This window comes from Sceloporus occidentalis, unplaced genomic scaffold (assembly GCF_023333645.1).
Source record: "Sceloporus occidentalis isolate IW3139 unplaced genomic scaffold, rSceOcc1.0.p SCAF_210, whole genome shotgun sequence".
Lineage (NCBI taxonomy): Eukaryota > Metazoa > Chordata > Lepidosauria > Squamata > Phrynosomatidae > Sceloporus > Sceloporus occidentalis.
In genome coordinates, this window is record NW_028317190.1 from 1,032,209 (window position 1) to 1,104,297 (window position 72,089).

The 72,089-nt window shown below is 39.3% G+C and overlaps 2 protein-coding genes across 2 annotated transcripts; one reads left to right on the forward strand and one right to left on the reverse strand.

The window, feature by feature from the left end:
- Nucleotides 1–16,461: 16,461 nt before the first annotated feature.
- Nucleotides 16,462–25,252, reverse strand: LOC149277557 (AP-5 complex subunit mu-1-like). Its single transcript, XM_089502764.1, has 8 exons — nt 25,185–25,252; nt 24,156–24,801; nt 18,217–18,444; nt 17,901–18,040; nt 17,735–17,820; nt 17,543–17,661; nt 17,057–17,153; nt 16,462–16,544 (listed from the first exon to the last, which is right to left on the reverse strand). The coding sequence occupies exons 1-8, from the start codon at nt 25,250–25,252 to the stop codon at nt 16,462–16,464; spliced, it is 1,467 nt and encodes a 488-aa protein (XP_089358890.1).
- A 1,026-nt stretch (nt 25,253–26,278) lies between these two features.
- LOC149277558 (exocyst complex component 5-like) lies at nt 26,279–38,648 on the forward strand. The gene is made up of 17 exons (XM_089502756.1): nt 26,279–26,305; nt 27,979–28,073; nt 28,913–29,060; nt 31,603–31,797; nt 32,190–32,254; nt 33,130–33,268; nt 33,554–33,598; nt 33,692–33,832; nt 34,456–34,538; nt 35,445–35,654; nt 36,062–36,209; nt 36,468–36,576; nt 36,716–36,836; nt 36,937–37,023; nt 37,591–37,699; nt 37,791–38,006; nt 38,460–38,648. The coding sequence occupies exons 1-17, from the start codon at nt 26,279–26,281 to the stop codon at nt 38,646–38,648; spliced, it is 2,127 nt and encodes a 708-aa protein (XP_089358882.1).
- The last annotated feature ends 33,441 nt before the right edge of the window (nt 38,649–72,089 follow it).

A 72,089-nucleotide genomic window follows, 5' to 3' on the forward strand; every position in this document is an offset into this window, starting at 1 on the left:
TTCCACCAGTTAGATTGGGTTAAAGATATTCCGCAGTATGATTTTCTCCCTTGGAATAGAAATCCACAATTTGACTCCTTTAATTTCCAGCTGAAATAGATCTTGTCCGGTGGCTGGAGGACAATTTACCAGATGATGGGGGTGAAATGTCAGTTTCCATTTTCGTCCACCTTTCAACTGTGTTTATTAATATTTGGTGCAGATGTTAGACAGACAAGAAGAACATCAAAGGTTTCCTTGTAGGCCCTAAGATTTAGATGTGTATTAGAAAATATTAGATTGTGGATCAAGGGAGGCAAAATAAAACCAATTTTACTGATAAAACCACAGTAGCTAATAACCATTGCTGTGTTTGTTGTCAGATAATCCTTGTGAAGATGACCCATGGAGTGGTGGAAATGTTTGCAAGCCTCACGAGGAGGAAAACAACCCTGCCAGTGCTTTAATAGGATAAACAGTTAAAGCGAAGAAAAGGATAAATGGAGAGCCATGGAAACCAGCATTGAGCTGACGACACGTAGTGCCGACAAACCATGTCATAGTCGGACAAAAAGGCTCAAATGCTAATTTCCCATTTGCTGCTGTTCCCATTATAATGGAGATGATGCTACCTTGTTACTAATTTCTGTTAGTGGCACATACATGTGAGCTTAAAGGCTTGGGCTTTGTTTCTAAACATCTAACGACCGTCTACGTCTGTGATATGTTAACTTTCTCACTGCCATGAAGATGGCCTAGCAGTGTTCCCTCTAGGGTGAACAATCCAGCTAATAATAAAGAATTTGATATTGAAGCCATATCCTGCATTAAGTTCACTATCCATTTTTCATACAAGTCCTATATCAATAATTTCTATGTTCACTTTAGAGAGATTACAAAAGCTTAGTTATATAACCTGCCTTTGACTGGATACTGTTATTAAAAGTGTGGCTAATTGCCTTAACTTAAGTGGTTCTCTAATTCTTTAAAAGTAGAGTGTGAGGACCACTTAAAAGGGGCATTCAAAGTGAATTCACCCACTTATAAACTGGAAATCCTCCTGTGTGTTCATACAGGTCCAATCAAGGGCCCAACAACCAACAGAGAGGAAGCACTTTAGTCACCTCCACTCTTCTTCCTTTTAAAGAGCCCGACATTGGACTTGATCCTATCTTGAGCACATTCTGGCTCTTCAATCTATGGTCACCAGGGTTCCTGTGAAACTAGTGCTATTGGTCATGATGTCTGTACTTATTTATTACCAGGCTCTTAACAGTTTTTTATTTAGCATGTCACTAATTTATTTTTAGTTTATTGAGTTGTTATAACTTTTACTTCTGTGATATAAATTGTGGATTTAAATCCCTGCCTTTACTTTACGTTATGAAGGTCCAATCCCAGTGGGTTTCTACAGCTGGAAGAGCTTGTCTGGCCCTGTACAATGTGTACTTAAATCAGTGGGATTTCTTCAGTCTCTTCGCGGATTGAATTAGGAGTTAGACTGGGCCAACTCAGATCATCTTGCAGAAAAATTGGCCAGTGTTGACCCTTCATGATGAATAGTGAAGTGAGGGAGTTGAGACCAAAACACTCCTGCAAACTCTCAGTTGGTGAACAACCCCCTTTTTGTCTTCTCAGTTCATCATTTGCAAAATTCTAGCTATAACGGCAACTGTTGAAATACAACAATACTAACAGGGTTAGAAAGACCACCTTTGTCAAAAATGAATGTTGGACACATGCACAAACATAAATATTCACATAACTGTTACAGATCTCTATTGTGGATACATCGAGATATACATTGTTATTGTAATTTTCCCTGATGTCATGTCAACCTATCTCAATATATATATATATTGTAACAGTAGCGCTAAAAGGATGTACACGTTATGCTTTACTCTGTTGTAAGAATTGATTAGTTGACCTTTTTGGGATCTTTTAGGTGAATAACCACTAAAAACGAATATTTATTATTTAACTTTAAAAAGGGAGATGCAATATAGTATTGTGCCTGAGAAGGGTTGGTGTGGTTATTTATCTTCTAGCTCATTAAAGAAAAATGCTTTTGCCATGGTAACCATAGCAACATGTTGCAAATTTTCATCCCCCAGGAGAAGTAGAGATTGTGTAATTATTGTCTCTAATTCAGTCGATTGCTGAGCAGTAAGTAAAACTGTCACCTGTATAGCTTAAGGCTGCCTCGTGCGATAAAAGCCACTATTCTGCAAGCTTAGGTTTTCCTAATGTGCGAGTGTCCTTTAACTATTTAAACAGCTGTCTAGCACGCATGGATTTAACCCTTTGTGATGCATTGCAGTGGGCATAACTAACATGTAAGGGGAGGGATTTCAATTCATATGACTCCAAAATGATTTTATTAAAATGTTTACTGTTTTCTAAAATTGGGTTCAAAATGCTCTTAAGTAGTAAAGTGCAATTTTAGGAAAGGCATCAAACCAAGAAGACAGGCGATGATGAATATATGCAGGGAAAAAGAGATGTTTGTCATACCCCTCGGCAAGACTGAGCACAGCAACAAGACACTTGTTAGATATTTCAAGGCAGGCAGGGGTTTCCAGAGGTTCTGTCCAATCTCTTTTGAAGACACACAAATAAATGGGCAATGCTGAGGACCGTAGACACATTGGTCAGCCAAGGATGTATAGCAGTGCCATCAGCTCAGCATTGGCCACTCAAGTTCTTCTATACCAAACTCACCCAACCATGTCTTTATAGACCTTGCTTTGTGTGCTGGGGTACAGTCATATAGTACTGGAATGGTAAAGGGCCTTCCCCAAACTGTTCCCACAAAGTTCGAAGCATAGCATTGTCCAAAATGTCTTGGTGTGTCCCCTTCAGCTTATACAAAACGAACAAGAACAACCTAGAAATTATTTAAAAAAAACCCACAGCACTTCATCAAAATGTAGTCTAAACTCACATTATATTATGGTAAAAGGTAAGTATTAAGACAAAATCAGAGCTACATCTTACAGAATAATGTTTTCTAGTGCTAAATACTTTGTTATGTCAAGGACAACTACCCATTAATATACCTCTATACAGTATCTTTTTGTAATTCTAGATCACTCAAGTCACTCACATTAGATATGAAGTCATATCCTTATTTATATTTATAATAATTGTATGAACATCTGTATACTTTATGAATTTAATATATAAATCTAAAATACCATATTTCTATATTCATTGCTTAGAAAAATGTACACCTACCGTCATATGTCCTTGAAGTTTATTGGGGTGCACTTACCTAGGGATCCGTAGCGTCAGTATTGGCATGAATGACCAGATCACACAGTCTAAATCTGACCCTTTCCTATTCTACTCTGATTTAATGATATCTCAGCAAAATCCCTGCCTGACACACATGACTTGGTACAGAATAAATTCATCTCCTGAAATCAAGAACCATTTGGTAGCCACTATTAACAAGTCACTACAATAAGGTAATGATGATATTGAAGGGGTTTTATTTCAATAAATTTTGGGTTGGCTCATTTAGAAAGTTCCTGGACCCAAATATGAAATGCTATGAATTTAATATTATGGACTCAATAAGAATAATTATTATATAATAAGCAACTATAATATAAATTGGACAAATACTAATTAACATAATAAAAGCATTTATTTAAAAATGTTAAATGTTCTGAAGGAAAATCATGTTCTCCACCGTCTGGGTGGAAAAAGCAATATAATTAAACAACATTCCCAATATCTGAGCATCTGCTTATTTGCTTATGAAAGCACAGACAGTTTCTGACTTTTTTTTTATTTGTATTGTTATTATTAGCAGGATTATTATGTCATCTCACATTTTTTTGCTATGACATCACACTGATGCTGGAGTCAACAGTTTTTAAGGTCACTAGCTGCATTGAAGATTAGGTTGGTTCACAAGAAGATACATTTCACAAAAATATTTTAGGGTATTTAAAAAAAAAAATGCAGGCCAACATTTAGGCTTAAGGTTCTATGCTTTAGAAATACCTTAAAAGAAGGCAAGTCTCCCATTTCCACTGGCAATGTCTGTTAATACATGCTGATGACATCAACATATCTCTGAATCCTATCCATGGTCAGCCCAGTAGCTACAGAAAATCAGGTGTGGTAGGTAGTAGATCTCCAATGGCAAATAACTCATAAGTTAGGTAGAAAAGTCAAAGGTATTACAAAAAATGAATGGCTCCTTAACTCAACTAAGGTCAATTATGTCTATTCAGTATAGACTTGAGTAGGTCACCTTACTTGATTAAGTTTTACCACATTTTACAGTAATTATGAAAAGTGGACAGGACTTGGCATAAAATATGCAGAACGTGTTTGTGATTGAGCATCATCACCATTCCAAATGTTGCATTTATTCGCAGTGAGAAAAAGTACATTTAATTTACAAATGAAACCCTTTATGTTTTTACTAATAAATGTCTCACACATTGTCCTTTCCATATAGAGAACAACAATTTTCAGCATTTTTCAATTTCACAAAAGGCATCTGTTTTTCAGAACTTCATGATACATTATAGTCCATGAGGACATCAGATTCCTTTTTTTGCACTTATAGACTTGGCCTTCAGTATCAACTAAGCATTATGCTGTTCTGAATTGCGCCGAAGTAAGTAGGTTAGTGGACTGAATCCATGCAAAACATTGGCTAATTTATATGTGGTGAGTAACAACTGACAGCTGGATAGCTTGTAGACCATGCTGGAGAAACAATGACATTACCTGTACACCTACTACCTACAATTACTGTAAGAGCAACAATTACAAGTTGTACTCCTACAGGCTCCCTGCCGGGAAAATGAGAGGAAAATGTTCCATTAGCTTAATGAAGAGAGTGTGAGGGAGCAGGAGGAATATTTTATCAGTATTAGCTCCTACCGTGTATTACACACATAGGAAAGGAGAGAGAGTTAAAGGGTAACAATTAAACGTTTGCACAATTAACCCCTATGATGTTTAAACCATTAACCTGATGAGAAAATTAAAGCAGGTTGGGCATGTTTATTTATTAATGTTTTAGATGATTTCCTTTATGAACAAAAAAAGGAATTATGAAAGTAACTGCTATGACCGTATTGATGCATTTTTAGAGAGTCCACAGACAAAGGGATGTATTCACCAAAGGGGGAGTTTATAGGAGAGTCTAACTCACTCATATTACTGTTTATTGTAAAATGCCATCACTGGCAGGTTTCTCCAACTAGAAAGTCTGCGCTGACCCTGTATAATGTATAATTCAATGTTGACAAAAACCTCGCTGATTTAACTATACATCAGGGCCAGGGAAATGCTTCATGCATCAGAAGCTCACTGAGGTTGGCCCTTCATAATGTATAGCAAAAAAACATGCTGCCACTCTGTCTCCCCCCCCGAGATATGCTGCCACTCCCCCCCCGAGATATGCTACCATTGTCCCCCCCCGAGATATGCTGCCACTGTCCTCCCGCCCCCCGAGATATGCTGCCACTGTCCTCCTCCTCCCCCCGAGATATGCTGCCACTCTGTCCCCCCCCCGACTTACCAGAGCAGACTCCCGGGTGTCTTGCGGGGCCGGCGGGGGACATCTACGGAATACGCGTATACAACTTCCGGTGCCGGCACGCAAGACACCCGGGAGTCTGCTCTGGTAAATCTTGGGGGCAGAGGTAAAACACATCGTGCGGACAGTCACCGGCTGCGGCGATGCGGGTAAACAGCCTCCGCTGCCGGGACATCTGCACGATGTGCTTTAACAATCTCCCTTGCCGGGACTCCCCCCGTGGGAATTCCCGGCAAGGGAGATTGTTAAAGCACATCGTGCAGACGTGCCGGCAGCGGAGGCTGTTTACCCGCATCGCCGCAGCCGGTGACCGTCCGCACGATGCGCTTAGACAACCTCCCGTGCCGGAGCCCCCCCCGTGGAAAGTGCTGGCAGGGGATGCTGTCTGAGCGTATCGGAGAGTAGGATGCAGGTCCCCTGCACCGCTGCGGGGGATCTGTATCCTAACCCCGCTGCCTGCCCGGCGCCCGGGACTGCATGTAGATACGGTATTTGAATACATCTTCTGTACATCTGGACAATGTAGTTAGGTATACATAGCTCCGACCTTGATTTTGATGCTTGATGCTATAGCCACTCATAACACTCATTAGGTTTAATGAAAATAATGAAGTTTCAGGAGATCAACTCGAGAAAGTATGTACAAGAAAATAAAGATGGAGACAAAGAAAACCCTTACGAAAAAATTACTGCAGTTTTTCTGAAGTAATACTGCAGTTTTTTGGACATGAAAAAACTGCAATACTGCACTTTTACTGCAGTATTACTGCATATTTACTGCACTTTTACTGCAGTTATTTTTGTACGGAAGTACAAATGCAATAAAGCTGCAGTACATTTAAGTACAACTGTAGGTTTGCAATATAAAAAAAAAAAAGTGCAGTAAATGTGCAGTAAAACTGCAGTACCGTGAAGTACAAATGCCGTAAAACTGCAGTAAATGTGCAGTAATACTGCAGTAAAATTGCAGTATTTCAGTTTTTTCATGTCCAAAAAACTGCAGTATTACTTCAGAAAAACTGCAGTAATTTTTTTGTAAGGGAAGGTCGATGTGACAGCTCATATCCTGTGTAAAGCAAGTAAGTATCCTAGGTGAGACTTTTCTTTTTAGGTTAGTATCGTAGGTTAGTCTCCCCCCATCTCTCCGAAGGTTCCCAGATGGTCTTGAAGGTAGGTTGTATGAGATATGTTAAATGATGTATGTTTTCTTAATCGCCTTTGGCGATTTCCAATTCATCTCAATTGTTCGTTTGGTGGAGGTTGTAATTATTATATATTTTATGGGGGGGGCAGTCCCACCAGACATGTACCATTGATCCTCTGTTTCCACATTGTCACCTACGCAGGTAGATTTTTTGGATTCTCTTTGGCATCAAGTACCATCTATATAAGAATAGCAAAATGAGAGACACCTATGGCATTCTGTATAGCACTCATTCACTGTTGAAACCTCTATTGCAGTTCTGTTTCCCATTGAAACATAAAAGGGAGTTTGATAGGGAAATTTTGCTGAAGTAGAGTTTTGTAGCATATTGACAGAAGATTCTTCGTTTTCTTTGTTAGGTGCAGTGAAAACCGAAGCAAATAATCCCAGTGTTGGTGGTGAATTTTGTGTAGCATTGTCCTTATTAATTCATGAAGACCTTATCTTGAGACTTAAGAAAATATGGTCATACCATCACAAATTGAAACCAATATGACCATAGGTGATGCAATGTTCTTAGTACAAAACATTTCTAGATCAACATAGTCATACAACAAGATGTAGAGTCATGTAAACTTTAAGAATTTCCTTTTTTTTTTTAGAATGGGTAAAGCTATCACAATACTACGTACACCAAGCATAGACAAAATGGGTGTGAGACAAGGCGATTTTGGAATCATTGGTGTCTGTGAGATGCCTATAATGACTCTTGCTTTCTAGCTATGAAGGACACCTTCATAATATGGAAAATAACTTTCTGAAACAAGTAATTTTTCTACCCTTGAGAAATTTATGATGTCGCAAGCCTTATGAAAATTTTCCAAACTATATATATAGGCCTAATAACTCCCTTGCTTTAGGCTTTTTTCTGGTGGGCAAGAGGACACTACTGAAAAATCATTCTACTAACCAAGCCATGCAGTTATACTGTATGGTAGCATTTCAATTCCTTTAACTATTACGTGGCGCGCATGCATGCTCTCTAGCGAGGGCTAGGATTAATCCTCTTCGAACTGTGCCAGACTTGCCATTTATACTGCATATTGTTATTCTTCATGTCTAATGGAAAGACCCGAGCTGGGGAAAATGTATACCAACATGGAACTCCACATTAAACCAAAGAGGTTGTGATTGCAAAGCTGGAGGGGCCGTTGATTTCACGTCTAGAATTTGCATTATCTCAGTGCATTTGTCCCACGGGGATGTCTGGACTTTCAACTGGTAATTTTTTTTAAACCGGTGAATTTTGAATACTGTATTTTAGTTCTACTGCCAGCTCAATACAAGTTAGGAAATAATTATTATTATCATCCCTGTTCTTTTTTACCTTTCTGGTTAAATTAACGTTCATTTTACGGTGTCGCTGAGAAATATACATTATTTTACCTACTGTGTGTTCAGAGTAGTCTTGTCACAGCAACAGCATGCCAGCGTGAAAAAGCTTTTTCCACAAATAGGCAAATACATGTCTTTTGTGAATTAAAAGGTATAATTATATCAGCTTCAATACATTTGAGCGTAAAGAGCTAAAAATAAGTGAACTGAAAATGTTAGAAAATATTGAAAATTAAAAAGTACAAAATAACATATCATTTAATATGTGAATATGCAAAGACGTAAAAAAGAATTGAAAGGTATGGTACATTGCATTTTATATGTATTTACAATGTTTTCAGTAGGTATTTAATCCAAGAGAAGAAAAGGACAGATATTTCTTTGTTTTGGGTCCATTATATTAGGGCAGAAGCAGATCTCATTCTTTCGTACCCCCAAAGAAATGCTCTCTTACCGTACAATTATTTTATTCAATTTCCTTTCTTTTATTAAGTCTTCAATGCAGTCATTAGGATAATTTAAAAAAATGTCCTGAATTTTAGTGTGAGTTTTATTTTGCAAAATATAAATCACCTCATTTGCAGTTTTTATTGAGACTCCAGAGTTTTTAGCACTTTCCATCTCTATCAATAAGAAATAAACGCCTATACATTTTTAAATACAGCAAAATACAGAATGTTTTTACATTGGCTGTTAAGACACATAAGAGGTTACAGTGGGGGTTTATGCGTCCTTGATGTTGCAGATGTTTACATCGAAAACGTTACATAGGTGGCCTTGGGTTATTGGTGAATTATTTTTAAAAGAGTTTTACATGATGCGTTTTCAATGCATAGCTTTGTATGAGCATCATTGACGCATCCATTCTCTTCATCCAAAATTTGATATTTGGTGGAGATGGTGGAGAAGAGTTGAGATGGAAAGTTCCATTTCCCACCATATTCAGAATATGGGCAAAAGATTTTTGCCATCCTCTATCAGATCTGTCACAGAGTGCAACCTCCTCGGTTGTTCTTGGAAACATACTTCAGGGTGACCATCTACTAGGCCGCCTTCATAGGAGAAGTCACTTCTGCTCACACTTCAGGTCCAAAGACCGGTTGTCTATTCACTAAAGGGAGAGTTTGCGCGAGAGTTGTGATCTGAACTCACTTTACTTTTTGTTATAAAGGGCCAAAACTATCAGGTTTCTCCAGCAAGAATGGCTGAGCTGACATAATGTACAATTCAATGGTTAAGGAGGCTTAGAGGAATTCTCACTTGTTTACCTAAACATTATACAGGGTCAGCCAGGCTTTTACTGCAACAGATGTTCACTGGGGTTGGACCTTCTTGATGTATAGTGAAGTCAATGAGCTGAAACACAGCTCCCCTGCAAACTCTTTAGTGAATAGACCCACTTGCAATAGCTTGGCTCTTGGAGCACTTTAGCTCTGCTTCCCTGTTACTACAGAAAATCTTTCTTTCTACTTTCTGTTATATACATTTTCTAGTGTTCACAATTCCTTTGCCAATTGAAGGACCTGGAATCCATTGCACATTAGAGGCTTTTATACTTTCAGTAGAAATTCCAGGGTTAAAAAGCATTAGGCCCACAGGCACATGTGACGCTGACGTGGGTAATGTCCCCATGTCCTGAGCACTGCCAGTGCCTATTCATGGTGGTTACATTCTAAATGCAGACTCTTTTACTGATTGGTCGCCCCCCACAGCACCTTCCCCAACTTTGTATCTGTTAGCTGTTTTGATAAAATATATCCATCATTGTTCTGCTTTCCCCGGTAAAGATTGTTCCTGTTCTGCATCCTGACGGGTGTGTTGTGTCCTTTCCCAGGAAACTTTCCGCAAACGAGCTATAGCTTACTCAGAATCAGAGTGGTTATCCATTTCAGAGTGTAAGGAAGGTGGCTACAACAGTGAGGAACCTCTGGTCTACCTGGTTCCCATTACAGAGCTCTTTAAAGAGTATGAGACTTAAATGTATGTACGAGCAGAATAAGTAGAAGTGTATCGGTGAAATGATATCCATGCAGAAGAGGTATCAGTATTAATGCTATCAAGTGCCATGTTAACAAAAGCCTCTGTAGTAGTGGTAGACTTGGTTAATGGAGATAGCAAGAACACTTGTGCTAGTGATTCTTTAATTACCCCCTCCAAGTACCCCAATGGAGCAAGTTGTCATTACTCATTATATGGATATAGGTGAACTATTCTACATACATACATTTCTTTACTTTAATGTGCATTGGTGGAAGGTACATGACTGCGTGATCCATACAAAGTTAACATTTAACCATGACACCATGCATTCTGTGACACCTTTAAAGGGCTAGCTATCACATTCTAGATTGTCCCAGGTACTAATGCATACAACTATACAGAACACCTTAATTGTGTTTTGTTTCCCGTTTAAGTAATAATATATTTGTTTTAATGTAATATGGGTGTCAACAATCTAGCACTAGAGGCCCATGCGCAGTCTCAATGTATGTTCTTTATAACCCCATCATTGCCTATATTGGCCTTTAACGTAGTCATATATCAAATATACAGAAACATCTATATTTTGCTTATTCCTAATAGCACATCTCAGTCACTTAAATAAATTAAATGGACCCCTGAATTTTTTAATGCTTCTTTTGTTAATCCCTCAAGGTTTTTGCAACCTCTGACATTAAGAGGTGGCTTGCTGAGCTGGCACAGCTTGGTGATAAAATAAATTTTCAATAGCAATTTGATTTACAGACTTTGGGATGATGATTGTTGCAGAACGGTATAGAACTTGTTTCTTTTCTTTTTTCTTTTTATTTTCTGGAGTAACACACCGGATTCCGTCATCTGCAGTTTACACAGCAGTTCCACTGAGTAAATTAATTGAACGTAGAGTGCTATCAACAGATTCTGTGCACGTCTTCAGTTTCCTACGCAGAATCAGCTCCTATCTGGCAGAAAAACAGACACCACTCACCCGCTGTGTAGGTAAAGGAATTCTGCATGGGATGTTACAGATAAATATACGCACTCGATACAATCACTGTTTTCTTGTCTTCCTTTAGAAAAGAAGCAAATGCAATAAAATAATATTAAGGCTTGGGGCTTTGTGAGCACCATTCACAATAGATTTAGTATAAGTATACAGAGAGAACAAAAATCCCTTTATGAATAGTATAATTTATTGAGCTGGTGCTTGTGTTTAAGCATAGCTTCTTACAACCCTGCATATTATGCAAGTACCCCTGTAACATGATTGACAGAGGGGGATAGAATAATGATTTAAATTGGTTTGCCCATGGTGACAGATGCTACCACCAGAGGGTAATAGACAGGCTATGTTTATTATATATATGGTGAAAGGACAGAGTTCTCTGATTTCCTCAACCAGTCCATTGAGCCGGGACCCACTGACTAAATCGGACCAGATCCAGAATATCCCACTGCCGCACATACTCGCACACACTGTAATATTCACTGGGGCCTGGCCCTGGCTCTGCTGGGTTCACTGGTAACCTAATTATTAGCAGATCCCGGCCTCCCTGGCCTCGACCAGTGATGGAAGGAAGGGGCAACATATCTCATTGGGAGGAAGAAGATTAGGGATCAAGTGTCCTACGTGGCCATGCAGGCCATTCCCCTGCATGGAACAAAGCACCATGGCCCATCCTCATTCATAAAACACACCTGGAGCCCATTATTTAATTATTATGTGGATGAATGTAATGGTTACACTCCAGGCACCTGCTCCTAGGTATATTCTTTACCCTAACTCCAGCTTTACCTTCTTCTATGCTACAGAGAAATATTGCATGCATTGACACACATTGACTCCATAGGTTCCTAGGTAGTATTGTCCAATGGGCTATCCAGTAAAATCTTTGATATCCCCACTGGCAGTTTTAAATGTAAATAATTATAGATTAAAATCAAAGAGGAAAAAGTAAGTAGTGAATTTCATTAAAATATTTAAACCATTTCATTGTAAGTCCCAGGATTCAAATTGAACTAAAATGTCTAATCCTTTTTTTAGTACCATTAACCTGAGAAACGTTAATAAATTGGAAAGTTCAGAAAAAAAATATACTGCGCTAAATAAAAGTTTAAAAAGTAAAAGAATGCATTTTAATAGAGGCTGCTATTTTTAGATAAAGCAATTTCTTCGTTAAGTAGATCTATAAACGAGGGAGCCCTTCTATAGCATCAGAAACAAACTTCATTAGATATTCCATTGACTTTCTAACTTAGAAGAAAAGAGTTTGCCGCCTTGAATACAGAAAATAGATTACATTCTTGGCCCTTGCTTAAAAAGGTTATGAAGAATAAATGCACACCCTAGTAGTATTCTAGTGATCTTCCTAATCTCAGTTGCACTTTGTCAGAACGAGGTAACTGGTAGTTAAGTGAAATCCCCTAGATCAAAGAAGGGATTAATCACCATCTCAATCCACGCTGAATAAACCTGTCATTCAAGAAAATTATTTCCACTGAACCTAGCAAAGGATTGAAGATATTTGCATAACAGGGAGCAACGTACTTCAGCCAGGTTAAAAGGTTTCCAAATTCATCCTGTGTTTAGCTTTTTGCTGTCTTTCCTTTCAGCATCCGTCTACAATAGTCTCTAATCTGATAATACAGCTAACTATCTAAACGATGTCGGTACAGGAAAGTATAGCAAACTTTGGATGAGGGATGGATCAATTTCACTTTCAGCAATTCCTAAATCTGATTTGCTGGAATTTAAAATGTAATCCTCAAAAAAGTCCTTTTAAACCCCAAGGATTGTTTATTAACACCCTGTCGCTGACCTTTTTTTTTTTTTGTCTTAAAACAGTGATTAGCTGATGTATTGCAGTTGCATTTTTTTTTAATTCAAGGTCAAGTTCATGGCTGGTAGACAATCCCCTTTTTAACCCTTTCAATTATGCAATAATTTAAAAACCCTTGAAATTCTAAAGTGTGAAAAAGGCTCATCTTGTAAATTAGGTATTTCCATCATGATTTACCGGTGTAATCCACATTAAGCCAATCACAATAATAAAAAAGAACAAGACATTCTAGTTTGAAGCTTGGTATCTATGTTAGAGATCTTGGCATTTACAGCACATTTATTCTTGATAAAATAAGATAAATATAATTTTAAACGAAATGAAATTCAATAACAAAAAATATAAAATTGTAACACATATTACAAATACTTTTAATATTCTAGTTGAGATCCTTTTATGAATATCTCAAATATATAAAAAACCCTTATTATACTCTGGGTCTAAAGGTAATACAGATGTACTATATTCTTAATCGATAGATGCAATTTAAATACATATTTGGACTATTAACCAAGAATTCAGGAATTCTAATAGCTCTTATTAAAAGAAATGTGTAGAAAAACTATATAAATTAGCAACACCAGAGCACGATGATCAGTCTAACTCTAGTAAAGAAACTGTGTTATAGTAAAGCCTGAGGAATCCCAGTGGCCCGTAAAGATGGTTTGGGACCATCAAACGTCTCCAAACATTTTTTCACAAAGATTCCGGTAAAAAGGTTTTCATGTTTCCAGAATAGTCTTTTTTTTCACTGGTCAAATGGAAATCTATTCTCTCAAAATCGTAGCGGAAGAATTGATACACCTGCTACTTCATTGTCCTTTTTGTTGTTTTTAGAACTTAGGGATTCAAAGAGCTCTTTTGATGTTTGTATGTTTGTGTTTCACATGGAAGACACGATTATCTTTGCTGGCTATACTCAAACTCGAGTGAAGGATTACATATTCTAATATTATTTAATATGCACAACTAAAAAGACTTAAAGGAACCACTGGTTATATGATTGACTGTTAAGCTTGTAAAGTGAGAGAGAAAAAACTGTTGTACCCATCCGAACAAGTGAAAGACCTCGCCTTCATTGCATGTGGCAGAAATTCAACACACTATTCATTCAAAATCACAACATGATGTAGGTAGCATTCTAGAACTATGCTGTCACCCCCACGGATGGTACAGCATGATCCTGGCTATAATAGATGTCACAAATTCTCTTAATTCAATAGCAGGGTAAGTTAGAGCACTCACATTTCCAAACATTGGGATAGATGAAGTTTCAGATACCTGATCCAAAGTCCTGGCTAGTTTCTGCATGGCGAAGGTAAACCAATGATATGGGTAATCATTGTGGATGATGTAAACTATGAAAAAATACCATAAAAAAACCCAAAATAGTAGTGCTTTGTAGGAAAAATGCAATAAAATGGGCAATTTGTTGCGCAATGAACCAGAATTTTAAGCAGATTAAATTTTCTGCTAAACATCTCCACTTTTTATTTCAGTTCATATTTTAATTTTCGTTCAACTAAAAGAAAATGCTTTGTCTGCATAAACGTCTTAAATAAAAAAAAAGTAATACTTCTATGCTTTCATCATACACTTTTGTTACTATAAAAAATGATTTCAAAGATCATTTTTATTTTCAACTTTTATCGGTCTAGTTTCAGTACTGGTTTAACACAGTTCAACCAACTATAAGGCAAAGAGATATTGCTTCATACTGCAAAAGTAAATCAAAGAGATTGGTGGCAACTTCTACCCACTTTTTTTTTTTGTGTGTGTCCTACAGAAAGAAGAGTGCGCAGGTTTCATTGCATTACCAATATTTCCTGATACAAATGTAAGCCTTACACCATTCAGTCCTTCAAAGGAAGTCTTAGACTTGCCGAATACTCAAAGCATCTTTCATGTTAAATGTATGCAAAGAATTGTTATCAAAGAAAATTAATAAAATCCATATTGAGATTTTTTTTTTAAATGATTGAAGTTTTAACCCAAGAAAGGACTAACTTATTTTCATATAGCTTAGCATAAGAACTTGTCAATCACGATTAAGCGTCTGGAATTGGAATCCCTTTGAAATGCAGCTGTTTCTTCTTTAATTGTGGCAGTGGACGCAAAAGAAAAGAAAGGTCTAGCCTTAAAGATGAGCAAGGAATACAAACTAGCTCAGGATTAGCTGTGGGGTTCAAAGGTCGCTAATTACACTAAGGAGTTCCCAGACACCAGAAGAACATTAAACAGGTCATCTACTGAACTGGGGAAACAGACTTTGTCTTCAAAAATGTATCTTGAAGTGACAGATTTTCTAGACAAAAATCAAAAGCTTTTCAGCAGGATCATCAAAACAATGGGTGAAAAACGGTTATCAGCAACACCAACAAAGGAGAGGAAAGGAGCCTGAAGATGGCACCGATGTCTTGTAGTAACTGTGAAGTAAAATGAGATGTTCCACACAGAACAAGGATTGTAGATTTAGTTTCATGGCATTTAAGATGCACATCGCATTTTGATTAAAATAAAATACGTGGGACCCATTGGATTTGTTAGTTGTGTGGCCAGCTAGCTGTGTTTTAAATTAACTCGGTTGCAGAGCCTTGAGTCACAGTTGGTCACAGAGAGAGAATTCCAAAACTGGCCGCAGACATCCCACAGGCTTCTGATGTCAATACAGCTTAGAACGACACCAAGAACACGGGCGTTGTTATTGATCTAAACTACCTGCTGCAAATAAGGACATTTACAAAAGCCAAAAATGTATTTATACAATATTATGTAAACGGCTAATATGCAGCTGCCGGAAATAATAATAAAAGATTTGATGGCTCCAACTTTAAAAGATTGTTTCCCACAGGGCTCCTAAATTCATAAACAACATATTGTGTACCTTGCATCACCATTTAAAGGCACTTATTACAGCCAAATGCATTAAACTGCATTATTGCTTGTTTCTGGTGCTTGTGATCTGTGTGCCTTCTGTAAACTGAATTCCCTGGCTTGGGATTTTGGACCATCAACTTGAGTAACTTGAGTAAGGAAAATCATTAAAAAATAGTGTTCATTTTTGGCAGCTAAAATATTAAATCTCAGCATACCTGTAACCATCAGGTTTTAAAACATCTAGTTTTGTTATTGTATAGATGGAAGAAAATGTAGATTCAATTCAACAGCCAGCTTACTTTAGTGTCTGTACATGAAATACAATGTAAAACATAAGTGACATAATAACATGGTGCCTTTAGGTGGTTTTAGTTTACTTTCTAATCATGGCTTAATTCTGCTTATTATAATCTGGGGAGTTCTGTGTGTCATGGGAAAAAGCGAGGGGCAGACAGATGTATATGGTTTGAGTAGAAGGTACCAATGTTGAATATTCAACAATGAATCTGGAATAAGAGTTAAAACCTAGTTACATCCCCCCTACTATTCAAATATTAACAAAATAACATGGTACATGGTAATATAAATAATCAAAATACATTTTTAAATGTCAATAATATTTGTATTTTAAAATAAGTTTATTAGAAATGTTTTGACAAATTAGATCATAGCAATATTTATGCAAAAAACGATCTCCATACAATTGGTGCAGGAGCTTTGGAGTTCCATATATAGTACTCGGAGGAAATGAGTTCCCGAGCTGCAAAACAATGATAAAAAGAGTTAACCTTCTTACTGGGAAGTAACTACACAGACCAAGAAGATATATTGAGGACCGGGGGTACATGTTTAATAATTGTAAAATATTAGAAGGTGCTTATGAAAAAGGTAAATATATTGTATGTGAAACTCGGTAATATTTAAAACATATTGTTTATATTAAGATTGAGAACCTAGGTATGATTATAATTTTAATATTCATTTCGATAAAAGAAAAATGTTTTAAAAGGAAATAACATGTACTAAATATGTTAAACAGACCATTCATAATCAGATATAATTATGTGTCACTGACCAAATACATTTAGTGTATAAATAATTAGTACTTTTCATGAAATTTTAAAAACTGTATAATTTTAGAGCTTGTTTCAAAATTATGTTTCTTTAATCATTTGCTTAATTTACCTCCTGAAACCTTCTGTAGCTTTCTTTTGATTCTGTTCCCTATATAACAGCTACAATAATTTTAAAAGAAAAGGTTGTAAAGCTCACATGTAAGGATTTTTGGCTTTGTGGACGAGAAAACTTGGATGGAATGCTGGTCTGCGTAACATCCAGTGAGCGTGTAGTCTAAGATTCTAAAAGAAAGCTGAAGACACAGTAAATCGGCAAAGGCATTTATTTACACACTATTTTGGGTACAGCTGCCAGCAATATTGGAGCCACCAATGAGTATTTCAGAGTCAGAGCTAAATGTAGCACACAGAACCCTGCCTATATACTGACATATATTACAAAGACTATGTTTAAATAAATAAACAGTTGCTGTCTAATCATAGAAACTAACCGGTGTAGATGCACAGACCATGCCTTCCAGCATAGAAGTAGTTAAACTAGAACCTGAAAAATGCACAACACACTAATCACCAAGATACAGAGCATGTGTGTTTGATTTTTAGAAAGGTAATTTTTATTTTTTAAAGGTTGGTGTATTGATGACCAAACCATATAGGAAAATGAAAATATTGCATGACTTACTTTAACATAGGCTGTATTTCCAACACATATGGGGTCTACAGGGTCATCGGAGTGCTCTTCAGAACTGAAAGTCACTGTTCCAGAAAGAGAGATTTCTAACGATTTGGGAAACTTCTGACCTAGGGGAAAAAAGGTATAATGAAAATCTTCATGATATGTACATTTAAACCACTAAACGGTGATTGAGCTTACCTATTACCCATACCAAACGACTCTTCTCTCTTGATAATTCTAGCTGGCCATAGCTAACCTTGTATTCAAAATGCTTTATGTGACCCCTACAAATAAAGAAAGATAGCAGAATAATATTTTTATTATTCACCTTAATGTCCTCAAATACAAGACAAATAAATCTTACTTGTTGAAAAATGGTATATGAGCTTCACAGTGATCAAACACGTTCTTCACACTTTCATGAAGTTTTAATTTAACGGATATCTGTATTTGGCAACCGTCTTCAATCAGCTGGTAAAACCCCAAAATAGGGGGGACCGGTACCTGAAATGCAATTTTCATACAGTTTTACTAGAATGCAAACCAGATAAGTAATGAAAGTCATGCTTACTTTTAGTAACAACACTTTATCAGAAATAAAGGATAAGACATGGTAAAAAAAAAAAAGGTAAACATATTGAAATTCTTATTTTTCTAAAATTGAATAGCGAACCATTTACCTCTGATGTGTAATAACACAAATGGAATGACTCTAGGGGAGGAACAAGTGGAAACTTGTAGGGTCCATTGAATGCCGAATCATCAGCTATTGCAACACTGCTCGAGATCAACATGGAAGAATCGACGGAAGTCACACAGGGATGGACCAGGATATCCTGAAGTGGTGAGCCGTTGGCAGGAAGACTCAAGCCGACTATTACATTTGGAGTGATTGCTTCTAAATTGCACTTCGGGAGGGGAAAAAATGATGGCGTTAATTAGATCTGTTTAAATGCCCAAAATAAGGCTTTCAATCCACATGTCCACTTACTCAGCAAAAGCTTCAAATGACCCCCAGTGAGATTTGTGCATTAAATCAATCAAATGTACTTTTTGCATAATAAAAATAATAATAATAATAATTTACATAGGTCCGTACATGCTAAATGGTGCTTGAGCCACTTTAGGTTGACTGCAATCAAAGAGTTATTATTTTAGGTAGTGCTGAATAAGTCGGGCCCTGGGAGCTAATGTTGGTTGCACGATGATAAACAAAAGAGAAACCTGCAGGAGAAGAAGTGAAATGATTCTGTCTCTCACCATGTTACTGACCACCACCTGCATAAACATCTGCCTGCCCTTCACAGGTCTCAAATTGTCCTGCCCACCACCCCTGTTTATGAATACAGTTAATACATTTCGACTATGAGCAAACTGTGTAAAAATGTCACAGTTACAGCAAATGCTTCCTGGCAAAAACACAAACAGCACTCAGAAACTTGCGGAAAATTACTTTGTTTCTTCTAGTTTCACATCTGCCGTTATGTTGCAAAACCCTAGCATGACCTTTTCAGGAAAATACATTTCTTTACGGTAAACTTGCTTTTGTGAGCGGTAACTTCATGAACCCTTATATCAGTCCATAAAGTAGTACACAGCATCTAAATATTTTAAAAACTTGCTTGGTAGTTTTTATTTTTAAAAGAAATATGTAGCAATCTTTCTCAAATTATTATTCTTGTGTCACCTATGGCCGAGGTTCTGCATCTGTTATAAAACAAGGTGGAAAGGTTTATAAATTAGTAACAACTCAAGTACGTACAGGTGACTTTTACCGGCTGTGATCAGACATTTACGGGGACTGAAATTGTGGGTATATCTAGTATATGAATCTGATTCCATGTTTGTCCATTGAAAGGCATTAACCCCTTAACATTCCCAATGGCAAGGCAATATGTCACTTAGGACGCGCCTGAACGTCATGCCTTCTTCTACTCTCTTTATCCCATGACAGTTTGGACTTTCGCGTCGGTAGAGGGCAGCATTGCTGGCTCCGCCAACCGACTGTGTGCGTAACAGCGCTCAGCGCAAGCACCGGTACACTGTTATAATAGGAATGTGCGATCACACGATCAGACATTCCCTTCCAGCAGGTGTCAATACGGACACCCCGTGAAAGGTAATTGGAGGGGACGAGAGACCCAGCAGGTTCTGTCTAGACCCTGCTTGGATCTCCAATTGCTCCCCTGCCAGCTATGGAGCTGTGCTTGCTGATCAAAGTGGGATCAGTGCGGGTGGGTGGGGATCAGTGCGGGTGGGTGGGGGTCAGAGGGAAGCAAGTAAGAAACTATTTTTCTCCCAACAAATGGAAAAAGTAAAAAAGTACTTTGTTAATATAAATAAAAACATACAATACAAGGAACTCGGCAATGTTAGTGTGACATCACTCGCATCCTTCAAACAGTGCAAAAAAACTAAACATATATTTTTTAAGTGACCTGTCTTCTTTTTAGGGCTGAAACAACGAATCGATAAAATCGATAATAATCGATAACGGAAATCGTTGTCGACGATTTCCGTTATCGATTAATCGAGTGATCGATTCGTTGTTGGAGCACTCGGCTCCTTTTACTTACCTCCGCGAGCGTTCCCCGCTTCCGCTGCACTCTCCGCCTTCTTTTAGTTGCGTGTGGCTCCGTTCGCACAGAGCGGTTCGCTCTGTGCGAGTGGCTCCGTTCGCACAGAGCAGTTCGCTCTGTGCGAGTGGCTCCGTTTGCACAGAGCGGTTCGCTCTGTGCGAGTGGCTCCGTTCGCACAGAGCGGTTCGCTCTGTGCGAGTGGCTCCATTCGCACAGAGCGATTCACGGGGGTGGGGGTGGGGTTTCAGGGGATGCAGGGCAGAGTGGGGGTGGGGGGGCAGGCCAGGGTAGGAGACTGAGTGCAGGGCAGAGTGGGGGTGGGGATGCAGGGCAGGGTGTGAGTGTGGGGGCAGGGCAGGAGACTGGGTGCAGGGCAGAGTTGGAGACTGGGTGCAGGGCAGAGTGGGTGCAGGGTGTGAGTGTGGGTGCAGGGCAGAGTGGGTGCAGGGTGTGAGTGTGGGTGCAGGGCAGAGTGGGTGCAGGGTGTGAGTGTGGGGGCAGGGCAGAATGTGGGGGCAGGGCTGGGTGCAGGGCAGAGTTGGAGACTGGGTGCAGGGGCACAGTGCAAAGTGCTGGGTGCAAAGTGCCAGGGCTGGGTGCAAAGTGCCAGGGTGCAAAGTTCTGGGTGCAAAGTGCCAGGGCTGGGGCAAAGTGCTGGGTGCAAAGTGCCGGGTGCTGGGTGCAAAGTGCCAGGGCTGGGTGCAAAGTGCCAGGGCTGGGTGCAAAGTGCCAGGGTGCAAAGTGCCAGGGTGCAAAGTGCCAGTGCTGGGTGCAAAGTGCCGGGTGCAAAGTGCTGGGTGCAAAGTGCCAGGGCTGGGTGCAAAGTGCCAGGGGTGGGTGCAAAGTGCTGGGTGCAAAGTGCTGGGTGCAAAGTGCCAGGGGTGGGGCAAAGTGCTGGGTGCAAAGTGCCAAGGCTGGGTGCAAAGTGCTGGGTGCAAAGTGCTGGGTGCAAAGTGCCGGGTGCAAAGTGCTGGGTGCAAAGTGCCAGGGCTGGGGCAAAGTTTCTTGAACAGTAATAGTCCACCTCTTTTCAGAATGTTTGGGGTTATTTTGTTTCATAAATATTGTGTTTGGGTTTTTGTACTTTGAACATATTGTTTTTTTATTACATCATAACAAAATAAGAATGTTAATGTAAATTTTAAGTTGTTTTTTAACATCCAGTTCATTAAATTTTAAATAAACAAAAAATTTGCATATTGTTTTTTTTTATCCGATTAATCGATTAATCGAAAAAATAATCGGCCAACTAATCGATTATTAAAATAATCGTTAGTTGCAGCCCTACTTCTTTTTGCCCTAGCATTACAAGTAAAAAAAAATATATAACCCCCCACTTCACTTCTCCCAAAACAGTAGTATTAAAATTGCACACTATAGGGCAATATATGGATTTGTCTCCCTAGACAAAAAGCGTATGTGAGGTATTACTGTAATCAGGGGACGCAGAAGCGCCTATTGTATAGAAGAAATCCTAAGCAAAAATAATTGTGAAAATGTCTAATTTGTGTGGGTACGTGAGTACACCAGACAAGGAAGAGAGGAATCAACACATGGTAAAAATGGCAAAAAGCTCCAATCAATAAGGTATCAAAGCCTCTGGTCCTGAAGAGGTTAAAAAATATAACAACTCCATGATACTGACAAACTATGGGAGACTTTACCAGTGACAGAAACAAGAATCCTGTACAGGAGGCAAGCTTTCTCAACGGACCCACTAGACTGTAAGCTTGGGAGTAGGGTCCTCTTTACCTGACCCTTTGATAAGACGAGCGGCATAAAGTGTTGCCGTTTATATATTTATATCTGTTCCTGTCAATATGAGTATATCATCAAATTCAAATTGAGCACAATAGTAACCAAATTGAATATAATAAATGTATCCAACTGGATATGTTAGATTATATGTAAAACAGGTCAGCATTGAATGGCTTACGGTATGGAAAGGAGTTTACTCCATAACATGATCCTGAAATAGATTCTGTTGTGGTTATCACTTCCCGATTTCATTTAAATTTCTAATAGATCATTAGACATGGTGCGCACATCAAGAGGAAGCGATAGCCGCTTATGTGTTTCTTATGTTTAGGAATAAAAGCGTTATCCATGAATGCATAAAACAACATTCACAGCACGAGTGAAGCAAAGACACTTAGCTCCTAACAAAGAACTTCAAACACATCTACGTAAAAAGCAGTATGATGGCAGTATATGCAACCAGAAAAGGTTATTTTCATCACCCATTTAAACACAATCAAATGAGTTAATAAAACATGCAAAAATGATCTATCATTCATTGTGTTTGTGCAGTTGTGTGTATAAATTATAACGCACAGTAAGTACCGTATTTGCTCGATTATAAGACGACCCTGATTATAAGACGACCCCCCAAAATCTGAATATTAATTAATGAAAAAAAGAAAAAGCCTGAATATAAGACGACCCGATAGGAAAAAAGTTTTACCAGTAAATGTTAATTCATGTAAACTATGTGAACAATTGTTTGTTAATAAAATCTATGATTGAGAAAAATATGTTGTTTTTGTTTTTATTTCCTTTTTTTCAACCTGCCCCCCCAGTTATGCACATCTGCCCCCAGGCTTGCCACTCTGCCCCAGAAATGCCTTATACCCTCTAAATGCCACTGTGCCCCATGATACGCCTTTTAACTCTATATGCCACTGTGCCCCATGATATGCCTTTTGACCCCCCTATGTGCCACTCTGCCTCCAGAATTGCCTTATACCCCTATATGCCACTCTGGCATTTAGGGGGTTAAAAGGCATATTATGGGGCAGAGTGGCATATAGGGAGGTATAAGGCATTTCAGGAGGCAGAGTGGCGCATAGAGGGTTAAAAGGCATATCTGGAGGCAGAGTGGCATTAAGGGGGTTAAAAGGCATTTCACAGAGCACTCTGCCTCCAGAAATGCCTTATGCCCCCCATTTAACACTCCCTCTCCCTCCTCCAAACTTACCGGTGCTTCTGAGTCCCCGGGGCTTAGTCCGTGCAGCGTGTAGAGCTCTACGCGCTGCCCGGACTAAGTACCGGGGACTCAGAAGCACTAGTAAGTTGGGGGGGGATAACACAGGAGGATCCAGGTCCCCTGCATCTGATTCCCCGGTGCTTAGTCCGGGCAGCGTGTAGAGCTCTATGCGAATCACGTAGAGCTCTAGACGCTGCCCGGACTAAGCACCGGGGACTCAGAAGCACCGCTACGTTGGGGGGGGGCATAACGAAGGAGGAAAATCCAGGTCCCCTGCATCGCTGCGGGGGATCTGGATCTTAGTCTCATAGTCAGACCTATTTGAGGTCTGATTATAAGACGACCCCGATTATAAGACGAGGGGTATTTTTCAGAGCATTTGCTCTGGAAAAAACCTTGTCTTATAATCGGGCAAATACAGTATTAGGAAACAGTAAGAGAGGCCGTGTGTGTTGTTTCAGTGCCAGAACTGCCTTGTTGGGTTCGACCGAATAACCCTGAAGTCATAACCGGGTCTACCCTACAAAGCGCAGGAGTTTACAACGCAAGAGATAAAAAGTAAACCTGAGGAAAAGTGGATTAAAATATTAATAGGGGAGCAGGGATAGAAGAAAATGATTAGATAATAACAGAAGGCAAGGAAATTGATTAGGGGCAGGAGAAAAAAAAGAAAGGGTTACGTGAAGAACATAAAGAGCTCTCGCTAATTTCATTTAACAATTTCACATGAACTAACCAAATGACTTTTATTAATCGTGATAAGCAAATATATAATATATTTCTATTTTAAATAATGTATATATAGTGTTTTATAAAGACAAACGCTCTTTTAATGATCAGACAACATCAAGTGCAGATGTCAGTGGAAAGGTTGATGTGGCTTTTTTCTTCCCCTTACACTTTCCTCATATATGCAACCGAAAATTGTGTTTCACAATCTTGGTTTTATTTTTGCAGGTCCTTGCAAATAATTCTAGTATATTACAGAATAGACAGTCCATGACCTATACGGCAGCATGCTATTAACGAACGTACCAGAAGTATTAATACTCACCTTGCAGGTCACAGTTCCGCACACCTGCCACATGTCACTATCATCCCCCTTGTCATACAGCGTAGACTTTACTTTCTCTGTGATATGCACTTCAATTTGAGGTTTACCCTTCTGTCGGCTGGTTCTCCAAGCTGGGGATTTATGAGTCTGATTCGCTGATAAACCACCGATGGCTTCTTGTAAAGCAATCAAGTTTGCATCAATTGGTGATCCCAATGGACAAGCCTGCGTTATTAAAGCATGGAGCTGGGTCAACTTCGCCGAAACATCTGCTTCGGTATTCTGCCCAAAATGAATAAATAACATGATCCCAGAAAGAAGAGAAAAAGCTTCCGATATGCTGTTTATGCTCATTAAAGGTGGCGGGGGTTCCAGGGTCTGCTCCACCAAAGGTAAACAAGCGTATATAAAGTCAGCATTTTGAATAGCGAGCACAGGCCAAAGTTTACCTTCTGAAACAGACACGGTGTGCACATTTGTTTTGCTGATTCTGGAGCAACTGTCTCTATACTCAACAAAGTTTCTACTTTCATCGTTCAGCCCCAGTTCAAGAAGCAATGATTTGAGGAGGTGATCGTCCTCAGGGATGCCCACGTAGCCTGCTTTATTAAAAGCCTTTGCTCTTTTCTCCACCGTCGGATAGCGTCTGTAAAAATCAAAATTAGAATGCATGGCCTGCAATCATTCTAGTACAATCTCTGCGCATTATTCAAACCCAAACGGGTATATTCACCAAAACGGTCTGATATCACTGCACTTTATGGAAAGCCAACCCCACAAGAAGAGCTGAGCAGGGTCTGTATAATGCATAGTTCAATCAGTTGGATGCCTTTTATGGACTCTTTCTATACATTATACACTCTTTTTGTGGGAGACAAGGTTAGACTCATTTGAACTGAGACCGCAACCTGCCACATTGGCGAATGAACACTAGAATGACGAGAAACTATTAACTGATATCATTATTCTGAAGAGCTGAAGATGCATAGCATATGTTTTATAACTAAGCGAGATACAGAGCGGATTTACCTTGAGAACTTCACCGCGCCGTGCTGTCCCTGCTTGTGACCGAAGATCCATAGCGCTCGGACCGGCATTTTTTAACAGCGGTAGCGCGTTTCAACATGAAAGACCCCTAGGAAAACAACAGTAATTGCCGATAACTGCAGCGTATTTATTACACCCAATACAGTGCAAAAACTGACACTTGGCGGCCTGTTTACTAGCAATAAATAACCTGCATATTCATCTCACAGCCTTATTTTTCATCTGTAGAAATTTGACTGAAGAACCATTGAGCCCCGTTAAGTCTTTTCTCTTATGATCATAATAGCCTTACGCCTATCCCATACAGGTTTACATTCCCTTTCTGTATTAACTTCTAGCACATCTGCTGAAAGTATGTTCCACTTATCCACTACTCTCTCAGTGAAGTTAAATTCCCCTAAGAAATACATAAAAATGGGATTTCATGCTGTAAAATGCACTGAAGCGATTATCTGACTCAACAGACACACTGGTAGCTGTATATATGTGGCATGGTAAGTCTATATTTGTTCAGAAGAAAGGACACCTGTGTAGTTAGACGGGTGACTAGGGGGACAGTATTTATTGGGACTTTATATGACTTTCCTGTCACGCTATTTATTTAATTGAAATATTAAAAAAAACATTTATTTACAGGATTCACATTTTCTGCCGGCGGCTGAGACTCTACATTACGGCACACGGACAATAGCATAATAACACCTATTATCGGGCTTATTGTATTCCTCTCTTCCCGACAGCACTGCGGGCCCGCTTGTTATTACCTTTCCCGGCCCCTGTCGAGAAGAGCAGCAGTAGCTTTCTCTCTTTTCTTCCGGTGCGACCTCTCTGCAGGAAGGTCAGAGGTCACCAGCTGTATGCGCACTGTTTCCTCTGCCTATCACTGCGCAGCTTCACTTCCGGTACTGTTCACGGTGACAATGGCGGCGCTCTGATTCTGGACTGTCAGCTCTGCAGCTACATGGCCTCCGTCCTCGGTTTGAGAGGTAGCCGGTGCAGTGCGGGTTGACGTGCCTGGATATCACCGATTCACGACCGTTCCTCTGTCCATTTCTCGGTGCCGCCCACCCGACAGAATGGCTGCTACGGCGGAACTTTTCGAGGTGGGTCCCACATCCTACTACCCTAAACAAGGCCTGTGACAACTAAGTCCGCACACACTGGGCCTTGTCACGAGATTATTTTAACGTGAAACGTGGTAAACTTCCTTGCACTAATAGGAGGCCTCTTCTTCCACCATTATTTACAGGCAGGCCTGCGTAGCACAGCTCTCAGCCCCCCCCCCCCCCATATAATATACACATCTGGTACTCCTACTCAACTGCAACTTCTATTGTCCTTGGCCAGGTAATGAGATGGGGAAGGAGCGAGGGGTTGCTTCAGTTGCCTTGAGTGCTAGTAAAAGCTATGGCCCCCAGTGCTGACTGCATTGCATCTTTAGAGTAACGATTCGAAGCAGGGCTGCACATCCTGTATCCTCCTGCGTCGCAGTATTTACTAAACTTACAGCTGAAAATATCTACTTGAGATCACTTGCACAATTTTCCAATGTATTTATTTATTTTCCGCTTGGAGGTACTGAACCTGCGCATGTTGTAACAGAGCTGTCATTCTGTATGTTCCTGTACGCGTTGCAGCTGAATTCCTTTGAATAAATATAGCTCAAAGTGACAAATGTGCAGCTGTCCGTTTCCATGGTGATTACTCAGCGTACTGTACTTTGAGCCAGATTTGTTCTGAGTAAATATAGCCTGTTGGGAATAAGAAATGCTTAAAAGTGTGTTTTCTAAGAAAATGATGGGACTGGAAGTTAACCCACGTAATGCCTGACTCTAGTAACGTCCTACAGAATAATATTGGCTATATCAGTCTGCAGTCAAAGCATCTGAGATAAGGCATACTCACAGAAATGGGACACATTTTGAATTATGCTTTTGGGAAAATAATGGATTTTTTTGTCCATCAAGTATTAAAAATAATTAGGAAAGACAGCGTATAATCAAGTAAAATTAACCTTGTATTTATTTAATAAGTGTCAGTTTAAGGCAACAATAACATAATAAAAATTAAAGTTTGCCGTTATCATAAATGCTCTTATTATCAGATGCTTTACAGTTTGCTGTATAACAAAAGGGGTGATGTAGGGCTGGCAGTTACAGTAAAAGTGTATGCCTGGCAAACCGCTTCAGAACCCCCAAACAGAGCCTAATCTAGGTACAGGACCTTAGGTCATCTCTATATTTAATATATTTATATTTAAACTGGACTTTCACTATAGTGTGGCATGTAATATCTAGAAACATGAGCTATAATCCAATTACTATTGGTTTGGAAGGATTCAGTTCATTATTGCAGTATTGAGAATCTGATCTTGCACCTTGAGATTGGAACAAAGAGGTAGAAGAAAAATAAATCCTATTTTGGGGCAGCAAACCAAGACTTCAATTTTAGAATACATTTTTGCTTCTAGATTGCAACGCACATTAGATTTGGTAGTTTGCATTGTAATGTCATCATTTAATTGCTTTTGTTCTTCCCCAAGGAAACCCTACTGGCTTCCCTCCGAGAATAGGCTTGATGGTCCATTATACTTTACTAATATTTGGAATATTCTGCCAGAATTCATAGTCACAACGTTGATTTCTAGTATGTAAACACAAGTGCTAACATCAACAACCTTTTACGCACGCGGTGTTCAGAATCTTCTTTCATGTTGTTTGTTTGTTTTTTTTAACCTTTATTTCGTGTTCAGATAATAAGCTCTTTGTATTCACAGGAGCCGTTTGTTGCCGATGAATATATTGAGCGGCTGGCTTGGAGAACGCCAGGCGGTGGATCCAGAGGAGGGGCGGAATCGTTTGATCCAAAAAGGTAAGTACTAACTTATGTTTTAGAAATTGAGAGAAACCCAAAGCCATAACAATTATTCAAAGTAAATTGAATAATTGGTTTATTCATAACATAATTATAAACACGCTGATTTTAAATAATTTGTTTTTTTAAATCAGTGTGTTTTATAATTATGTTGGTTGTACTGAATAATCAAAACAATTACGCTTATAATATTTCACTACTGAATTATTCGGAATATGCTTTCTATGGACAATTTTGTTTTTATATTATGGGTAATAATAATAAAAAAATTAAATAAATAATATTACAAAGTGTTGGTTACTTTTTTCATTTTTGTTACATAGACATGTATTTTATCCTGAAGTCAGTAGAACCAGCATTATGCATCGTACATCAATATAAGCTTATAGCAAATCAAAATCACTTAGTGCAGAATGAACTCCTTAATAGTGTATTGTAAAACAAATAACATATAAAAAAAATTATAAATCCTCCCATGTGTTGCAGCCGCGTCCTCACAAATCCTCCAAAACTGCCAAAAACTCCAAATCCAGCGTGCGCAATAATAAAAGGAAAAATAAAATATAATACAACATTGCTTTAAATGAAAGGAATACCATCTGTCTATAGATGGCGCTTATATAAATATTCATATTATTATTTATTGTCTTATATAGCGCCATCAAATTCAATAGCGCTGTACAATGGGTAGATGGGACATAACTAGTAGTATATAGCATAATAATTTGGCCTACAGAAACAGTTCAGGAGGACAGTGCATAAAACAAGCTTTTCATATCACAGAAAAACGCCACAATAGTGAAGTAGAATCTGAAATGGTTTATCTATATTATTAGGTTGTTGGAAGAGTTTGTAAATCACATTGAAGAGCTGAAGTTGATGGATGAACGAATTCAGAGAAAAGTAGAAAAATTAGAGCATCAGTGCCAGAAAGAAGCAAAGGAGTTTGCCAAAAAAGTGCAGGAACTACAGAAGAGCAACCAGGTAAGAAAAAAATGTCATGACGCAATAGACTTGTCTGTTAATTCATAGCTCAAAGAAGAGCTTTAGTTCTTGGGTTATGAGTGATGGATGAGTAAAGGGATTTTCTGAATACTTATGCTCTAGATACACCATTTCTACTAATATTCAACGCCCGACCCTCCCCAGCAATAATTCTTCAATCATGTAAAGTTGTCTCGTTCATATATTTTGCCCAGAATGCCATTTTTGTTATATTGCCAAAAAGCAGTCATCGATAGGCTGTTTCTATTAAAAAAATATGTTTCCTACATGTTACTTTGTTGTTTATTTACTTAAAGTGGAACTCTCACCATTCTTATTAGCCGTTTCTATGAGTTCTAGCTTTGTTATGGTAGCCCCATTTACCAGACAAAAACCTGACAACTTATGCTTGTGGTAAACAATGGAATTGCTCGGCCTGACACCCGACTAATGCAAGACTATGGAGGAATGGACATCGCTAGCATTGCCATAAAGATCACCAAAATATTACAAATGGCAATAATAGCAGCCTCCAGATCTGCAGATAAAGGAGAGAAAACCATGATTTTGTCAATGCTAAAATATATTACTATATACAGCATAGGACTGGGGTGTCCAAGTTTTTTCTGCAGTGGGCCACTTCATCAGAATTGTATACGTGCAAGGGCCGCACTCATTTTTCACTGGGAGAAAATATGGCCTTTAATAAAATATGCAGATTAAAATAAAGTAAATGACACAAAACCTTTACTTTTCCTCTCACTGATTTTTGGGCCTAGAAAGGTTTGTGACTACAAATTCAGGATAATTAAAAATGAAATACTTCTATTTATTCTAGGGATGCACCAAAATGAAAATTCTGGACCAAAACATTCACAGTTCACTTAGCCAAAACCCAAAATGACCCCCCACCTCTATAAATAATAATAAAAACTCACATTTTTAATAAAAGTAGGTAACACACCACAATTGGACAAAAAAAATTAGCAATATGACTTGGCATGATAGGAGTGTGATTGCTAACAGCAATGATGGGACTGTGATTGCTGTTAGCAATCACACTCCTATCATGCCAAGTCAGCCAGTACATACTGGTACAGGGTGGCTGTAAGTGATGTGCAGACCCCATACTGCTGGCAGCATCAATACACAAGGGGGCAGCTAGCTAGGTTTCAGCATGTACTGGCTGACTTGGCATGATAGGAGTGTGATTGCTAACAGCAATCACAGTCCCATCATGCCTAGGTTCCAGCACTTACACATCCATGCTATCACACACACACACTCATTAATTCACATACTCATTCATTCACAGATTCATTCCCTCAATCATGCATACTCATTCAAACACCCTCCCCACCCCCTTACCTGCACTGCAGCTCCTCGATGCCGCTCACAGACTTCAGCAGAGGGCACGGCCTCCCTCTGCGTTCTCTGGTACTGCACAGAGGAAGCAGGACTGGAGCAGAGTCATGTGAACTCTGCTAGGTTCTGCTTCCTTTATGCAGTACAGAAGACCCTCCCACAGGTAAGTTAGCAGGGCTCGAGGTGCAGCCCGCGTAAGATCGGTTGCCCTGGCCGCATGTTGGACGCCCCTGGCATAGGATTTAATGTTCAAAGGGGATTTTTTTTTTTTAATGGAACTACCATTTTACAACCCTAGCAATTAATATTTGTAGTGAAACGCACCTTTAAACTCTTTTCTTGTGTTGTTTAGTAAATACATATTTCATACTATAGTGCTCTGTACTGAAACCTTTTTTCTTTACATATCACCCTTGTAAAAGAGAAGTGCTTTTTTCATAACCTTTAATTTTGCAAATCCCTGCTATTTACATTACTTATATTTCTGTGCAATAGTTTTTTGTACGTGTCCAAAATTTAAAGATTTTTAGTTACAAATGTTTTTCTTTCCCTATAAATCTATATTTAAATTTAAATATCCTGACAGCAAATGAATGATGTTGCTAATTACGTTTCATTGAAGGCTAGAACTTCAAAGGGATAAACCTCCTTTTGTATAAGAACTTTTTATTGCAGCTGCTCCTTTCTAGCCTCTTAAATAGGCGTAAATAAGGCTTTTGTCAACTTTCATAGACGAACACAGCAAACACAAAACAAATCATGGTTTATTTTTGTCCTTTCTGCCAAGCAACAGTTTTTGTTAATGAGAAGGAAGATACAAATAATGTATTTAATCTCGACCACTAACATCTATAAGCCTGTGTATAATCATATATGTATCTAAAAACTATATTTTCAATTTTGACTAAATAAACATTAAATAACACACCAAAAGGCTTTTCCTATGAGGTCTTTGTACCGGCCTGGTAAAGGATTTCTGTCCCTGCCATCACAAATATTTATAGTATTTTGTACAATATTTGGCTAATTAATTGTTGTGAATTAAAAGAATATACAGAGTTGTCTTAGGAAAGAAGACTCGGAAAGTTAATTGCCCCCTTTGATTCCTAGGCAGCCCTCCACAGCGTGTACTTAATTATATTATTTTAATGTTATTGTTATAATATCGATTCTCCAGGTTGCTTTCCAGCATTTCCAAGAGCTGGATGAACACATCAGCTATGTAGCCACTAAGGTGTGCCATCTTGGTGACCAGCTGGAGGGAGTAAACACACCGCGCCAACGTGCCGTGGAAGCTCAGAAGCTGATGACCTATTTTAATGAATTTCTAGACGGGAATTTACAATCTGATGTTTTTATCAATCCTGAAAAGGTAAGAGCTGCTGGCAAGGCATTAAGTGGCTCTAGATGACAAACCGCATTGCCCTGATTGCAATGAGTTACTGCATTCAAAAGTTAGATCTGTCGAGAGATGACCTTGTTAAACTTCAATTGTTTGCATGTGTGGATTAACAATATTACCATGTTGAACACATTCATTTCTTAAAGCAACATTATTTCTTTTGTTAAACCTGGCATTTTGTCATGGTTTCATCTAACCTTTATATAGGCATGTTCCATGGTGAAAATTTCAGCTGTGCAACAATACTAAATGGTTCTTGCATGGCATGACCACTGCTAAGATATTCTGTGTGAGAAAAGGCTTTCCATCTGGTATGGTCCAGAATGATTGTTTGATCCAGATACTTTTTATTTTTCTCGTAGATAAAAGAAGCAGCTGATATAATTCAGAAATTGCATCTCATTGCACAGGAGCTGCCATTTGACCGGTAAGTCCCCCCCCCCCTCGTTCTAATAAAATGTAACTGAAATTAGGAATTACGGTGTATTTGTTAATTTGTATTTGCATGTTAAAGCCGAGTCTATTATCCCCTTTTATTGTCTAGTATTAGAAGTCACTGGTGCTGCTGGTGTATTCTGAGAAAGTTAACATACATTAAGGGGACGGTCTAATGTATCATATAGCCCCATACAAAGAATGCATGTATTTAAGGGACACTCCAGCCATCATAGGCACTTTAGTGTGTATGATAGCTAAATGATTCCTTGCAAATGCATGAGGGAATTCTGCCCATTCCCCACCCTGAGCTATTTTCCATGCAGGAGATGTGTTCAGCACATCTAACAAGACCTCTGTGTGAATGCATATTAAGCGCTTCCATTGATTGCAATGGGAGCTCTATCCTGCCATTCATTGGCTGCTTTAAGCAGCCAATCAGCAACACCAAACCTTGGACCACAAAGGTGGGAAGCTGCATCCAGTGTTCACTCCAAAGAGAGCTCTTCTATTAAAATCAATGGGAGAACATTAACCTCCTGTCTCTGTAAAGTATCGTTAGACTAGACTCACACAAGCGAGTGCAGGAGGTGGCTGGTGTTGAGAATGCATGCACTGGAAACGTGTTCAGACAAATGCGCCTCCTGCAATGGAAATAGCTGGGGGGGTAGTACAGAGAGAAAACACAGAGAGAGGATTGTCACGAATCTCTATATGCACTTACATGCAAAAAAAAAAAAGTAAATTTAAAGACGACTCTCTGTTACCATGTGCATTAAAAGTGGCTGGATTACCCACTTAACACAAGTATTTTAAAATGGCATCTCTTTTGTTGATTTTTATTTGTGATCCAAATTTTTCTTTCAGGTTTGCAGAAGTGAAATCAAAAATTGCAAGTAAATATCACGATTTGGAGCATCAGTTAATACAGGAGTTCACAGGTGCGCAGAGGAGAGGAGAAATCTCTCGTATGAGAGAAGTGGCAGCTGTTTTACTTCACTTTAAGGTACAAACTTTTAACAGAGATATCCCGAGGTAGTAAATGCGTGTAAAAACCACAATATAGTGGCTATAATCGAAGAAATTATGTTACTGAGTGCTATAACAGTCACAGTTCTATGGAATAGTAACCTATTTAACACGGGAAAAAATGTTAAATTAGATTATTTGGTATAATATTTCAATCATAACAGACATGTAAGTCTTGCATGGAAAACACTGTTTTCTATTTTTTACTTTACATCCCCACAAAAAATATTAAACTGCATTTGCTTTTCTGTTTTCTCAACAGGGCTATTCCCATTGTGTGGATGTGTACATTAATCAGTGTCGGGAGGTAATTTATACTATTTAACGCAACAGAAAATGCTTTTTTTGTTCTGGGGTTGTTCATTAAAACAAAAGAATATGAATGATGCCTTTTTTATAGGGTGCATACTTAAAGGGGGATATCTTTGAAAATGCTGCTTTGTTATGCCAACGCGTGAATAAAGAAGTCGGTGATGTTTTTAGCAACCCAGAAATCGTCCTCGCCAAACTTATTCAAAACATTTTTGAAGCAGAGATTCAGGTATGCTACATTTTAATATATTTCATTGACTTTTTAGTGAATATGAATGCCCATGCTCAGAGGCTCCTAGTAACCCTTTTCAAACCTAAGTGAATTTATATTTTTGAGATATTTTTACAGATCAACTGTTCCTGTATTCCTTATAACACCCATAACCTAGCTTCATCCCTGCAGTTTGTATGGAAAAAGCTATATGGGAAGCTTAAGGCCCTCCTCGTAGCCTGCTTGGCAGACTAGCGTACCATCAGTAGCCATAGGTTCATGTGGTGCAGTGGGGGTTTCAAGGCATAGGGGTCCCCCCAATGTATTTTTTGGTGTCATCTGATGCTAATGTCTTTATTACTTGTTACTGCATGTGTACAACATGTTTGTTATCATGCCACTGGCATATTTTTGTGCAAGAGTGGCATCTTGCGTTTATTTGTTGATGATAAAAGTGCTGATTTCCCGTGTTCAAGGAAATATTCCTAAAGGGAATCATTTAAAATCAAAACAAGACGCATACATGAGTAGTGAGCCACCAGCACTGCTTGCCGTGAAGAGGACACAGTACTCTGTGTTACACCTCTACTCAAATAATATGCTTTCTTAAAGGCAGCTATGATTATGTTCTTCCTTTTCAGAGCTTTGTCAAAGACCAATTGGAAGAATGTAGAAAATCAGATGCAGAACAATATCTAAAGAATCTTTATGATCTGTACACAAGGTATGAGCGGTTGTGCTTTCTTTTTTTTCTATTTTATTATTTTTCTACATTTTGTTTCATTTGGGAACACAGATTACTTTGATCCTTTTATGTTTTATACTGATTTGTGGCTTCTTTATCTATAAACAGGCTATCACAATCAGCTGTCAGCTCTGCTGCCTATAAGTTAATGGAGACTGTACACGTGCAGAGATAAAGGGATGTTATATTTTGCTGTCTTAAGGGCAAAGAGAGGTCACCCGTCTTGGACTGGTTTAGGTTACGTCCACTTTGGCAATTTAGGTCCCCACCTTCATTTATTCAATCAAAGTTTGCCTCTTTGTTCTTCTTACCGTGAATTATGGGGCAGAGTTTCATTTCTGGCATGCCACGCTGCCATGCCTGCTGCAAAAATGCTCATCACACATTCAGGACAAACACTTACACTGCGTTCTACCTTGGCAATAAGGTACAATTTTGGATTCTGTTGGCAGTCCACAAACTTTAAAGGGACAGAACCAAGCTGCTTTGAGTTGTTTTCATTCAAATTTTCTCTTAATTGTCTGGGCTCTGCTTTGTTCTGTTATGCTGCAAAGGTGCCTCTAGAGTGCTAAAGATTGTTTACAACCTCACATATCCTTGAGGGTAGAGAAGATATTTAGAACATGCGATACGGAAGCAGGAGCACCACCGTGTAATAGGAGGTCATTTTTGAAATGTAATTGAAAGTGGGCTAACATAATATGTTTAAGGATTAGAATTAGGGATAAATTAAAATACTATAATGAGGAATTGTTACATTTTCCTTCTTCTTCATATTCCATCTTAGAGAAATTAATGGTCAAGGTACAACAACGATTTCTATATCATCTAGTTGATCTCAAATACTACTTTATAGTCATAATTAACAAATGTATGTTGTTCCAGAACGACCAGTCTGTCTAGTAAACTGATGGAGTTCAATCTGGGAACCGATAAGCAGACATTCTTATCGAAGTTGATAAAGTCCATATTTATCAGTTACTTGGAGAACTATATCGACGTAGAGACTGCTTACTTAAGAAGTAGGAGTTCAGCGATATTACAGCGGTATTACGATTCTAAGAACCACCAGAAGAGGTCGATCGGAACCGGAGGGTAAGAATTAGATTATTATTATACTTTATTTATAAAGCGCTGACAGATTCCATAGCGCTGTACAAGATGAAAATGTTACAGATAACGACAAGTACAATCCAGCAACTGACATACAGATACAAGAGGAATGAAGGGCTCTTTTCCGGCAGGAACTTACAATCTAGGTCATCGTTTTGATTCTTTAGTGCACGCTGTTTAGTGCATTTAAATGCCATTATCTATTGTTATTATGAGTTTGAACTTACACCATGAATTTGATTTTATGGAAGGATGGGTTTATACGTGAAAATATTCTCCATCAACTCAATGCATATTTTACTGTTCTTTTAACTGATGCACTCTATCCAGCACCAGGCAAAACAGAAATAATGTAGATTGTTCCCTCCCCCCCAAAAAAAATTCTGTAGAATTCAAGACCTTAAGGAGAGGATAAGGCAGCGTACAAACCTGCCTTTAGGACCTAGTATTGAAACACACGGAGAGACGTTTTTGTCGCAAGACGTCGTGGTGAACTTACTGCAAGAAACCAAGCATGCCTTTGAAAGATGTCATAAAGTGAGTATTTCAGGGCAAAAAGCGCCTTTATAGTCACTTCAGTGTGTTAATATATCTTCCTTTGGAGTAACATGATTTTCTTGCCATTTTCTCTACAAAATTAGCATGAACTTGATGGACATTTTTCATCCTCACAAAGTAACTTTGAGTTGAATTTTCATTATACTTGTTTTTTCGTTCTCCGCCCTTTTCTCTATTTCTGGTCCTTTATTATAATACAATATTCAATTAAGTTGATACATGACATAATATTTTTAGCTTTCAGATCCTTCTGATCTCCCGAAGAATGCATTTCGAATATTTTCCATTCTAGTGGATTATTTATGCATTGAACATATTGATTATGCCTTGGAAATAGGACTAGTAGGTAAGAATTCTCAACTTTTTGTAACTTTATTTTAAAAGAAAGGAATGTAAATTGTCAATCTTCTTAATATGTAAAAGTTTTAGATTTGACACTTTGGGGCGGTGTAAGTGTCTTCTTTTAAATGTTTTGTGTGTTCCAGCAATTCCTTCTCCAGATTCAAGGAATGCCAGCTTATATTTCTTTGATGTTGTACATCAGGCCAACACCATTTTCCATTTATTTGATAAACAATTCAATGATCATCTCATGCCTTTAATTAGGTAAGTGTATAGAGTTGGCAGATATTCTTATAACATAACTCATGACTTTTGTAACTGTGATCATTGCATCCTTCCTATCATATATTCTTATTTCATGCAGCTCATCTCCAAAGCTTACAGAGTGTCTTCAAAAGAAAAAAGATATAATAGAGCAAATGGAGGTGAAACTAGATAATGGTATAGACCGGTAAGAACATGCAAATCTAATGAAGCATCAGTTCTGTATTAGTATTTCTGTATTAGTATTAAGCAAAACTCTAACATTTCCAAAATCTTTCATTTTAAAACAATATTTTCTATGTTGATCCAAGAAATACTTTCAAATGAGGGGAAATGTTAGAAAAGAAAAGGTCATAATGTAAAACTAAAGGGTCAGGCTAAGATGTAATGTAAGGATGTATTATTTTTCTGTAAGGGTGGTAGACAAATGGAACAACCTACCAGAAACATGCCAAGGATATGCCTAACATTATACTGAAAATATAGGCAGTCTAGATAGGCATAATTGTTTTTAATCTGCCCTCAAATTCTGTTTCTATTAGGGCAAATATAGCAGTTTTGCTTCAAAGGGTAGAAAAATTATTTATGGCTCGGATATACTTTATATCCGATGTATATTATTGATAGTTTGATCACTTACACTTGGCATTGTCTTTTTATTGTACAGTATATACCTACATTATTTTGTGCGCATTACATTTTGTCGTAGAAGGAGAAATTATGTTTAATGTGTAATTTTTCTGGCTTTTTCAAGGACTCTAAATTGTATGATTGGGCAGATGAAACAAATTTTAGCTGCAGAACAAAAAAAGACAGATTTCAAACCAGAAGATGAAAATAATGTATTAATTCAGTATACTACTGTAAGTATTTTATTCCTTTTGCCTGTAGTGAAGTTCTAGCTATTCAATGAATTTATCTTTATAACCATAAGATTTCAATGTCAAATCTTAGGCTTGTGCAAAAGTTTGCATTTACGTCCGGAAGCAAGTGGAAAAAATTAGAAATTCCATGGATGGGAAGAATGTTGATGCCGTGCTTATGGAACTGGGAGTGCGATTCCACCGTCTCATATATGAGCATCTCCAGCAATTTTCCTACAGCTCGATGGGGGGGATGCTGGCAATCTGTGATGTTGCAGAATACAGGAAATGTGCCAAGGACTTCAAGGTGGGCAAATAATAAAGGCTACCAAGAAACATTTTCCATCCATCTGCTGAGCTCTCCACAGCAAAAAAAACACAGTATCTGCCAAACCCAATCCTCAGACATCAATATCATGAACCACTTATGATCCTATAAGTGTAGGTTTCCCCTTCTTAAGCTAGTTTAAAAAGTGCCATTTTAAAGAGGGCACATAAAGCAGGTTTCAGAATTATAGGGCCACGCTAGCCTGTGGCATGGTTTACATCCAGGTAACAAGGGGTGAGACTTAGGATGCAGTTACATTTTAAAAAGTTTCAGGTTAAATAAGGTTGCAATTGCTGAGTATGAAATGTAGGTGTTGGAGAATTTGCACATTTTTACATAACCAATAGGTGAATTTTATATTTAAAAGTTCTATTTTAAAAGAAAAATCCTTGTGTTCTAATTCTGGTGTTTTATTTTTTTCTCCTCTTGCAGATTGCACTTGTGCTGCAGCTTTTTGATGCTCTGCACTCCCTTTGCAACCTATTGGTTGTTGCTCCAGACAATTTAAAGCAGGTTTGCTCAGGTGAACAACTTGCTAACCTAGACAAGAACATCCTGCATTCCTTTGTACAACTGCGAGCTGACTACAGATCTTCACGCCTTGCCCGGCACTTTAGCTAAGATCTCGACTTTGAGAGGAGCTATGTTACCCCAAAGCCAAGTCTTGGCTGGGAGAAAGAAAGCACAGAATGTCACTCCTTAGTACGTAGAGGTGGATTTCTTTTTGTAGAGGACCGTGAAAAATGTGGCAGGCCATATTTAACCAACTACAATTCCTGCTTCTCTGTCCACGAAAGAGCTTAAGCTAGTTCGATCCCCTCAATCGCCCGTTATACGGAAGCTAAGAAGGTTCTTCCTTTTACTCCTCATTTATTCCTGGTAGACGTGATCAGCACGGGGACATACTTATTTGCTGCTTTGTTAACCTCTAAAGTAACATTACTGCTTTTATAAACACTATCAAAAAACTGATTGTTTTTATTGTAAGAAAATGGTGTGTGGTACAGATCTGTAGTAAGGGACATAAGCTTATTTTCATGGCCATATGCCCTCCCCCCCACCAAAGGGAAATTGTACGTAGGAAAGTTAACACAGTTAGGCAGCACTTTTTCATTTCTTTAACAGTCCCTTGTTCTTGTTTAACTAGCTTTTTGGCTGATGGGTTATATTTAAAGCATCACCCCAGTGTTTAGTACAATGTCCGAACATCTCAAACACAAAAGTGAATCCTGCTCAGATCTGGCAAGCTCATTAACCTCTCCATAAAAATTATATTTTTTTTCTTGGTTATTTAACCTAAACTAGTGAAACTGTTAGTTGCTGATGAGCTAGAGTTATTTTTCTACAGGTACCCTGTGGCACAGATTTCACTCCCCACCACCACCATCATCGTCTGTGAGGGTTGGCCAAAAATGTGGCATGCTACAAATCTAGTATGATGGCCAACTTTGAATGTATTGGTGTTTAGGAAAACATTATGTTAAGCACAACAGGGCAACGTATTTTAATAGTTTATATTCTTTCTGCACCCTGACACAGAAACCAAATCCCCATTTATGCCAGAGCTGGTTGTTTTATATTAGTTGCATAGCAGGCTGCTTTAACGAGGTGTTTTAGGTTATATATTTCATAAACCAGTGCTTCAAAATACTTTCAGAAATGCCTTAATGCCAGGCGTAAGTTGCCAAAAAAATAGGACATTTCCCAACAAAATAAAGTTTATAGTTAGCTACATTCATCAATGTAGTATAACAATTGGCTATAGGTTGTTTTAATGTTTTGTTACATATACAGAAATGCTAGATTTTAAGTTACTTGTAATAAAAAAAAAAATCTGTTGTGAAGCATTGAGCTCAGTGGGAACTATTATTTACCGATTTCTCTTCCGGATGTAAACTGCAAGACAATTGAAGATGTGTTACGAAGACATCTATTTATGAAGAAGGAGGCGATGGACCATCTTTTAGCAAAATGACAAGGAACGTGTCTGCAAAACTCTTAAAGTCTTCAGTGAGGTGTTAACTTTTATGCAAACAGGGTGTAAATAGACTAAAAAGTAAAGTAAAAGTTTAGTTCTTTTACAAGATGGTCACGCTAATTCTTTGTCAAATACAGGCGGTATCTTTAAGTGTTTACCTATTCTGCCTGGTTCAGCTAATTTTTCATAAAGAATATAAAGTCTGCACTGGTCAGCCCTCTCACCCTCTCTTCTCCCTGTAGTATAGAAGTATAACGAGCAGTCAGGTGCCGCTGATTACGGATTCCCCGTCGCCCGAAAATGAGATGAAGATAATATATTGTGAAACCTGTAGTTCATATCCTAAACGAGTACTTTAATTTACTTCTTAAAAGGTTAAAAAATATACATCTTAACATCTGTCAATTGTTTACTGGTAATGTTAAAGATTATTTACCAGCAGACCTCACCAATTTTCCTGCCACATTTACAGTATAATATGGCAAGACCCCAAAAGAACATAGGCTTTGGAGAACACACAAACATGTAATTATTCACTTTTGGGAAAACATGACTTAAATTAACAGTATTTGGAAAATGATGTCCAACATCCAATTTACAAACTGATTAGGGTATGTAAATATATATATATATATATATATATCATACAATATCCAATTAACAGAAATGGAACTCACAAAAGTGCTTGATTATATATAATCTATGTTTACTATATTTTTTTTTTCCAAAGTTGTATAAATTGTACTATTCATTGTATATTTCGCCATTATTTTGTTTCTATTTGTTTTAGTGCATGTAGTATGTGCAATATTCTCATTTGTGAACTAAATAGATCACAGTACTAATAAACAAATTCCCTTAAAGTTCTTTTAAGATTATTATGGCTACGCTGAAATAAGTCATTGTTTTGTGTTTTTTTCTTTTTCTCATATCGTTAATAAAGCATTTTAGTAAAGTGTCAACAAACAATATATTTTAAAAACATAGTCTTCTTCAGACTTACTGTTCTGAAGAGCGAGCTAGGAGCCAGAAATGCTATTTAACCATATTCACTTTTCCTGTAATAACAAGGGAGGAACCATGGTGGTATTTGGCCACTGAAATTAATGCAGATTTCTATAAATTCATATATATTTATATATCATATAAATTACATATGGGTTTATGGACAATTCTAGAAATTCACAAATTAACATGTATGCCCATCCTTCTGAAAACTCAATTTTCCTTGGTTCTAGGCCTCTGCAAAACGGGAAAATGTATTTTTTTTCTTACCATAATCTTCTTTTCCATCCTACAGTAGCAGAGGTAGACTGCTTCCCTGCTCAGAGTAGAGTATGCACCACCAAGAACAAGAAACCCTTGGTGAATAACATGTTCCTTTCAGCCTCCAAGCCATCAGAGAGATTCTAGAGCCTGATAAAGCATTGAGCAGAAGGCCGCTGGGAGGGAGTTTCCTCGCTAACCCCACCAGGAGGCTATTCAGAAGTAGAAACCAGGGATGTCTGGGCAACAACAGAAGTATCCCAATAACCTGCTTTTGCTTCTTGCAAATCTTCCTGATAGTAACAGGTATCAACGGGATCAGAGGGAAAACGTAGCTCAGATTGAAGTTCCAAGGATAAGACAGAGCATCTATTCCTAGAGCCACTGAAATTAATTGAGGAAAACCAGAGGAGTTGAGGCTTGATGTTTGAGGAAAGTTGCACCTGTTTACCTGTTGTCAATTTGAACTCAAACCTAGCAATTCTTTAGAAGAGGGCCAAGTCTGAAGAGAGCCATGTGGATAGCACATGGTAGACATCCTTGGACAGCTCTGTGGTCTTGGCCATGGTGGAGAGTTTGGAATCTGATTGATTGCTCCTGTGGACAGGTGTCTTTTATACAGGTAACAAGCAGAGATTAAGAGCACTCTTAAAGGGAGTGCTCTTAATTTCAGCTCGTTACCTGCATAAAAGACACCTGTGAGCTAGACATCTTGCTGATTGATAGGGGATCAAATACTGATTTCACTGAGTAAAATGCAAATCAATTTATAACTTATTTGAAATGCGTTATTATGGATGTTTTTGTTGTTATTCTGTCTCTCACTGTTCAAATAAATCTACCATTAAAATTATAGACTGGTCATGTCTTTGTCAGTGGGCAAACATACAAAATCAGCAGGGGATCAAAAATGTTTTTCCATCACTGTACATCCAGTCTTTCTTTTCTTTTCCCAGCAGCAGGGAAATCTCCCTGAAAACAGCCTAGTTTCTGCCATGTCAGCAGGAGCCAGCATCACTGGCTCTGTGTTGGCCTGGTAAAATGGCGCTTGTAGTACACCTTTCACTGTTTGACTGGCCGTGTGATCAAGCATCCCCTTCTAGTAGGTGTCACGACTGATTATATTGATAAATTTTTTAAAAAATATAAAAAGCATAGAAAAGCTAATGTGGACCATAGGCATACTGTTAGACATCAGCCTGATATTGCGCCGCCGGTGCCTAATGAAGGTAAAGGGGCCGGTGCACACACACCACGCCGCCCAATGGCAGTGCCTCAGCACTTCATCCCACGTCTTAAAAGGGGCATATAGGGGTATAAGGCATTTCTGGAGGCAGAGTGGCATGTAGGGGGTTAAAAGGCATATCATGGGGCAGCGTGGCATATAGGGGATTAAATGGCATATCATGGGGCAGAGTGGCATATAGGGGGTATAAGGCATTTCTGGGGGCAGATGTGCATAACTGGGGGGGAGGTTGGCAAATAAAAGGAAATAAAAACTTTTTTAATTAAATATGAAAAAATAGTTTACATGAATTAATAAAGAAATAAACGGTTTCTTACAAGAATATTGTGAAGAATAATGTGATCGCTGTTTTGTTCCACTGAATAAAATTGAACTTTTTTTTTTGCTTTCTGGCATTTTAATTCAAATAATGTGATAAAATAATGTTTTATAGTTATTTGTATGGCAAATAGTGTGACTCGGGTATGTATAAGGGGTGCGTGTGGGTACAAGAGCTCGACCGCGAGATAAACTGTATGGGGCTGGTCTCCAAATGTTTCCAGGGCTGCTTTTCATTCCCAGTCCGGCCCTGGATGTAATGGTTTATGATTACAACAAATAATATTAGTAATAAATACCTGTTATCTGCTGTTTTTATTATGTAGCATCTTGGGGTTTTTTTTCAAATATATCCAGTTACTGTAGGGTCTAAGAACTCAAGTATGTGTCCTTGAACATTTTAAAGTGTAGAGAGTGTTAATTAATATTCATTTCTCATTGGAAAACATATTCTTTGTTTTTGTAGTGCTTTATTGATGACTGCACAAAATTAATTAAAATAAATTGCTAAGACTTAGTCAAGTGAAGTTTTGGATTCCACTTTCTGATCCTTCAAGTCAATCTGTGCATGAATACATAATATTCCCGCCTAACCGCAAACAAACCCAGAGAAAAGACATTCAAGTGAAAGGATTTCCATTTTAAGTTAGACGTCAACGATGCATTACAAATATTATATAATTATTTGCACTAATATTTGAGCAGGTGGAATGGATTAGTTCACAGTCAACATTAAGATGCTGATAACATGCATTTTTCCAGAATTAATATGTACTATTCAACATGTATAAATATTGTCAATAATTTATTTTTTTCCCAAAGATAGCAATGTTTATATTTCTCTGCTTTGCACAAAGCATATAGAACAAAATTATGCACAATGCCACAAAATGCATTTGTTATAATTATATAGTTTCAATTTGCATCTAAAGGAAGTAAACAAGCTCATATTGTGATACTTCATATCAATTAAAATTGATTTGTTTCCAAATGTTTTGAACTCAAATTCTGCCAGTTTTTTATGAGTCTCTAGACATGTTGGAAAACTGGATGATGTACATTTTGAGGAGGAACATGATTTCTTCCCATGCAGATAATGTATGTATCATATATGAGGGCGGAATAAAAAGAATAAAAATGCAAAATTGTGAGAAAAACATTCCCTTATCATTTCCCATATTGACTATTGCAACACTCTTCTGTTTGGCATTCCACTCTCTCGACTTTCTCCTCTGCAGTCTATACTAAGTTCTGCTGCTAGACTTATTTTTCTTGCACATCACTATTCTTCTGCTTCCCCACTCTGTGAAATCCTCCACTGGCTCCCTATTACATTAAGATTTATATTTAAAATCCTTGTACTAACATATAAGGCCCTTTACGTTCTTCCCACGGGCTAAGGCTTTCCTCCTCACTTATCAGCTCTGGAACAGAATTCCACTGAACCTTCAGCTTTCACCCTCCCAACAGTCAAGAAAAACACCAAAACCCACTTCTTCAGAGAAGCCACACAAGCTTAGTTGCTAGAACTTCACTGTCACTGATACAACCACCACAATACCTCTCACCTTTCTCTGTGCCTTATGTTTTTCACCTCATTCCCTCAAGAGTGTAAGCTTGTGATCCAAGCTCTCTCCACCTAATGTATCAGTTTCTCTTAGTCTGTCAATTCTTGTCATATGCCTTAACCCCTTGATGACAATTGCCGGTCCGGGCACGTCACGGAAATTCATGTCGATAACGACAAATGACGTGCCAGGACCGGCACGTCATTAAACGGGTGCAGAAAGCGATCTATTTTCGCTTTCTGCACCGAAACGGCGTTGCTGTAATGCCTCGACCTCGAGGCATTCAGCAACGCCATTATCGGCACAAAGGGGCCATCTCTGGCCCCTCCCCGGGGCGTCAACATCCGCCATACTTTGTATGGCGGCGGACGCCCGTTTTAAAAGCGTTTAGGAGGCGAACAACGATCGCCTCCTAAACTTAAATGGTGTCGCTGGAATGCCTCGATCAGGAGGCATCCAGCGACACCAAACACTTACCTTTGGATGGGCTGTGACCGCTCCGGAGAGCGGTCACAGCCGCAGCTGCCGGTGATCTTCGCCATCTGCAAGATGGCGGCGGCCCGGGAAAATTCAATAAAGAAACAATAAAGTCTAAAAAGTTCGCTAGACGGTCTCCAGACCCTCTAGAGAACTCTGGCTCCACTTGCAGGTTGAATATAGGTACTGCATTCAACCATGCAAGTCAATGGAGCTCAGCTTTCTAATCACAGTGTGATTAGAAAAAATAAATTAAAAATAAAATAAAATTAATAATAATTAGAAAAAAAATAGTAAAAAAACAGTAAAATGTAAAAATAATTTCCCACTGATGTCACTATCAGGGGAACCTTCAAGTTGAAAAAAAATGTTAAAAAAATAAAAAAAAAGGCAAAAAAAAAAAATATATATATAAAAAATATATTTTTGTGAGCAAGTCCTAAAATTAGCATATTAGCTTAAAACAATTCTCGCATGGAAAGAGTTAAAATACTGGCATATTAAATGCCCATGGGGTGTCTACTTTAAAAAAATGTATGATTTGATGGGGTAAATTGAATTGGCCGGGTTCAACAAGGTCCCAATTAACACGGGGGGAAGGATGGCCACACATCTAATTTCCAATTAGAAAAATGCACACGTACCAAATGTGGCCTTTTAGTTCCCCCCAAAAATGACAAACCCATGCATGTGGGGTATCACTGTACTCAGGAGATGTTGCTGAACGCATATTGGGGTGTCGTGTGACAGCGGCATATACCAGGAGCTGTAAATTCATACATAAAGTAGGTGTGTGTGGGAAAAATACACACACAAAAATACTACTGCAAACTTTAAAAAAATGCTGGTGGTAAAATGTGTGCATGCAAAGAGTTAAAATACCAGCATTTAAAATACCCTGGGGTGTCTAGTTTTCAAAAATATATGGTTTTGTTGGGCATACTGAAATGGCCCGGCTCAAAGATGTACCAAATAGGGCACGGGCAGTGGATCCCCAAATGCCAAAGTTCAACATTGAAAAATGTGCATGCCCCAAATGTGGCTCTTTTGCCCCCGAACAGCCAGGCAAAATCATTCATGTGGGGTATCACTGCGCTCAGGAGATGTTGCTGAACACATATTGGGGTGTTTTGTGATAGTGACATATACGAGAACTTTTTAATTCATACCTGAAGTAAAATGTGTGTGACAAAACAAATGGAAAAAAATGACTATCACAAAGTTTGACAAAGACTGGTGGTAGATATGGTGCATGGAAAGAGTTAAAATACTAGCATTTGAAATACCCTGGGGTGTCTAGTTTTCAAAAATATATAGCTTTATTGGGCACACTGAAATGGCCCGGCTCAAAGATGTACCAAATAGGGCATGGGCAGTGGATCCCCAAATGCCAAAGTGCAACATTGAAAAATGTGCATGCCCCAAATGTGGCCCTTTTGCCCCCAAACAGCCAGGCAAAATCATTCATGTGAGGTATCGCTGTACTCAGGAGATGTTGCTAAACACATATTGGGGTGTTTTTTGATAGTGACATATACCAGAACCTGTTTATTTATACCTAAAGTAAAATGTGTGTGAAAAAACAAATGCAGAAAAATTACTACCATAAAGTTTGACAAAGGCTGATGGTAGAATAAGTGCTTGGAAAGGGTTAAAATACCAGCATTTGGAATACCCTGGGCTGTCTAGTTTTCAAAAATATATGACTTGATGGGGTAAATTGCATTGGCCGGCTTCAAAGATACCCGAAATGGCACATGGGGGGAAGAATTACCAGATTTGGAAAAAATGGCTTTGAAATAGCAAAACGGTACCTGTACTTATTGCTCCATAACGTGCAGAAAAAAGCAAAAAAACATAAAAACATTGGGTATTTCTAAACTCAGGACAAATAGTAGAATCTATTTAGCAGGTTTTTTTATTACCTTTTATAGATGAGTAAAAGATTTTTCAACTAAAAGTTAGAAACAGTCATTTTTTTCTAAATTTTTCACCATATTTTATACTTTTTTTAATAGTAAATAATACGATACAATCAAAACAATGTCATCTAAAGAAAGCCCTTCTTGTCCTGAAAAAAACAATATCTAATGTGTGTGGGTTCAGTAAACGGGAAAGAAGAAAATTACAGCTAAACACGAGCAGCGCAGAAATGTTAAAACGGCCATTGTCACGAAGGGTACAAAAAGTAAAATCAGCCTTTGTCACGAAGGGGTTAAATATATGTATTGTAAGAAGTGCTCCGCTATATAAATAAACAATAATAATAACTGCTTTGGGTATTGATGGAGATGCCAAGGTGAAACCCATTACACAGAACCCTTGCACTTTCCACACCAAAAATAAGATTCTTAAAATCATTCTGGTAGATGTCAAATTGTTAAATGAACTCATCATTTTCTGTTTTAGGCGTTACAGCTAGGAATGCATAGGATCCGAACCAGGACACAAGTGAAGGAATGCTAGATCAGTAACAACATGAGCCTAACAATCTGGCAGGAGAGTGTGGGAAAGGGTAGGCTTATAAAAGGACGTAATGACTGTCAGGTGCCAAAGAGTGACCTAGTAGACCCAACCGTTGCCAGCAGCAACCTAGTGGGCAACCCAGAGGCAATGTAGCCAGCATGCGAACCTGGGAGGACTAGGGCTCATGTCCTGGGTAACCTTGACTCTAAAAGACAAACCCTGGAGATTAACCCTGAATTCTATCAGTAAACAGCGAAAGTAATGGTGTACATAGTTTCAGTGAGTCTTCTACTGAAGCCAAAAAAACCCATGGCTTATAACAGTATTATTATAATATCTTGTATAGTAATCCGATAACAATAATAGGTCACTCTTGTAAACTATACACTCGTAGCAAACTAAAGTGCAAAGCAAGTCAGCCTCTAAAATGAAAACTGTAACAATTGAATAGCATGATACATAGTTCAAATCCAACATGGGTCAAGCCATAGTAACTTATTTTAAAGGACCCAGCACAATAAAAGGCACATGAAGTGTTCTCAAAGCTGCTGGAACATCATATGATTTAAGTAAGACTTTTGTGCTTTTGCAGATGGGAATTTGAGAGTATATTTTTCTACTCTTGTAAAGGGTAGTTGAAAAAATTAGCCCCCATCGTCAGCCTCTTACACTTTGGCCACCCCATCATTTGCTTGGTTTGGTTTTCACATAGGCATGTGAAAGTAAACTAAAATAAAACCACTTAAATATGCCAAAATAAGATGTTATTTCTGTTGATAAATTGCTCTTTCACAATACATTCTATTACCCCTACATTTATTTTATTTTTAGATATTTTATGTTGCTTTACTTTATTTATTAAAGGATGTAGACTTCACAATCCACACATAAATAGAAAAATAATGCACCCTGTGCGATTTGAGAGTAATGATACTCACTTTAGGGTCCCGTCACAAAAGGATACAATACTGCCTTGCTCTGGGCTATGATCCATCACTGCATTACGCTATATTCCCTGCCTACTGTCTAATGCAAAGTCTATGTGGTGTAATTTGTGTCCCCTGTCTGTTACATCTTTGCCAGCAAAAAGCTTGCCTGTGCCATCATTGTCTTCAAAACAGCTTGTCAGTGCCCCAAAAAGCTTGTCTGTGCCATCATTCCCAACAGCTTGCATGTGCCACCCTTGTCCCAAAACAGCTTGTCAGTGCCCCCAAAAAGCTTGCCTTCTTTGTCCAAAAAAAAGGTTGTGTATGCCCCTAAACAGCTTATCTGTACCATCTTTGTCCCCAAACAGCTTATCAGTGCCCCCAAACTGCTTGTCTGTGCCATCTTAGGAGAATTAGCCCTGTTTGGAGAATTAGAACAAGCGTGGGTGGGTGGGTGCTGGGTCAATTGCACCCCAGGATATAGGATATCAAGCAATCATCTGGTTTTATGATGCTTACTTTTTTGTTCAATATTTTTTCTCATTCATCAAAATCACACTGAAGGTATGTTTGTAAGCTGCAGTACAACACATATTTTTTAACTTAAATGGAGCTTTTATTTAAAGACTGAATATGATTTGTTGTGGATTTGATTATGAATCCCGCAACCAAAGCATAGTAAATCACCTGCAACAATGATTCATTGGTTTGAATCAAATGGCATTATTCGTATGGCCACCTCACTAATTGAGTGCAAATTACAATATCTACAAGGGAAAGTATCAAAAATAAAAAAGTAAAACAAACTATACAATAGCATATTTTTAACAATGTGGGTTAGAATGACTACCTAATATACCTTTCCCGTACATACTGCCAGCCTTGGGGGTGGGGAAAGTTTCTGCCAGCTTCTACTGGTACTTGTGTTTAAAAGGAAACTATGGAAACCAGTGTAGGATTATTAATTAAGTTGAAAATCGGAATGCCTCTGCCAAAGGCGCCGGTATGAATTCAATAATGCTACCTGTTGGGTTGTAATTTTCTGTGCTGTTTGTAATATATTAGAATGCTGAACGGTTTTTAAATTAACACATTGTTTCAGTAATCTTATTAACACTTCTTTTATCTACAAGACTAGATTTGTAATATTAGAATAATTCAAAGGACCGAAGTGTGTTTCTTATATAGTGCAGACAATTGATATTTAATGTTTCATCACATGAATTAGAATGTAGAAACCAATTGTTGAACGTCTATCCTCAAATCCTTGGTATTGACTTTTAGAAATACAACCTAATATGCAAAGAAAAGGGAAAACAAATCATCTAGCTGTTTATGAAGTTGTAAGAAAAATAAAAAAAAAACGTAAAAAAATCAGCATGCTTTGATTTCACGATATTGGGTCACTGGTTGAAATATTGGGCCACCAGTATGCTAAACATTTAAGGCAACAGATCTTGTGTGAACCTTTTGATGGTCCTCTATGTATTGTACAAGATAGAATACTGTACTTGGCATGCGGTCTACCCAAGGTTTTTGGTTTAATTGTATGCCCACTTCACTGGAATTGTTCCTTTGGGGCAATTATTTCCAGCCCTCCCTTGTGCACACAGTGGCCTAGAACAGGGTTTATCAAGCAATAGATGGCAGAGTTGTCTCAACACGATATAAAGACAAAGTATGCCTCAGTATACAGTGATGGACCCAGCATCAGACAGACTAGGCATACTTAGTAAAGACCCACTTTTTCAGCGTTCTACAGGAGTCAAAGTGGAACGGTACTAATGTTAGCCCAGAACACATGCCAAGCCTCCTCTCTTTGTCAAGCATCTTTTTTTAGCATAGAGCATTAACTGGTTCACCTGTGTACCATCTACAAATATTTGCAGTTCTTTTTGTTTCAGAAGTGTTGGAAAGAAAAGACAATAGTTTCTACAAGCAATTGGCATATTAATTTGACACTGGCCACACAAAAAAAATGAAGAGCCCTGACCATTATACCTCAAGTTCACAACCCAATCCTACAATATGCCAAGGTAAGCCTGAACGTTAGAATACTCCAACACAGTTTGCAAATTTAAAGGCATTTGGGCTATACTGTTATTTTTCAATGTATTGCACTGACAACTGATATTTCAATCAGGATGTTACATTACATTACATTTATTTATAAAGCGTCGGCCGATTCCGCAGCGCTGTTACATTTATTAGAGTACCGTATTTGCTCGATTATAAGACAAGGTTTTTTTCAGAGCAAATGCTCTGAAAAATACCTCTCGTCTTATAACCAGACCTCAAATAGTCTGACTATGAGACGACTAAGATCCAGATCCCCCGCAGCTGCAGGGGACCTGGATCCTCCTGCCCCACTTACCGGTACTTCTGAGTCCCCGGCGTGTAGCTGGGGCAGCGTGTAGATGTCTATGCGATTGGCGTAGACAACTTCCGCTGCAGCAGGAAGGAGGCGTGGCTAGCAGCGGGGGTTGTCTGCGTCCATCGTGCAGACCTTCCCCGCTGCTAGCCACGCCTCCTTCCGGCTGCAGCGTAAGTGCGTGGGATCTACACGCTGCACCGGCTACATGACAGGGAAGTCAAGAAGCACCGGTAAGTTTGGGGGGGGAGTGTTAAATGGGGGGCATAAGGCATTTCTGGAGGCAGAGTGCTCTGTGAAATGCCTTTTAACCCCTTAATGCCACTCTGCCTCCAGAAATGCCTTTTAACCCTCTATATGCCACTCTGCCTCCTGAATGCCTTAAACCTCCCTATATGCCACTCTTCCCCATAATATGCCTTTTAACCCTCTAAATGCCAGAGTGGCATATAGGGGTATAAGGCATTTCTGGAGGCAGAGTGGCACATAGGTGGTCAAAAGGCATATCATGGGGCACAGTGGCATATAGGGTTAAAAGGCATATCATGGGGCACAGTGGCATTTAGAGGGTTAAAAGGCATATCATGGGGCACAGTGGCATATAGGGGGTATAAGGCATTTCTGGGGCAGATGTGCATAACTGGGGGGCAGGTTGGAAAATAGAAGGAAATAAAACCAAAATATTTTTCTCAATCATAGCTTTTATTAAAAAAATAGTTGAGGGGTGGCTTGGCGGAGCTCGGAGATGGCCGCAAGCTAACTGAGCTCCGCTTCCAACGCGACCACGAGCGGCATATCCGCGGCGGCAACCCACCTGAATCCCGCGAGGCGAACGTTTTCCCTCGGCGGGTCCGATACGCGGCACGGCAAATGGCTTCCAGAGCCGCTAAACGGCTCGAACGGCAGGACAAGCAGGGAGGCTTCTTCACCCCGCGCCGCAAAATGGCGGAGGACACGCGGGAGAGGCCCAGCTCTGGTGAAGCCTCACCAGCTTCTGACGCTCCTGCAGAGGACTCTGAAGTAAGTCTTTCTGAAAAAACGCTGAAAGCTATGTTACTGGACCTCCGTAGCTCCCTACAAGGAGATTTGAGGGAACTTGCTCAAGACATTAAAATTGATATTCAAGCATTGGGTGAAAGAACTTCCCATTTAGAAAATAAAATGGAGGAATTCAGCACTGCTCATAATGATTTGGTTGATCGCTTTAATTTACTTGAAGAGGACAATACACTACTCAAAACTAAATTAGCTAGCATGGAAGACCGTAGCAGACGTAATAACATCCGAATCAGGGGCATAGCAGAATCTATAACGCCACAACAACTCCCTGAATTCCTAGCTGGGTACTTTAAGGCCTTGGTCCCAGACCTGTCTGATATGGATGCTATTTTAGATCGTGTCCACCGCCTGCATAAACCTGCACACCTTCCCTCATCTGTGTCGAGAGATGTTATTACACGGATTCACTTCTTTCAAGCTAAAGAAAAAATCCTACAAGCAGCACGCACTAACAAAGATATTCCGGAGGCCTTTACGGGCTTATCTCTTTTTTCAGATCTTTCTGCATATACACTAGCCCAGAGACGGCTGTTTCAACCCATTACGGCTGTCTTGCGGCAAAACGGTATTAACTATAGATGGGGATTCCCCACCAAATTACTGGTTCACCGGAAAGGCATCCTCAGGGTGATTACGTCACTGGAAGAAGGTACAACAGCACTTTCGGAGTGGGGTCTCCCATCACCTGCACAGCCCATTTTTTTTTTTTTCTCCCTCAACATCATCAATCCTTCATCAAGCGGAGTGCCGTTGCAACAATCCATGGCGACCAACGTCACTAACTCTGCCACCCACGACACCTCCCTACATCAAGCGGAGATACACTTACGGCACTTTCTCACTGAACTCCGCGGCACTCTGAAATACTAACCCTACATTCACCGGCGTCCCACTACAAATCTTCCTGACAACCACATTCACCAAACGTGCTTCCAGCGGCACACCACTACAGATCTCCACTTCAACCGATGACGCCAGCTTTGTCTCACGCAGCACACCACTGCAGAACTCCATGGTGATCAAAGCCGCCTTCCTTTACCCAGTGATCAAGCGACGCATTCCTGCGACTTTTCATGTCAACCAATGATACAGACTCCGCTTCCGGCGACACACCATGGCAGGACTCCACGACAACCACAGACACCAACCCTACATCAGGCGGCGCACCACTGCTGAACTCCATGACAACCGAAAATCCTGCATCCTGTGGAACTACACTTCCGGCATTTCCTTGCGGCGCTTCATGATCACCAAAAACACCAACCCTACATCAAGCGGCGCACCGTTGTGTGACTCCCCGACGTACGAAGACACCAACTCTACATCCTGCGGTGCGCCACTGTGGAACTCCACGACACCCAATGCTACTACCTTACCCCCTTTTTTTTTATTATTTCTTTTTTTTTTTTTTTTTTTTTTTTTTTTTCTCTCTTTCTTCCGTCGCCCACCTTGACGTGAGGCATGATAGCCAGAGCCTTACCGACTACTGATGGAGGTCTCCTTACTGATGCCCCCATAGTGAAGTCTCTATCCATGGGTATTAGATCCAATGTGATCTCGGTTGGACTCACAAGACGCTCCTCCCCCACCTAGAGGGTTTTTTTTTTTTTGGTGCTCCTGCTCTTTTGAGTATGGGTCCGCCAATACCTACAAGGTTTTTACACCTTGAGTTAATATGTTTCACTTGGTTTATTTTGAAGTGCTATTGCAATTATTCGTGTTTGTATCTTTCCTTCATGCTTATGTTTCCCGCCAATGTAGTTTCCTTGCCCACCTTTGGTGGGAGATGGAGTGTGCCGGAGCTTGTGGGGCGATGTGGAGCGGCGCGGGGCTGGCTGATTGGGGCCCTGGGGAGCGGGGGGTGCTTGTTCCTGCAGGCCAGCAGTCCTTGTTCATTCCAGAGGGTGAGCTTCGGTTACAGATGGTGGTTGTACGGAGGAGGAAGTCCTGACACCGGCGCTGACTCTCGTGGGGTAGGACAACTCTTTTTCCTGACCGTTCACATACTCGGCCCCTTTAATAGCTATAGCGTCTGTTCTCATTTTACTCTTCTGCATTATGACCCTTAACATTTTATCTCTGAATGTACGGGGATTAAATTCCCCCCATAAACGAAAATTGGCACTGCGGGAAGCCGCTAAATTGAAGGCCACGGTAGCTTGTTTTCAGGAGACCCACTTTGCTAGGAAGCATGCTCCTAAACTCTATTCCCCTGCTTTCCCTACTCATTACTCAGCGATGTCAGATACCAAGAAACAAGGGGTCTCCATACTATTTAGTAAGGATTGCTCTTTCCAATTGACTTACAAATATGCGGACCCACAGGGTAGGCTGCTTATTCTATCAGGATCATTAGATGGCGATCCTATTACGATTGCCAACATATATGCTCCAAACACCTCACAACTATCATTCATTAAACAGAGCCTGGGGAGATGCACGAAGGCGCAGTACGGTAGACTTATTATTTGTGGCGACTTTAACATGATCGTTGATAAGAGCTTGGACTCTACATCCACGTCATCTTGTATTAGGAGACACGCCCCTAGCCGCCACTCTAAGCTCCAACACCTACTGACGGAATTTGATCTCCACGATGTTTGGAGATGTCAACATTCAACCGAACGAGATTACACCTTCCATTCGGCGCCACATAATACATACACTCGTATTGATTTTTTTCTTACAGATAAAACTACATTACAGACCATTGTCTCTTCCACTATTGGTGACATAACATGGTCCGACCATGCCCCCATTTTACTTCACATGCCCATAGCGACACCTCCATCCAGTGATAGGCGATGGAGATTAAATGAATCGCTTCTCTCAAATCCTGACCTTTTACAGACGATATCTACGGAACTCCGACATTTTTTCATGTCCAACCTGACACCTGACGTCCCGCTCTCTACTGTCTGGCTGGCCCATAAGGCTTTTGTCAGGGGCCTTTTCATCAAATATGGAGCCCGCCTTAAAAAAACGTATACTGCACACCTTGATGAACTACGCGCTAAACTATCTGAACTTAATGACCTAAACAAACTAACGCCTTCTCCGTCACTTGCACTTCAGATCTCCGATGTTAAGGCACGTTACAACAACCTCTTGCTTACGCGTTCGGCTACGGCCCTTCGCAATCTTAAACAAATGTTTTATTCAAAAGGCAATAAAGCTGATAAACTACTCGCAAACAAACTTAGAAAACGACAGGCTTCGTCTCGGATTCCTTTCCTTTCTTCCCAAGATGGGGAACCTATCAGGAACCCTAAGCTCATTGCGAACGCATTCGCCCGTTATTATGCTAAGTTATACAATCTTAAGGACGATGCAAATACATTTCAGCCCCCTTTGTCTCCTATGGTAGACTTCTTGTCCTCTCTTCCCATCCCACAGCTGTCTCCAGACGCGCGGAGAGCCCTGGCGGACCCCATTACCCCGACGGAGGTCAAAAATGCCTTAAAACAACTTAAACCACATAAGTCTCCGGGGCCTGACGGTTTTCCCAACTCATACTATATTACCTTTGCCGAGGTCTTAGTGCCGTGTCTGACAGACCTTTTTAACAGCTTTTTTCGTGACGGTACTACCCCTCGGGAGATGCTTGAAGCTATGATAATCACGTTACCAAAGCCAGGTAAACCTACCACCGCCTGCCCAAACTTTCGCCCTATTTCATTGTTAAATACGGATATCAAACTATACGCGAAAGTCCTAGCCAACCGGTTAAATATCTACCTCCCTACTCTAATTAATAAGGATCAGGTCGGCTTTGTCCCGGGTCGACAGGCCCCGGACAACACTAGACTTCTTATAGATATCATTGCAGACTCTGAACATACTAAACAGGAGTTACTGCTCCTTTCGCTCGATGCCGAAAAGGCATTTGATCGCCTTCACTGGGGTTATCTGACGCAGACTCTTAAATTTTTTCATCTTCCTGATTCGTTTATCACTGCAATCACAGCATTGTATGATTCACCATCAGCGAGGGTTTTTTACTCCGGTTTCTATTCTGACAGCTTTAATATTACCAATGGCACTCGTCAGGGATGCCCTCTCTCTCCACTCATATTTGTATTAGCTTTAGAACCATTGGCAATCGCGATCAGGAATCATCCCTCTATTCAGGGATTCTCATTCAAATCGCAAACTCATAAAATTAGCCTATTTGCGGATGACATACTTTTGGTTTTATCACAACCCCTTGTGTCACTCCCCCCTCTGATCCAGCTCCTAGAGGAATATGGCAAGATTTCCTACTATAAAAACAATTCAAGCAAAACGCAAGCACTCCTACTTAACATATCTGCTTCTGATTTGTCTATATTAAAACCCCTATATTCTTTTGATTGGAGGAATGATTTTCTGTGCTACCTGGGTATCAAGCTAACAAAAAGCTTTTCGTCTTTATTCCATGCTAATTATGTCAAATCCTGGCCAACTATTAGAAATGATCTTCAAACATGGACCAAATTTGAGATCTCCTGGTTGGGACGCATAGCTGCTGCCAAAATGGCTGCTCTACCTAAATTAATGTACCTCTTTCGTACGCTCCCTATACCACTTCCTTCCAAGACCTTGCAACTTTACCAAACCTCGTTCTCTACATTCATTTGGGGTAATAAAAAGCCGAGATTGGCCATGTCCACTCTCAAACTTCCAAAGCATAGGGGTGGACTTGGGGTTCCAGACCTCCGTTCTTATTATAAAGCTACACTGATAGCCCAGATGTTTGCAGCTTTCAAAGCGCCTGAGCGACCTAAGTGGTTTGAACTAGAATCTACCTTTACGTCGCCTTATCATATTACGGAACTGCTTTGGTTCCCACCTTCTTTGTTCCCGAGGCTTACCTCGGCTCTTCCCAGCACTCGGTGGTCTCTGCGCGTCTGGAGGGAGATTATATCCAAACTTTTACCCTTCCCGACTGCTCTTCCCTATGCCCCTTTATCAATGCTCTCTCACTTCTCTAAAGATCTTAGCTTTCACTCTTGGATATCTTTGGGTATTCGCAACATTGGTCAACTCATGACAACTTCTGGCTTGTTGTCATTTGCGGACCTTAGAACCAGATTTGGCCTCCCCCTCTCTGAACATTACACGTTTCTCCGTCTGGGTAATATTCTTAGGACGGTGTTCTCCCACCCAGACTCTACCGGTAACTGCAGACTGTTGGCTTTCCTGCGCTCCTCGGGCTCTACCAGACATGCCATTTCCATGTGCTATGGTGCTATTGTTACACATTCTTGCCCAGTCAAGTTGCCTTACATGAAAGCTTGGGAAAAGGAACTCAACACGGAGTTCTCTGACCAGGACTGGTCGTCCGCGGTTTCTAGGTTTATAGGCATTTCCCGTTGCAGTAATCACTTTGAAGCGAATAGGAAGGTCCTTTTTCGATGGTATTTGGTACCGACTAGGCTGGCCACAATTTTCCCATCTTGTTCCACCCTCTGCTGGAGATGCCAGAGTGCTCCTGGCACGATGAGTCATGTTTGGTGGCATTGTCCTAATATACAAGTATTTTGGAGGCAGATTTTTGCCCTCCTTAACTCCTTTCTAGACTTTAAAATACTCCCTACTGTTAAAATTGGATTGCTAGACATGCTACCTAAAAGCATTGCTCCGTGTTATAGACCTCTGACCTTACACATCCTTACTTCCACAAAACGTCTGATAGCGAGACATTGGAGATCCACAAACATACCGAATTTGTCACAACTCAGAGATGATCTTACCTTTATTGAGCATATGGCGGCTTTGACATATACTAGATCTGACCGTTTAGAAACCCACGATAAGATTTGGACAATTTGGCACCTTTTGGCGTTACCGTATCTAAATTCAGCCATCCTATTGGATAGATAGAAAAGGGGGGACGGGGGGAGCTCCAGATCTCATCGGCTCCTCCTGCGTTGTGGGTCACGATCAGAGGTTGGTGTTGTTGGTCCGCTGCTTGCTCTTGAGGGGAATTGGGCCTTATTATCGGACCGGATGCTTCTGGATACTGGAGGGACACATGTTACCTGTATATTGATAGTTCGAGTACGATGGCCGCACTCCATGCATATAGCACTTCCTTTGTTGTTTTGTGTTTTTTTTTTTTTTTTTTCTTCTGCATTTTCTCCTGCATTTCACGTATGACACCATATTCTCGCATGGTAAACATGGTAAACGTACTGTTACATTTTGTTGTGCACTGTTGTTTACTTACTATGGTTCCCAGCTGGTCCTTGGGAAACCTTCCTTCCTTTTTTTTTTTTTTTTGTTTATTTAGGATGACGTCTCCACACACACTCATATATCTTTCAAGTGTACTTTCGCTCACTCATTCTGTTTGTATTCATGACAGTGCTGAGCTGTCTCCTTGGACAGGTTTCACTCTGTTCCTATTGTGTGACCAATTCCGGACAAGCTGTATATTTAACCAGTTTTGTACTTTATTGGATGTACGTGATTTTTGTGATGTACATATGTACCTCGACTTTGTTTTATGTCCAATAAACAATTTTCAAGGAAAAAAAAAAAAAAAAAAATAGTTTAGATGAATTAACATTTACTGGTAAAACTTTTTTCCTATAGGGTCGTCTTATATTCAGGCTTTTTCTTTTTTTTCCTAAATTAATATTCAGATTTGGGGGGTCGTCTTATAATCAGGGTCGTCTTATAATCGAGCAAATACGGTAATTTATAAGCACATACAATAACACATTGGTGCAAAGGAAAAGAGGGCCCTGCACTTGCGAGCTTACAATCTAGTCGGTGGTTGAGGGGAGTGAGACAATAGGAGAGGACGGCTTGGATGGGGATGAATTGATCTGGTTGTGATGATGTGTTGAAGCTGTTTGTTCCGATGGCTTTGATTAGGATGATGGTTTGGAGCACAGGTGAGAAACAGGGGTGTTACAGCAGAAGGTGAGTGGTTCAGGGGTGGTTCAGAAGTTATGAAATAATCATACCAGGTGAGAAACAGGGGTGTTACAGCAGAAGATGAGGGGTTCAGGTGCGGATCAGAAGTTATGAAGTTATGTTGCAGATAAGCTGGGAACAATAACAAGACAGATATTTGGTCAAGAAAGACAACCGTCCATATAAATTTATGAGTATTTATGAGTGGTTCCCCTTAGGCTCCATGTTTCATTCTTCTGTTTAGAAGTATGACCCTAAAGTATGGTGTTGTTTGTTTTATACAAGCTGTGACACCACCATGTGAGATGATGCTAACCCCTTAATTCTGTTGGATTTTAGTGTTAGAATTTGTTGCAAGCTCACACTTATGTCACTTGGATTCGTATTAGATATAGAACCTATGTACTGAAATAAGAAAAATGTTTTGTTTCTTTGCCATCCTTCCGGCTGTTGCTGGTTAGATGCTGTCATCTTATAATCAATGGGTCACGACGGGATGCTATAAAGCATCTATCTTACATTAGTGCATATCTTCATACAATAATATGAGAAATAAAGATTCTTCTCTCCCTTTACATGATATTTTATCACATGCTGGCATAACATCTTGTATTTATTTATTTAAAAAATAAATGCCATTGATTTTGTAATACTGCTTTTCATGTAGGACAGCCCTGCTCTTTGCATTTAATATAAGCATCGTGGGAAGTCTGGTTACATTAGGTGTTTTATAAAAATAAACACATTTGCATAGGACATGATTCTGAATTACTGTAAATGTTGGCAGTGGGATGCAGACAGCAAATTGTACCACTTGCTGTTTCGTGTCAACACGCAGAATAGCAGATGGCACCGCAGCATTACTCTTAGACGGTAGAAGGGGGGCAGTCTTGCTTCAAGTAAATCTTTTTCTGGGCACTAATCCAAAATGCCCAATAGGCAGAAGCTAAAAGGAAATGCTTGCTTTTAGGTTTTTAAACTATATCCCTTAATCCTGAGTGATGATTGACAATCATGATTTAAAGTGCAAGTCGCCCCTCTTTAATCCAGCAAGTTTGATGTTATTTGTGTATTTAGACTGGCTTTATTCAACTAAAACTAATGAAAGCTTGTGCAATTGATGCCACATTTCATGGGCCGGTAGTCTATTTACAGATTACCGATTGCTCTGAATTCATCTTCCTTTTCCTTGTAATTTTAAAATCCACTTCCAATGGCCAAATGTACAATTAAAATGCTTTTTGTTGGTAGAAACAGAAGCAGGACGCATTCAGTGCAGTTTAAATCACAGCACATTCAAGAACTATTCACTGTTATGTTAATCCAGACTTTCTAAATGTAACATTCCTCTTTATTTCCATTTGCTAGTGTTTAAAATGTATTAAACAGCAATAGTAGGTTGCTTATTGTGCCAATATTCTGTACATTATATTTAAGCATATATATATACACGTAAAGCCTAAATGTTAATAATCGCTAACCTGGCAAAAGGGACAAGCCAAATGTAACAGCAGCTTTAGAAATATTCCATATTGCGCACAGAATTACATTTTCTCTAATGCTAATGAAGATGGTGTACGGGATAATTTACTAAATAAAATCCAGCAAAATCTTAGATTTATGTAATTATACTTTAAATTAAATGAAATATGTGAAAACTCCTTTACCCTGGATAAGCATTACAACAGATTATTTGGGGGGAGGTGGATAAATATTCTATGAAACACTTTTTAACAAAATATCCTTTCTGATATATTTATTGAGGCAATAAATTGTATATTTTAATGACTACAGTATTCGCGGAATTCTTAGTTTGTTACACTTCTTTGGTCCTGTCTTTTTCTATTATTAGAATGGGAAATAAAATATTTTACTCTTTCAATGCCATCCTTGTGCTGCTTACTCCTTACTCCAAAGAATAAAAAATATTGAAGCTTATTAGAGCTGGTTCTATACTATATGAATTTAAGATCATGGTAAACAAATAGAACATGGATCTCTTAAATAAGCAACATGGTAACTAGATGGTTTCTTAATATGGTCCATAAAGATGAATTCCAAATTAGAGATTTCTTACCAAAATTTACAAAAAATAGCCTCTCATGCAAATTTCTTCAATAACATAAAAAGATCACCATTATTAATTTTTTTTACAGATTTAAAATAACTACAAAACTTAAATAAAAACAAACTGAAAATGTGGTTTCATAGATCATTTTCCACAATTTTAATTTTGCTTTTATGCTTTACTATAAGGGGCTGTTAGTAGCCGCAAAAACTAAAAACCCTACAGTTTCCCATGGTGTCCAGTCAACATATCTGGGAACTCTCTGGGTTTGATCCAGATTCTCTGGGTGAAACGCTGCTTCCTTTAGTCTCCGGGTCACTCTTTTCTTTCTCCAGGGGAGGGGAGTGCCATTTAGCCAAACCCTATTCCGCTCCCCTTCCCAACCCATCTAGTGGTATTGGGTGCTAGCCTCACTCTCACATGGCTAGCCCTGCTTCCTCGTAAAGCCACTCTCTCTGGAGAAGAAGAGCTCCGGGTTGCTCACCCTTGCAGTCAATTATGGAGAAATTGATAATAATTTTTTTTTAAAAGTCTCACGTATGATTGCATGACAAGATATGTTACAGGGCCACTTCCTTCTAAATATTTCAGATATTTTTTTCTTCTTGTGGAAGCTTTTGAATAAGAGAAGTCACAATGAAGTCATGTTAGAAGTTTATACAAAGCCCTTTCCCCAGCCACAACTCTAATCAGTGGTGGTAATTACCTAACGTGCAACCATCAACCTAACTCCGGGCCAGTCATGAGCAGCTCCTCAGGAGCTACCTGCTAGTGTCTCCACTTTCTTGCCTTGTGTGTTCTCTGTGCTGGGGGCTGGGATATGAAATCGCATATCATCCTCGGCAGGACACATAGACCATGAGACAGAATGCTATTGAGGCCGTGGCTGCTAGGGTTACAGGGGAGATTTCTGCTGTCCATGATAAGCCCAGCAAGTATTAGTAGAACATGTGGGAGCCTGATCGTCCAATCAAGTTTCAGCAAATTATCCACAGATAGATTGTGTTTTAGAATAATTTAGGATATTCGAAAAATTATAAACCAGGAATTGTATAAATTGACTTATATTCATGTTCAGTATTTCAATGCAAATCAACATTACACATGAAAACGTTGTTATTTATGATTGTGCAAGTAGGTGTGTATTTCATGTATATAATTTATTTCATTTTCTTTAATGTAACAGTTGTTCTAAACTACATTTTTCTAACACAAAACAAAAATCTGTGTGTCTTCTTCAGAATATCTACTTTTAATTAACCAAGTTTGATATAAAAACACCAAAACATGCCAGTATATCCATAAAAAGGTTCCTTGTTGGTCGATTTATTGATGAGGCACGACTTTCTTAGTATCTGGACCACTTGCTAAGGGTATACTTGTGAATTTTTTAAAAGCTTGGGAATTGAGGGTTTTGCCGAATGAGATCCAAAGGTAGTTTGTCCTACTTTTGCTGGTCATGAGTTCCTGTTGTCCTGCAGCTTTATTTATTGGGCACCATCTACTAAAATGAAATCTCTCCAACAAAACCGTCCTGCATTTTACCACTCATGACTGTGTTGATGCCCAGTGCTTATTTGCCAACATTGCTTGGCTTTGAGAAACCTTTTTTGCTGAAAAAATATGGCATGTTAGCTCCCACTGTGCTAATTTTAGAAGCATCTTAAACCGAAGAAAAATATGCTTGTGAAAAAATTCCAGAATATGCAATAAATGCTCATTTGCAGTAGATAATTGTGCGATTTTTCTACCATTTTAGATCTGATGGAGAATGTGTACATATTTGCCATTATAAAATCTCCATAAGAGCTATTATAGGCCAGCTTTCTGAAGATTTGATACAGTATACACAGTACATGTTATAGAATGTTCATATACAACAGTGGGAAGGAGAAATCATTTTTCTTTCTATAATATACTTTGACATATTTCCTTTACATTTTCTTGTCTTTTTTGTAATATGCTTAATATTCTAACATGCATGTCTAAAGTCCTGTTAAAGCATTGGAATGTTTAAATGTATAATATGATTTAGATCAATATTTTCATGTTAATCTGCTACCTGTGATAAAAAGAATAGTAGCTGCGCTTAAGATTTATAAAGCACTGCTTACCTGGATCAATGTACAGTAGTTACAGATTTGTTGGACAGGCCATATTTGGTTTATTCAATGTGAAAGTAGCAATTTAACTATATAAACTCCTACAAATTTAAAATGTGTCTGCAAAGCAGAGATCTTTTCTTATCACAGGAATACGATATTATGAACAAAACATTTTTCTATTAGTGAGGTTTTTTGGAAACAAAGTGTATTTTTATTATTATTATTTATTGCTGATTGAAATTTTGAAATGTCTCCTATAACAGAAAAGAAACAAAGACATCTGATTATTACACAAATAAATAGTTACTGTTTAGTATAATCGAACAAGGCTTCAGAATGCGTTACTGCAAGCGGTACTGAGAGTGTCACCACGGCACTGCGGCAAGCAAACGGAATGGATCTACAGCTAAAGTAAAGTCAATGGAACTATCTAGAAATATACCTAAAAGAGATGTATGTAGTGGTTTAGTTTTATCTTTTGTTATAACCTACTACCTTTACTTCTCTGATCAGTAATACAGTTGATATTTTATAGTATCCAGAGATAGAATACACTTTTATTTCATGTTAAAACTGACGCTTTACACATTTATATCAAAACTATAGCATATAGTATACATACTAATTGACACGGCACATATTGTACACGCATTTCCTCATAACGTCCTATAATGTATTATGTCAGGTCTAAAAGCAAGGAACAGGAGGGAATGGAGAACAACCCCTAGACTCCATGGGAAAACAGTAAAGACAACATAAAGAACAAAATTAAAATACTAAAATTACTAGGTTATGTAATGACATAGAAAGGATGAAATCCCCCCAAAAAAACAAGTAAACAGTTTTTAGTCAAAGGCAATATTTTTGATTGGGCCAACATCAAAAATGGTATGGTCACAAGCAGTGTCAACACCTCAGAGGCCTATATTTATATATATATATATATATATATATATATATATATATATATATATATATATACCGTATTTGCTCGATTATAAGACGACCCTAATTATAAGACGACCCCCCCAAAATCTAAATATTAATTTAGGAAAAAAACAAAAAGCCTGAATATAAGACTACCCTATAGGAAAAAAGTTTTACTAGTAAATATTAATTCATGTAAACAATATTTTCATATTTAATAAAAGCTATGATTGAGAAAAATATATATTTTTTTATTTCCTTTTATTTGCCAACCTGCCCCCCCAGTTATGCACATCTGCCCCCAGGGTTGCCACTCTGCCTCCAGAAATGCCTTATACCCCCTATTTGCCACTCTGCCCCATGATGTGCCTTTTAACTCTCTATATGCCACTCTGCCTCCAGAGATGTCTTATACCCTCCTATATGCCACTCTGCCCCATGATATGCCTTTTAATCCCCTATATACCAGAGTATATATATATATATATATATATATATAAAACTGCTAACAGCAATCACACTCCTATCAAGCCAAGGCAGCCAGTATATGCTGGAACCTGGGGATGATAGGAGTGTGAGTACAGGCTCCCTATGCCATGCTACCAACACTACCCCCCTTACACATCCATACTAACACACTCATTCACAAACATTTGTTTGGGACATCTGCAGTTCAGGTAAGGGGGTGGGGGAGGGTTTTTGTGATTAATGTGTGAAGTATGTGTGATTAATGGAATGAATGAGTATTTAAATGTTTGTGAATGAGTGTGTGTGTGTGATAGCATGGATGTGTAAGGGGGGGGGTGGTAGCATGGCATAGGGAGGCTATAATCACACTACTATCATCCCCAGGTTCCAGCATGTACTGGCTGCCTTGGCTTGATAGGAGTGTGATTGCTGTTAGCAGTTATATATATATATATATATATATATACCTCCAGAAATGCATTTTAACCCCCTATATGCCACTCAGCCCCATGATATGCATTTTAACCCCCTATATGCCACTCAGCCCCATGATATGCCTTTTAACCCCCTATATGCCAGAGTGGCATATAGGGGTATAAGGCACAGTGGCATATAGGAGGGTAGAAGACATTTCTGGAGGCAGAGTGGCATATAGAGGGTTAAAAGGCACATCAAGGGGCAGAGTGGCAAATAGGGGGTATAAGGCATTTCTGGGGGCAGAGTGGCAAGCCTGGGGGCAGATGTGCATAACTGGGGGGGGCAGGTTGGCTTTTATTAAATATGAAAAAATAGTTTACATTAATTAATATTTACTAGTAAAACGTTTTTCCTATAGGGTAGTCTTATATCCAGGCTTTTTGTTTTTTTCCTAAATTAATATTTTGATTTTGGGGGGTCGTCTTATAATCGAGCAAATACGGTATATATATATATATATATATATAAACATTAAAACATTATTTTATATATAAATGTACGTATATATCTATATACATGTATATAGAAAATACTTATGTTAATAGTTTACTTTTATCATTTAACAAAATGCAATGTGACTGAACAGAATGAAAACAAAATCAAATCAATATTTGGTGGGACAACCGTTTCCCTCCAAAAACTCATACATATTTGCACACTTTATAATAAAATCCGGATATGTGGAGTATTGTGGCTCTTGCTCGTATAACTTGGTAAAAGTGTATCTGAGAAGCTCAATAAAAGTTAGCACTGCACACGCGGAGTCCAATAACTTGATAAGACGTGTGAACTAAAGGTCTCTGTGGCCGTGGCGCAGAGACGTTTTCCTGTCATCCTTGTCCTATTAATTCGAGCACAAACTGTAATTAGATGTATGTGGTGTTGTTCCCACAGAAATGAATGGCAGCATCTGGAGAGAGGCAACTGTTCCAAGCACTTTTGGCTACCGACGCACCACAAGTTAGCAGTATGGAACAAGGGCTTCCATCCAGACTTCTGTCGGCCTAATTTTACATCTTAGAATGCAGAATGTTAAATCCAATATTTCTAATACCTTGCTGTGATGGGGGAACCGCAGAGCACATTCCAGACTTTTATCCTGGCGTCTCCTCCTGAGAGACCCAACATTTCTCTGTCCCCATGTAGTGTACAAGTAATTTCTTAGTCACCTGGGCTCAGAATGGATACAAAACAACAATTATCAAGCTTGACAGTATCTGGGCACTTGTATGAATATGCAAGCGATATGTTTTAGTTTATAAAAAATAAATGAGATAAAAGCATCTACGATAATTATTTGCTTGTTACAAATATTTTGCTTTGAAAAAATAAATTGTTTAACAACATGAAATCAGAATTTTCACTTCAGATTTGGCTAAAATGATGCCAAAAGAAATCATCTGCTATTAAAAATACTATAGTAGAGAAAAGGGTATTAACAGTATGAGAAACTAGTATTTGAATGGAATAGTATTTATGGAACAAGGTTTTTTTTAGTTTTTCAGTAAAAACACCTAACAAAAACTGCTTTAACAACTAAACGCCATATGCATACACAGATTTTAAGCATCACCTGTGCAGCCCTCTATATTATTATTATTATTATTATTATTATTATTATCTATTATTTATTAGGCACCAACAGATTACGCAGTGGTGAACAATTTAATTGGGTCAGTTAACACATATCACCAATATACATTAATACATACAGTTGAGAACCCTGCCCGTGAGTGGCCATCTTTGGTACTTTATACAAAGTTCCTGGTAGGAATGGTGGGCTTATGAGGGCCCCACTTGTGATTTTACAATCTATAGTAATTCTTCCACGTCATGTGTAGTCGATTATGAGAAAATGGATTGCCTGAAGGTGATTAATCCATTCAACCAATGCAGACTTTTTTTCTTATGTTGCTTTTATATTATATTGTATCTTGCATAATTTTTATATAGTCCTGTAGGATTTCTAGATCTGCATCTCTGTTCAAGTGTTGAAATTAAACCAGTTTCTTTTGTTTGTTTTTCAAGTTACAATTAGTTCTTGTTTACCTTAGCACTTATTGAGCTGTTAATTACAGGTGCTGTGTAACGCTTTAAGTACTTTTTGCAGTAAATGTTGCACTAAAAACATCAATGCTTGTAACGTGGAATCCTTCTCAGATATAATTCCTTAAGTATGTTTATTTTTAAGGGAATGCATAATTGGCAGGTGATGCAAAAGCAGGCACGGATTGGTTGTTGAAATAGGAAATGTGTCTAAAAGTTTTTTGGGGCAGATATGTTATGATTTATACGCGTATTATGCTAAGATCTCAAAGTTTTTTTATAATGGGAACAAAACCTTTAAGCTTAAGCTTTGACAGGATACTGCAAAAGAAGACCCCATGGGCAACTTTGTGGACTCAGCTTTCTCTCCTAGCATAGTTTCCTGAGCTGGTGTGCTGTGCTATGTGGAGTCTGTGATATCTATGCCTCCTGTAGAACTGATCATTCTTCATCTTCTCTCTTCTACCTTCTGTCTTTCATCTTCTCTCCTTTACCTTTATCTTCTCTCTTCTATCTTCATCCACATCTCCGCGGCTATAACCTGGTGCAAACTTCGGCCAAAATAGCAGCCCTCCAACCAACATTTTACATTTTTAAAATTTTGTTCCCGAATTAAAAATGCCCCCGATGGGCAGAGAATGAAATTCATTGCCCATTTGCACATATTTGGTGGGCAGTAGTAGTTTGTTGTTAACAATTATCAGTATTGTTTTAAACTGAAAATCGGAGCATGGGTTAATGTTGTGATCTAATGCATTAAAGCCACCTTGTAAACAAACTGTATTAGAAGTATATGATGTATTCAAAGTGTATTCAAGTCTATCTTGGGTTTTCCAAGAAACATAGGCCAGATGTTAAATCTACACCAATACAGTTAACATGTCTAAAACCCTGCACTTCAAAGGTAGATGTTGATGCAGAAAGGACAATTGGAAGAAAACTAAAAATGCTGACCCATTTTGGTGGTGTATATTATCGAAAATCAATAGAAATCCAATAATTGCATTTATCTAATTTTACATACAATTTGTTGCTAGTCCATATTGCGATCATATACTGACACAACGTTCTTATGCACACAGTGTTTTAACAGAGATCACGTTTACATTTTGACATTCATCACATCTCTGTGTTAAAAGAAAATGTCATTTTATGTTTTTATTTCATCTTGGTGATGGAAGCCCAGGAAGATGGTATAATATGCAAGCCATCCATTAGGATTTTCTTTTTGTTCTTGCCAATGCCTATCTATCAGTGCAGAGACTACATACGTTTAGTGATCAGGTACTATAACGGGGCCAGCGGCACAGCTGGATTTTGTCATGTGCAGCACAAAGCGGTCGTTGGCAAGAAGAACCATGTGTTCTGCGCAGCCTGTGGCAATGAAGCATTGATCTATTTGGCAAAATATTACAGCTGCAGGGATGTCACGCAGGCATGGCAAGAAACACTTTATTTTATTTCCTTTTGCATCTTTAACAAGTGCAGTTCTGGAAGCAGCAATGAACTGAAACATTGTGGAAAAAAACTTCAGAAGCATCAAGACCTATAGTAGAGAGGACACATTAAATATAGTCCGAGAGTAGCTGGGTATGCTACATGTGTGTGATCAGAAAAGTGTACATTTTCTGCACCAGACAGTATAAGTAGCCAGGCATCCATACGTACTAACACTGAAAAACCAAAGGCTTTGGGTTCTTACCATCATCTTATCATCATCTCAAGCATCTCAAGCAACATTTATTGTTCTAAACACCATGACAAGGATTGTCTATACCGTGTTAAGTAGCCAGGGTTGGTAGACTTCAACCTCAGGCAGTGCTCCATACAACAGGACAAATAGCTGTGGTCAAGGGGAAGCAGGGAGATCTGTATAGGGTCCATCTTGTGTTTGCCATTTGTCTTCTTGAGTGCTAGTAGAAACTATATGGTAGACTAGAGAATGGGCGGGGGAAGGATCACTATAACTAGTTTGTCATCCGCTATGTGCTTTAGTTTATCGACCAGTTGGATAAATTATTAGGATGGGGTGGTATTGAGCCAGCTATCTTGGTACATATTGGTACCAATGTGTCAGGATCCGAGACCCGGACCACAACGAAGCCACTCACCTGAATACCCGTTAGCCGCGGGTATTGGATCCCGCGGCGCTTCTCCTTCCTCCTCTGCAGCCGGTGTGTCTGCCTCCAACAAACTTTATGCGTCCCCGAATGACGTCACGCCCGGGGGCGGAGTATCCCAGAGCGGCAAGTTTAAAAGCCAGCACTGAGCCATACTGGACTCCTCTCTCTCCCCAATCCTTACATAATAACTGAGCCCATTATGGAGCCCGCAGGAGTTTCTGATGCCATCTCTACTCTGTCCCAACAGTTGGCTACTATGAATCAGTCTTATCAAGAACTTCAGGCAAGTCATAACCAACTACGTCAGCAGATGCATACGCTCCAAGCACAGCATAATGCTCCAGCCGAACCAGCCATGGTCCCCCAGGCACCTATCCTGGAGGGAGCCTCAGCCCTCGAACCTCAGGTTCCCCTTCCGGAAAGATTCTCAGGGGACCGAAATAAATATCGGCCCTTTATTACGTCATGCCAGATTCTATTCAATTTAAAGCCTAGAACCTATACCACGGATTATGTGAAGGTTCATACGGTAATCTCTCTTCTGTCCGATGAGCCCCAATTATGGGCTCATCATCTTCTTCATAGCAGCAGCCCGCTCCTCGACTCCTGGGCTTCCTTCCGGCAGGCTCTGGATACCCTTTATGATGATCCGTACAGGAGGTCCTCAGCAACTACTACGTTAAGAGCCCTCAAACAAGGAAGACGACCTGTAGAGGACTATATTACAGAGTTCAGGCGTCTAGCCCTTGAATCCACATGGAACGAGCAGCCGGCTCTGCATGATCAATTCCGTTGGGGTCTATCTGAGATGGTCAAGGATGAACTTGCTCGTACATCTATTCCTCCTGGATTGGAGGATTTCATTAAACTCGTCACCCAGATAGACCGCCGTCTCAGAGAGAGAAGGCTGGAGCGTGTCTCTTCTAACACTACCTGGCCTCCGACCCAGACTTCTACAGCTGGTCCTCCACTCCCTCCAGAGGAGCCTATGCAGATAGGCATCGTCCGAGGACCCTTGCCTCCTGCCGAGATTGAGCGACGTAGATCATTGGGACTTTGTCTTTATTGTGGTAAAGCAGGCCACGTATACAAGGACTGCAGATCTCGTGCTCGTTTCTCTAAGGGTAAGAAACCCACCACTCTCCTACATGTCACTACTACGAAACTGTCTAGTTTCTCGTCTCATCTCTCTCTCCCTGTATCTCTTCAGTGGAATAAGAGGTCCGTGAACCTTCCGGCGATGGTGGATTCCGGGGCTAGTGGCAACTTTATGGATCACAAATTCGTACAGTCACTCGCCATACCGACTCGTCAAAAGAAACATCCAGTCTCCATTCAACTGGTCGATGGCAGCCCTCTAAAGACCGGTCCTATCGTCCAGGAGACCACTACCTTGCTACTTCAAATTGGAGAGAGACATTTTGAAACTATCTGTTTTGACGTTGTCCCTTCTCCCATATCACCTGTCATTCTTGGTCTCCCATGGCTAAGAACCCACAACCCCTCTATTGATTGGGAGTCAGGGGTTTTTCGTTTTTCATCCACTCACTGTAATAAAACCTGTTTGAGGAACACCGCAGTATGTCTCACTCACCTTTCTTCTTCTCCGCAAGAGATACCACTACCATATAAATGCTTCCATGATGTTTTTGAGAAAAAGGGGGCGGATAAACTTCCTCCGTCGCGACCCTACGATTGTCCCATAGAAATTTACCCAGGAGCAGCCATTCCGTTTGGTCGTATATATCCATTGTCTGAACCCGAACTCACGGTGTTAAAGGAATACGTTGAGGACAATCTAACCAAAGGATTTATTCGACCTTCTACTTCCCCCGCAGGAGCAGGAATATTCTTCGTCCACAAAAAAGATGGAGGACTCCGGCCTTGCATTGACTACCGAGAGCTAAACAATATCACAGTGAAAAATAGATACCCTCTACCTCTCATCCCAGAACTACTTGAGCACGCGAGAGGAGCCAAAATATTCACCAAAATAGACTTACGGGGGGCCTACAATTTGGTGAGAATCCGCAAGGGGGATGAATGGAAAACCGCTTTCCGATGTCGTTATGGACACTTCGAATATCTCGTGATGCCATTCGGATTGTGTAACGCGCCTGCTACCTTCCAGCATTTCATCAATGATATTTTTCGCGACATCCTGGATCAATATGTGATAGTATATTTAGATGACATTTTAGTTTTTTCCTCATCTCTAGAGACTCACCGGAGACACGTGTCTCAAGTACTTACAAGGCTGAGACAAAACTGATTGTACGCTAAGCTTGAGAAATGCATGTTCGAGGTCCAAACGATTGAATTCCTGGGCTACATCCTTTCACCCACCAATATCCAAATGGATCCTAAGAAGGTTCAAGCTATTTTGCATTGGCCGCCTCCTACAGATCGGAAGGGAGTACAAAGATTTGTCGGGTTTGCCAACTACTACCGAAAGTTTATCCGAGACTTCTCCAAAGTGGTCCAACCTATCACCGCCCTTACCTCCAAGAATACGACATTCATATGGACCGATGCCGCACAGAAAGCCTTCGACTGTCTTAAAAGTAAATTTATTTCAGCGCCTATCCAGATGCCAGACCCTCAATGCCCTTATACTTTAGAGGTGGACGCCTCCGACACGGCCGCCGGTGCCGTATTATCCCAACGACAAGAAGCAGACGGACAACTGCACCCAGTCGCTTACTTCTCCAGGTCTCTCTCTCCGGCCGAACGGAATTATGGCGTAGGGGAGCGGGAGTTATTAGCCATCAAACTGACCCTGAAGGAGTGGCGCCATCTCCTGGAGGGTGCACTGTACCCCGTCACGGTATTCTCCGATCATAAAAATTTGGAATACCTACGCTCCGCTAAACGCCTTCAACCTCGATTGGCGAGGTGGTCCTTGTTTTTCACTCGTTTCCAACTCCATATTACTTACCGTCCTGGATCTCAAAACACTAAAGCTGATTCCCTTTCCCATATGTACGAAGCTCCAGCTACTCGTCCTTCGGATCCAGACACAGTGTTATCCCCCACACACTTTATTGCAGTCACACGCACAATTTGGGACTCGGTCCGACACTTCTCCGCAAGTAATCATCCTGCTAATATCCCAGGATTACAATATCGTCAAGGTCTCTACTACCATCAAGACCTCATCTATGTTCCTAAGGAGGTTCGTCTACAGATCATGCAAGCCTTTCACGACACACCTGTAGCGGGACATGGAGGAATCACACAGACCCAGGATCTCATTCAACGTACTTT

Bases quoted from the DNA above. Each gene is read 5' to 3' on its own strand.
- LOC149277557 (XM_089502764.1), bottom strand. From the start codon at position 25,252: ATGCCGGTCCGAGCGCTATGGATCTTCGGTCACAAGCAGGGACAGCAC. The intron at 24,802-25,184 runs GTAAATCCGCTC...TGATTTTTACAG, and splicing joins GGCGCGGTGAAGTTCTCAAG to ACGCTATCCGACGGTGGAGA. The intron at 17,154-17,542 runs GTAAGTCATGCA...CTGTGTCTTCAG, and splicing joins GAAATACAGCCTATGTTAAA to CTTTCTTTTAGAATCTTAGA.
- LOC149277558 (XM_089502756.1), top strand. From the start codon at position 26,279: ATGGCTGCTACGGCGGAACTTTTCGAG. The intron at 26,306-27,978 runs GTGGGTCCCACA...TTGTATTCACAG, and splicing joins CTACGGCGGAACTTTTCGAG to GAGCCGTTTGTTGCCGATGA. The intron at 38,007-38,459 runs GTGGGCAAATAA...CTCCTCTTGCAG, and splicing joins AATGTGCCAAGGACTTCAAG to ATTGCACTTGTGCTGCAGCT.